This window comes from Dendrobates tinctorius, unplaced genomic scaffold (genome assembly GCF_039654945.1).
Source record: "Dendrobates tinctorius isolate UK_male_01 unplaced genomic scaffold, ASM3965494v1 ptg000143l, whole genome shotgun sequence".
Taxonomy (NCBI): domain Eukaryota; kingdom Metazoa; phylum Chordata; class Amphibia; order Anura; family Dendrobatidae; genus Dendrobates; species Dendrobates tinctorius.
In genome coordinates, this window is record NW_027361810.1 from 2,993,772 (window position 1) to 3,065,860 (window position 72,089).

Genomic DNA, 72,089 nt, shown 5'->3' on the forward strand with positions numbered 1-72,089 from the left:
CCTGTATTATACCCCAGAGCTGCGCTCACTATTCTGCTGGTGCAGTCACTGTGTACATACATTGCATTACTGATCCTGAGTTACATCCTGTATTATACTCCAGAGCTGCGCTCACTATTCTGCTGGTGCAGTCACTGTGTACATACATTACATTACTGATCCTGAGTTACATCCTGTATTATACCCCAGAGCTGCGCTCACTATTCTGCTGGTGCAGTCACTGTGTACATACATTACATTACTGATCCTGAGTTACATCCTGTATTATACCCCAGAGCTGCGCTCACTATTCTGCTGGTGCAGTCACTGTGTACATACATTGCATTACTGATCCTGAGTTACATCCTGTATTATACTCCAGAGCTGCCTCAGTATTCTGCTGGTGCAGTCACTGTGTACATACATTACATTACTGATCCTGAGTTAAATCCTGTATTATACCCCAGAGCTGCGCTCACTATTCTGCTGGTGCAGTCACTGTGTACATACATTGCATTACTGATCCTGAGTTACATCCTGTATTATACTCCAGAGCTGCGCTCACTATTCTGCTGGTGCAGTCACTGTGTACATACATTACATTACTGATCCTGAGTTACATCCTGTATTATACTCCAGAGCTGCACTCACTATTCTGCTGGTGCAGTCACTGTGTACATACATTACATTACTGATCCTGAGTTACATCCTGTATTATACCCCAGAGCTGCACTCACTATTCTGCTGGTGCAGTCACTGTGTACATACATTACATTACTGATCCTGAGTTACATCCTGTATTATACCCCAGAGCTGCACTCACTATTCTGCCGGTGCAGTCACTGTGTACATACATTACATTACTGATACTGAGTTACATCCTGTATTATACCCCAGAGCTGCACTCACTATTCTGCTGGTGCAGTCACTGTGTACATACATTACATTACTGATCCTGAGTTACATCCTGTATTATACTCCAGAGCTGCACTCACTATTCTGCTGGTGCAGTCACTGTGTACATACATTACTGATCCTAAGTTACATCCTGTATTATACTCCAGAGCTGCACTCACTATTCTGCTGGTGCAGTCACTGTGTACATACATTACATTACAGATCCTGAGTTACCTCCTGTATTATACTCCAGAGCTCCACTCACTATTCTGCTGGTGCAGTCACTGTGTACATACATTACATTACTGATCCTGAGTTACATCCTGTATTATACTCCAGAGCTGCGCTCACTATTCTGCTGGTGCAGTCACTGTGTACATACATTACATTACTGATCCTGAGTTACATCCTGTATTATACTCCAGAGCTGCACTCACTATTCTGCTGGTGCAGTCACTGTGTACATACATTACATTACTGATCCTGAGTTACATCCTGTATTATACCCCAGAGCTGCACTCACTATTCTGCTGGTGCAGTCACTGTGTACATACATTACATTACTGATCCTGAGTTACATCCTGTATTATACCCCAGAGCTGCACTCACTATTCTGCCGGTGCAGTCACTGTGTACATACATTACATTACTGATCCTGAGTTACATCCTGTATTATACCCCAGAGCTGCACTCACTATTCTGCTGGTGCAGTCACTGTGTACATACATTACATTACTGATCCTGAGTTACATCCTGTATTATACTCCAGAGCTGCACTCACTATTCTGCTGGTGAAGTCACTGTGTACATACATTACATTACTGATCCTGAGTTACATCCTGTATTATACTCTAGAGCTGCGCTCACTATTCTGCTGGTGCAGTCACTGTGTACATACATTACATTACTGATCCTGAGTTACATCCTGTATTATACTCCAGAGCTGCACTCACTATTCTGCTGGTGCAGTCACTGTGTACATACATTACTGATCCTGAGTTACATCCTGTATTATACTCCAGAGCTGCACTCACTATTCTGCTGGTGCAGTCACTGTGTACATACATTACTGATCCTAAGTTACATCCTGTATTATACTCCAGAGCTGCACTCACTATTCTGCTGGTGCAGTCACTGTGTACATACATTACATTACAGATCCTGAGTTACCTCCTGTATTATACTCCAGAGCTGCACTCACTATTCTGCTGGTGCAGTCACTGTGTACAGTACATACATTACATTACTGATCTTGAGTTACATCCTGTATTATACTCTAGAGCTGCACTCACTATTCTGCTGGTGCAGTCACTGTGTACATACATTACATTACTGATACTGAGTTACATCCTGTATTATACTCCAGAGCTGCACTCACTATTCTGCTGGTGCAGTCACTGTGTACATACATTACTGATCCTAAGTTACATCCTGTATTATACTCCAGAGCTGCACTCACTATTCTGCTGGTGCAGTCACTGTGTACATACATTACTGATCCTAAGTTACATCCTGTATTATACTCCAGAGCTGCACTCACTATTCTGCTGGTGCAGTCACTGTGTACATACATTACATTACTGATCCTGAGTTACATCCTGTATTATACTCCAGAGCTGCACTCACTATTCTGCTGGTGCAGACACTGTGTACAGTACATACATTACATTACTGATCTTGAGTTACATCCTGTATTATACTCTAGAGCTGCACTCACTATTCTGCTGGTGCAGTCACTGTGTACATACATTACATTACTGATCCTGAGTTACATCCTCTATTATACTCCAGAGCTGCGCTCACTATTCTGCTGGTGCAGTCACTGTGTATATACATTACATTACTGATCCTGAGTTACATCCTGTATTATACTCCAGAGCTGCACTCACTATTCTGCTGGTGCAGTCACTGTGTACATACATTACATTACTGATCCTGAGTTTCATCCTGTATTATACTCCAGAACTGCACTCATTATTCTGCTGGTGCAGTCACTGTGTACATACATTACATTACTGATCCTGAGTTACATCCTGTATTATACTCCAGAGCTGCACTCACTATTCTGCTGGTGCAGACACTGTGTACAGTACATACATTACATTACTGATCTTGAGTTACATCCTGTATTATACTCTAGAGCTGCACTCACTATTCTGCTGGTGCAGTCACTGTGTACATACATTACATTACTGATCCTGAGTTACATCCTCTATTATACTCCAGAGCTGCGCTCACTATTCTGCTGGTGCAGTCACTGTGTATATACATTACATTACTGATCCTGAGTTACATCCTGTATTATACTCCAGAGCTGCACTCACTATTCTGCTGGTGCAGTCACTGTGTACATACATTACATTACTGATCCTGAGTTTCATCCTGTATTATACTCCAGAGCTGCACTCACTATTCTGCTGGTGCAGTCACTGTGTACATACATTACATTACTGATCCTGAGTTACATCCTGTATTATACTCCAGAGCTGCACTCACTATTCTGCTGGTGCAGTCACTGTGTACATACATTACATTACTGATCCTGAGTTTCATCCTGTATTATACTCCAGAGCTGCACTCACTATTCTGCTGGTGCAGTCACTGTGTACATACATTACATTACTGATCCTGAGTTTCATCCTGTATTATACTCCAGAGCTGCACTCACTATTCTGCTGGTGCAGTCACTGTGTACATACATTACATTACTGATCCTGAGTTACATCCTGTATTATACTCCAGAGCTGCACTCACTATTCTGCTGGTGCAGTCACTGTGTACATACTAGCTCCTGCAGTGTCAGATTTCCCAGCATTCTTTGCTCCTCGGTTATTGATCGTTTTAGTTGCTTATTGTTTTTAAATGAGATTTGGGCTGTTTTACTTTTTACCACCAGGTGTCGCTGCTGGTTACAGAGGGTGGGTCCTCGCAGTTGAGGCGTTTGACTCCGCCCTTATCCGTCTTCGCCCCTCCCCGTTGGGCGGAACTTGCGGTGACGTCATCCCGGTCGGGTTTTCTCCGTTCCGGCCCGTTGTTCCGCTGTCGGGTGAGTGATATCGCGGTAAGGAGCTTCTGTCAGTAATCAGTTATGTCACGACACAGGGCAGTGTGGAGACCGTTATAGGCACAGCTGGAGCAGCGCTGACACTGGGTATCACGACAGGACTGACAGTATCGTGCGGATCGCGGCGCCTCCCGATGTGAGATCAGTAATAATGGCGGAGTTGTTATCCAGCAATGACTTCATAGATCCAGGGGCTGCGGAGACCCCGAGTGATGTCAGCACAGCCTGTGTCATGTGTGGCCCCTCGGGGTCATCTCCGTGTGGGGCGGGGGCCAATCAGATAATTCAGATCGTTAGCTCCGCCCTCATCCACCAGCGCCGCCCACGAGGAACAGGGAAACGCCAAACATATATAAACAGCAGCGCAAGACGGCCCAGAGAGAGAGAGAGACGGGGCCCGGAGAAAGAGAGAGACGGGGCCCAGAGAGAGAGAGAGACGGGGCCCAGAGAGAGAGAGAGACGGGGCCCAGAGAGAGAGAGAGACGGGGCCCAGACAGAGAGAGAGACGGGGCCCAGAGAGAGAGAGAGCGACAGGGCCCAGACAGAGAGAGAGACGGGGCCCGGAGAAAGAGAGAGACGGGGCCCGGAGAGAGAGAGAGTGACAGGGCCCAGACAGAGAGAGAGAGACGGGGCCCAGAGAGAGAGAGAGACGGGGCCCAGACAGAGAGAGAGACGGGGCCCAGAGAGAGAGAGAGACGGGGCCCGGAGAAAGAGAGAGACGGGGCCCGGAGAAAGAGAGAGACGGGGCCCAGAGAGAGAGAGAGACGGGGCCCAGAGAAAGAGAGAGACGGGGCCCAGAGAGAGAGAGAGACGGGGCCCGGAGAAAGAGAGACGGGGCCCAGAGAGAGAGAGAGCGACAGGGCCCAGAGAGAGAGAGAGACGGGGCCCAGAGAGAGAGAGAGACGGGGCCCGGAGAAAGAGAGAGACGGGGCCCAGAGAGAGAGAGAGACGGGGCCCGGAGAAAGAGAGAGACGGGGCCCAGAGAGAGAGAGAGACGGGGCCCAGAGAGAGAGAGAGACGGGGCCCAGAGAAAGAGAGAGACGGGGCCCAGAGAGAGAGAGAGACGGGGCCCAGAGAAAGAGAGAGACGGGGCCCAGAGAGAGAGAGAGACGGGGCCCGGAGAAAGAGAGAGACGGGGCCCAGAGAGAGAGAGAGCGACAGGGCCCAGAGAGAGAGAGAGACGGGGCCCAGAGAGAGAGAGAGACGGGGCCCGGAGAAAGAGAGAGACGGGGCCCAGAGAGAGAGAGAGACGGGGCCCAGAGAAAGAGAGAGACGGGGCCCAGAGAGAGAGAGAGACGGGGCCCGGAGAAAGAGAGAGACGGGGCCCAGAGAGAGAGAGCGACAGGGCCCAGAGAGAGAGAGAGCGACAGGGCCCAGACAGAGAGAGAGACGGGGCCCGGAGAAAGAGAGAGACGGGGCCCAGAGAGAGAGAGAGCGACAGGGCCCAGACAGAGAGAGAGACAGGGCCCGGAGAAAGAGAGAGACGGGGCCCAGAGAGAGAGAGAGACGGGGCCCGGAGAAAGAGAGAGACGGGGCCCAGAGAGAGAGAGAGCGACAGGGCCCAGAGAGAGAGAGAGCGACAGGGCCCAGACAGAGAGAGAGACGGGGCCCGGAGAAAGAGAGAGACGGGGCCCAGAGAGAGAGAGAGCGACAGGGCCCAGACAGAGAGAGAGACGGGGCCCGGAGAAAGAGAGAGACGGGGCCCGGAGAGAGAGAGAGAGACGGGGCCCGGAGAGAGAGAGAGTGACAGGGCCCAGACAGAGAGAGAGAGACGGGGCCCAGAGAGAGAGAGACGGGGCCCAGAGAAAGAGAGCAAGACGGGGCCCAGAGAAAGAGAGCAAGACGGGGCCAGAGAGAGAGAGACGGGGCCCAGAGAAAGAGAGAGACGGGGCCCAGACAGAGAGAGCGAGAGACGGGGCCCAGAGAGAGAGAGAGGGGGGCCAGAGAGAGAGAGAGAGACGGGGCCCAGAGAGAGAGAGAGACGGGGCCCAGAGAGAGAGAGAGACGGGGCTCAGAGAGAGAGAGAGACGGGGCCCAGAGAGAGAGAGCGACAGGGCCCAGGCAGAGAGAGAGACGGGGCCCAGAGAAAGAGAGCAAGACGGGGCCAGAGAGAGAGAGAGAGACGGGGCCCAGAGAAAGAGAGAGAAGGGGCCCAGAGAGAGAGAGAGCGACGGGGCCCAGAGAAAGAGAGCAAGACGGGGCCAGAGAGAGAGAGAGACGGGGCCCAGAGAGAGAGACGGGGCCCAGAGAGAGAGAGCGAGCGACAGGGCCCAGAGAGAGAGAGCGAGAGACGGGGCCCAGACAGAGAGAGCAAGAGACGGGGCCCAGAGAGAGAGAGCAAAACGGGGCCAGAGAGAGAGAGCAAGACGGGGCCCGGAGAGAGAGAGCAAGAGACGGGGCCCGGAGAGAGAGAGCAAGACGGGGCCCAGAGAGAGAGAGACGAGACGGGGCTCAGAGAGAGAGCGAGACGGGGCCAGAGAGAGAGAGCAAGACGGAGCAAGAGAGAGAGCAAGATGGGGCCAAGAGAGAGAGAGACGGGGCCCGGAGAAAGAGAGAGACGGGGCCCGGAGAGAGAGAGCGACAGGGCCCAGACAGAGAGAGCGAGAGACGGGGCCCAGAGAGAGAGAGCAAGACGGGGCCCAGAGAGAGAGAGACGAGACGGGGCTCAGAGAGAGAGCGAGACGGGGCCCAGAGAAAGAGAGCAAGACGGAGCAAGAGAGAGAGCAAGATGGGGCCAAGAGAGAGAGAGATGGGGCCCGGAGAAAGAGAGAGACGGGGCCCAGAGAGAGAGAGCGACAGGGCCCAGACAGAGAGAGCGAGAGACGGGGCCCAGAGAGAGAGATCAAGACGGGGCCAGAGAGAGAGAGAGCAAGACGGGGCCCAGAGAGAGAGAGCAAGAGACGGGGCCCAGAGAGAGAGAGCAAGGCTGGCCCAGAGAGAGAGCAAGATGGGGCCCAGAGAGAGAGCGACGGGGCCCAGACAGAGAGAGAGAGAGCGAGAGATGGAGCCCAGAGAGAGCGAGAGACGGGGTCCAGAGAAAGAGAGCAAGACGGGGCCCAGAGAGAGAGCAAGACGGGGCCCAGAGAGAGAGAGACGGGGCCCAGAGAGAGAGACGGGGCCCAGAGAGAGAGAGCGAGAGACGGGGCCCAGAGAGAGAGAGCGAGAGACGGGGCCCGGAGAGAGAGAGCAAGAGACGGGGCCCAGAGAAAGAGCAAGACGGGGCCAGAGAGAGAGCAAGACAGGGCCCAGAGAGAGAGCAAGACGGGGCCCAGAGAGAGAGCAAGACGGGGCCCAGAGAGAGCGAGAGACGGGGCCCGGAGAGAGAGAGCATGAGACGGGGCCCCGTGAGAGAATGTACAAGACGGGGCCCCAGCGAGACAGAGCGCGAGCCGGGGCTCACTGAGAGAGCGCAAGACGGGGCCCCACGAGTGAGTGTGAGACGGGGTCCAGAGAGAGTGAGTGTGAGAAGGGGCCCCTCTATGTGTCTGTGGTAAAAGCTGCTTACTGATCTGGAGGTGGATGTGTCCCCTAGATGTCTCGGACCCCTGTGTGGCTGCACTGTAGCTCCAATGTGTCCTCCCCCCATATACAGAACAGAAGCCTGAGGAGCCGGATCTCCTGTGTATGAGGCTGTGCGGATCCCACATGTGATCCCAGACAGACGGGATGATGGGAGATCGAGGCCGGATCATCTCCGCCAGGACTGCCAGTCACCCAGATACTGATGATGGGGGCGAAGGGCGGTCACCAGACACTGATGATGGAGGAGACGGGCGGTCACCAGATACTGATGATGGAGGAGACGGGGGTCACCAGATACTGATGATGGAGGAGATGGGGGTCACCAGATACTGATGATGGAGGAGACGGGCGGTCACCAGATACTGATGATGGAGGAGACGGGCGGTCACCAGATACTGATGATGGAGGTGACGGGGGTCACCAGATACTGATGATGGAGGAGATGGGGGTCACCAGATACTGATGATGGAGGAGACGGGGGTCACCAGACACTGATGATGGAGGAGACGGGCGGTCACCAGATACTGATGATGGAGGAGACGGGCGGTCACCAGACACTGATGATGGAGGAGACGGGGGTCACCAGACACTGATGATGGAGGAGACGGGCGGTCACCAGATACTGATGATGGAGGAGACGGGCGGTCACCAGACACTGATGATGGAGGAGACGGAGGTCACCAGATACTGATGATGGAGGAGACGGGCGGTCACCAGATACTGATGATGGAGGAGACGAGCGGTCACCAGACACTGATGATGGAGGAGACGGAGGTCACCAGATACTGATGATGGAGGAGACGGGCGGTCACCAGATACTGATGATGGAGGAGACGGGGGTCACCAGATACTGATGATGGAGGAGACGAGCGGTCACCAGACACTGATGATGGAGGAGACGGAGGTCACCAGATACTGATGATGGAGGAGACGGGCGGTCACCAGATACTGATGATGGAGGAGACGAGCGGTCACCAGACACTGATGATGGAGGAGACGGGCGGTCACCAGATACTGATGATGGAGGTGACGGAGGTCACCAGATACTGATGATGGAGGAGACGGGGGTCACCAGATACTGATGATGGAGGAGACGGGGGTCACCAGATACTGATGATGGAGGAGACGGGGGTCACCAGATACTGATGATGGAGGAGATGGGCGGTCACCAGATACTGATGATGGAGGAGACGGGCGATCACCAGACACTGATGATGGAGGAGACGGGCGGTCACCTGATACTGATGATGGAGGAGACGGGCGGTCACCAGACACTGATGATGGAGGAGACGGGCGGTCACCAGACACTGATGATGGAGGAGACGGGCGGTCCCCAGACACTGATGATGGAGGAGACGGGCGGTCACCAGATACTGATGATGGAGGAGACGGGGGTCACCAGATACTGATGATGGAGGAGATGGGCGGTCACCAGACACTGATGATGGAGGAGACGGGCGGTCACCAGATACTGATGATGGAGGAGACGGGGGTCACCAGATACTGATGATGGAGGAGATGGGCGGTCACCAGACACTGATGATGGAGGAGACGGGCGGTCACCAGATACTGATGATGGAGGCGACGGGCGGTCACCAGATACTGATGATGGAGGTGACGGGCGATCACCAGACACTGATGATGGAGGAGACGGGCGGTCACCAGATACTGATGATGGAGGCGACGGGCGGTCACCAGATACTGATGATGGAGGGGACGGGCGGTCACCAGATACTGATGATGGAGGAGATGGGCGGTCACCAGACACTGATGATGGAGGAGACGGGCGGTCACCAGATACTGATGATGGAGGCGACGGGCGGTCACCAGATACTGATGAAGCAGGAGACGGGCAGTCACCAGATACTGATGGAGGCGAGGGGCGGTCACCAGATACTGATGATGGAGGTGACGGACGGTCACCAGATACTGATTATGGAGATGACGGATGGTCAGTAGATACTGATGATGGAGGTGACGGACGGTCACCAGATACTGATGATGGAGGTGACGGACGGTCACCAGATACTGATTATGGAGATGACGGATGGTCAGTAGATACTGATGATGGAGGTGACGGGCGGTCACCAGATACTCATGATGGAGGTGACGGACGGTCACCAGATACTGATGATGGAGGGGACGGGCGGTCACCAGACACTGATGATGGAGGAGACGAGCGGTCACCAGACACTGATGATGGAGGAGATGGGCGGTCACCAGACACTGATGATGGAGGAGACGGAGGTCACCAGATACTGATGATGGAGGAGACGGGCGGTCACCAGATACTGATGATGGAGGAGACGGGGGTCACCAGATACTGATGATGGAGGAGACGGGGGTCACCAGATACTGATGATGGAGGAGATGGGCGGTCACCAGATACTGATGATGGAGGAGACGGGCGATCACCAGACACTGATGATGGAGGAGACGGGCGGTCACCTGATACTGATGATGGAGGAGACGGGCGGTCACCAGACACTGATGATGGAGGAGACGGGCGGTCACCAGACACTGATGATGGAGGAGACGGGCGGTCCCCAGACACTGATGATGGAGGAGACGGGCGGTCACCAGACACTGATGATGGAGGAGACGGGCGGTCACCAGATACTGATGATGGAGGAGACGGGGGTCACCAGATACTGATGATGGAGGAGATGGGCGGTCACCAGACACTGATGATGGAGGAGACGGGCGGTCACCAGATACTGATGATGGAGGCGACGGGCGGTCACCAGATACTGATGATGGAGGTGACGGGCGATCACCAGACACTGATGATGGAGGAGACGGGCGGTCACCAGATACTGATGATGGAGGCGACGGGCGGTCACCAGATACTGATGATGGAGGGGACGGGCGGTCACCAGATACTGATGATGGAGGAGATGGGCGGTCACCAGACACTGATGATGGAGGAGACGGGCGGTCACCAGATACTGATGATGGAGGCGACGGGCGGTCACCAGATACTGATGAAGCAGGAGACGGGCAGTCACCAGATACTGATGGAGGCGAGGGGCGGTCACCAGATACTGATGATGGAGGTGACGGACGGTCACCAGATACTGATTATGGAGATGACGGATGGTCAGTAGATACTGATGATGGAGGTGACGGACGGTCACCAGATACTGATGATGGAGGGGACGGGCGGTCACCAGATACTCATGATGGAGGTGACGGACGGTCACCAGATACTGATGATGGAGGGGACGGGCGGTCACCAGATACTGATGATGGAGGCGACGGGCGGTCACCAGATACTGATGATGGAGGTGACGGACGGTCACCAGATACTGATGATGGAGGTGACGGACGGTCACCAAATACTGATTATGGAGATGACGGATGGTCAGTAGATACTGATGATGGAGGTGACGGACGGTCACCAGATACTGATGATGGAGGTGATGGGCGGTCACCAGATACTGATGATGGAGGCGACGGGCGGTCACCAGATACTGATGAAGCAGGAGACGGGCAGTCACCAGATACTGATGATGGAGGCGAGGGGCGGTCACCAGATACTGATGATGGAGGTGACGGACGGTCACCAGATACTGATTATGGAGATGACGGATGGTCAGTAGATACTGATGATGGAGGTGACGGACGGTCACCAGATACTGATGATGGAGGGGACGGGCGGTCACCAGATACTGATGATGGAGGCGACGGGCGGTCACCAGATACTGATGATGGAGGTGACGGACGGTCACCAAATACTGATTATGGAGATGACGGATGGTCAGTAGATACTGATGATGGAGGTGACGGACGGTCACCAGATACTGATGATGGAGGTGACGGATGGTCAGCAGATACTGATGATGGAGATGACGGACGGTCAGCAGATACTGATTATGGAGATGACGGACGGTCAGCAGATACTGATTATGGAGATGACGGACGGTCACCAGATACTGATGATGGAGGTGACGGACGGTCAGCAGATACTGATTATGGAGATGACAGACGGTCAGCAGATACTGATTATGGAGATGACGGACGGTCAGCAGATACTGATTATGGAGATGACGGACGGTCAGCAGATACTGATGATGGAGGTGACGGTCAGTCACCAGATACTGATGATGGAGGTGACGGACGGTCAGCAGATACTGATGATGGAGGTGACGGGCGGTCACCAGATACTGTTTGGATTTTCATTTCTCTTTTCTTCATTCTCTTAGTTTATTTTTATAATTTAGCAATCTACAATTGTTCAGACTTTTGCACAGGACTGCATGTGTACATATTATACATTATACAGGGTGCAGTATACGGATATACGAGGGGCGATCCAAAAGTAATGATAATCAATAATAAACACAATGAATATAGTGAAAATTTTTTTTTTATTTTTCTACATCGTCTCCTAAGAAGTCTATACATTTAGTCCATCTCTTTTCTAAACTTAGAATTCCCTTTGAAAAAAATTCTTGATCTTGACCCTCAAAAAACTCCCCAACAGCGGTTATCACGTCGCTATTGTCGTCAAATTTCTTGCCCCGGAGGTGTTCCTTGAGCCGAGGAAAGAGAAAGAAGTCACTGGGGGCTAGATCTGGCGAATAGGGGGGGTGTTCCACCAGTTCAAAGCCCGCTTCTTGAATGGTAGCCATGGCAACTGCAGCTTTGTGAGCCGGTGCGTTATCTTGGTGAAGCAGCACTCCAGCCCGCAGTTTGCCGCGCCTTTTCTCCTTGATAGCCTCCCGCAATCTTCTTATTTGTTCTGCGTAGTAGGAGCCCGTAATAGTGGCTCCCTTCTCCAAATAGTCCACCATAATAATTCCTTCAGCGTCCCAAAAACGGACGCCATAACCTTCCCTGCTGAGCTTGACACTTTGAATTTCTTCGGCGTCGGTTTGTCGGCTCGTTTCCATGTCATCGATTGTTGTTTAGTTTCGGGATCAAAGTGGTGGATCCAGGTCTCATCCATGGTCAAAAAAGGTGACAAAAAATTCTCCTTGTCTGCTTGGAACTTTTCGAGATTTGCTATTGAAATGTCAACTCGTTTCTTCTTTTGCTCGTCGGTTCACATTTTTGGCACCCAACGCGCGGAGACCTTTCTCATACGCAATTCCTTTGCAAGGATTCTTTGAATACTGCCATATGAGATCCCTGTGACCTCAGCTACATGCCTGATAGTCACTCTTCAATCTGCCAACACAACTTCTTCAACTTTTTTCACGTTTTCGTCATTGAGGGACGTGGATGGGCGTCCTTCGCGATGTTCATCTTCCGTCGATGTTCTTCCCAGCTTAAATTCCTTGGCCCAGCGTGCAACTGTGGAATATGGAGAAGAGTCCCCCAATGTTTCCACCAAGTCGCTGTGTATGTCTTTGGTAGACATTTTTTTCAAGCAGAGGTATTTGATGACAGCTCTGAGCTCGTTTTTTTCCATTTTGATGATCACTCCTTGGCAGTTCATATTCAAGTGAATGTAGCTCCCGGGAATCGTGGCCTAGTTAAGTGATTTTTTTTTCCTGGACTAGTGGGAACCTAAGAGAGAAGAAAACATTTTATTTTAATTTCTGTGTGCAATAGAAATAACCGATTATCATTACTTTTGGATCGCCCCTCGTAGGATGTTATTAGCGGCTGTCGGGTCGGTGCTGGCCTCCATTACATGAATGTGTCCCCAGAGATTAATAGCCCCTTTAATGCATTTTCCAGCTGCTGAGCCTCAGAGCAGCGCTCCCGGTGTGGCCCTTCTCCCGCAGTGTTTTTGCCCTGTGCTCCCTGCGCAGCTTCTGTGCCATGTTGGCCGTTCTTTATGACTTCAGTCGCCCCTGAGCCGATCCAGCTCATATTAGAGTGTAGTCTCCATCTTTGTCATTCCGGCTGCAGGGGGCAGTGTGAGACCATGCGGCGGACCCGGCGAGAATGATCACGGAGAGCGCTGACTGTGCCTGGGAGCCACTGTCCCGCAGGGAGAAGGTGCCATGTGACCGCTTCAAGCACGCCGCGGTGGCGTATAACGGCTTCGTGTACGTCCATGGCGGCAGACAGGACACCGTCCTGGGGGATTTCTGGCGCTACAGTATAGGTGAGTGACAGTTTACTGTTGCATTTACTACAATGCTGGCATTGTTGTGTGATGAGCCGCAGCCAGGGGTGACCCCAGGAGCTGCTATCGTTAGTACACCGCCCCTTTAAGCTCCTGGGTACATTCCTGCGGCGTCTTCTATTTGGTAAACACTTCGTTTTCCGCTTACACATCATCACTCTCCGCTTCTCATTTTCAGCTCTTGGACGATGGGAGCAGCTCCCGAGCTGTCGACAAGCCCCCGACAAGCTGGAAGGACACTCCATGGTGGTCCACGAGGTGACTGCGCCGACCTCCCTCCAATCACTGCCCCCTCCCCTTTATGTTGGGTCACTTTGGTGTGACGCTCCCCTTTATGTTGGCTCACTTTGGTGTGACGCACCCCTTTATGTTGGGTAACTTTGGTGTGACGCTCCCCTTTAAGTTGGGTCACTTTGGTGTGACGCTCCCCTTTATGTTGGCTCACTTTGGTGTGACGCTCCCCTTTATGTTGGGTCACTTTGGTGTGACGCTCCCCTTTATGTTGGCTCACTTTGGTGTGACGCTCCCCTTTATGTTGGGTCACTTTGGTGTGACGCTCCCCTTTATGTTGGGTCACTTTGGTGTGACGCTCCCCTTTATGTTGGCTCGCTTTGGTGTGACTCTGTGGCTGGGACCCCTTTAATTTCAGAAGAATAGAGCCTGTGTAGCCATATTGAGGGGAGCGTAGTGATGAATTCCACTTCTGTCTCCGCAGGGCCGACTCTATGTGTTCGGGGGAATGGTAGACTTTGGGGCAAATCGAGAAATGACCCCGCTCTGGATGTACGGCACAGGTGAGAAAGGGCAAGTGTGGGGTTAATAGAACCGTGGCAGATGAGGCCCACTGGTTCTTAAAGGGACAGCACCTGTTTAATGGACTTTGTGTAGCCATAAAGCAAAGCCCTGCAGACATTGTGTCCCTTCCCCCAGCAGGTCTATATAAGCCCGATGATACATTGAAGGGATAACTCCAGGGAGATGATGAAAGTGTTCACACAAATCTCATCCACAGAAGTGTGATCAGAGTATCTGCTAATCAGAAATATTCACTGCATGCAGCTCCTGAGGGCTTCTAAGGGAAATGGAGGTGAACACAGGAGTCGGGACGGCACAGAACAGGCCACAACTGTGCATTATGCCTCTGCCTGCGACGGCACAGCTTGTCTGTGAGATGGGACACATCAGGACTCTGCCTGCACAGCGCTGTCTCCGCGCGCAGCACGACGCATTAGGCTTGTTCAGCGCTAGCAGCCGGCAGCTGTGCAGCTTGTCAGTGACATGTCAAGGAGTGTGAGACCAACACAGACAAGCTGTGAAGAAGCAGCAGACACAGATTACATGGAAGGTCAGGAGCAGAGAAAATGGAATTACATTACAAGCAGAACAACCGGACCTAAAGCTTGGTCAGGGGGCTGGCTTGGTCAGGGGGCTGGCTTGGTCAGGGGGCTGGCTTGGTCAGGGGGCTCGCTTGGTCACGGGGCTGGCTTGGTCACGGGGCTGGCTTGGTCAGGGGGCTGGCTCACATAATAAAAAGTAAGCCAGGCTCTTCTTTTTTCTGTGGTGGTAAACGGGGGGCTGGAATTGGGAGCTAGAACCAAGACACTGCCCCCTGATCTGCAGCATAGCGTCCCAAAAGGCAGGGGGCTCTCTCAGGGGGTAGTTTAGAATTATACATGGGATGACTTTGGAAAACACTACTACTATGGATGTGAGTTATGGCAATGTGAACATTTTTATTTTTTTATTCTCTGGAGTTTCCTTTTAATAGTGCAATATGTGAATAATAATATTTAAAATAAAGGGAAGGGTGCATTAATCTGCCACATTCTGCTCTGAGCATCACCCTTCTCCTTTGTTCATTCCTCTGATCCGCTCAGCGGGGGCGTTAACTAATTTACATTAAGAACTGTTTAATAACAAATAATAAAATGGTGACAAGATAATAAAGGAGACGGGGAGCGGAGAAGAGTCCTGTGTTATGTGATTTTAATTTCTCTCATCAGAGACGCGACGATGGTGTGAAGTGAAGGCCGGGGAAGGACAGGTAATGTTATAGTTATGTCGCTGCTCCTCCCGGGCGGAGCTACATAAATGTAAAACTTTTCTATGTATTACAGGAGAATAGACCCACAAATAGGAAGGGGCACAGTGCGGTCGTGTACCAGTCGGCCATGTTTGTTTACGGAGGCTACTTCGATATTGAGGGGGCAGTGGAGGAATTCTGGGTGATTGACTTTGGTAATGTCCACAATCTGCATGTCTGTGTGTCTATAAAAAGAAACTGCAACATTTATGAATGTCTGCCCCCGATATAACATCACAGTGATGGTCACTGTCTCTTCTTTGGCAGATTCACAGAAGTGGTCACAGCTGAGCCCTCACACACGTGGTCTGGGCCCGGGGCCCCGGCATGGACACTCCTGTGTGACGCATAATGCTGCTATGTTCTTGTTTGGTGGACTAAAGAATATGTCCGAACAAAACGATTTCTGGAGATTTGATTTCCGGAGACATATCTGGTCAGTCATCAAAACCAGGTGAGAGCCGTATTATAGTAGTTATATTCTTGTACATAGGGGGCAGTATTATAGTAGTTATATTCTTGTACATAGGGGGCAGTATTATAGTAGTTATATTCTTGTACATAGGAGCAGTATTATAGTAGTTATATTCTTGTATATAGGGAGCAGTATTATAGTAGTTATATTCTTGTACATAGGGGGCAGTATTATAGTAGTTATATTCTTGTATATAGGGGCAGTATTATAGTAGTTATATTCTTGTACATAGGGGCAGTATTATAGTAGTTATATTCTTGTACATAGGAGCAGTATTATAGTAGTTATATTCTTGTACATAGAGGCAGTATTATAGTAGTTATATTCTTGTACATAGCGGCAGTATTATAGTAGTTATATTCTTGTACATAGGAGCAGTATTATAGTAGTTATATTCTTGTACATAGGGGCAGTATTATAGTAGTTATATTCTTGTATATAGGAGCAGTATTATAGTAGTTATATTCTTGCACATAGGAGCAGTATTATAGTAGTTATATTCTTGTATATAGAGGGCAGTATTATAGTAGTTATATTCTTGTACATAGGAGCAGTATTATAGTAGTTATATTCTTGTATATAGGGGCAGTATTATAGTAGTTATATTCTTGTATATAGGGGCAGTATTATAGTAGTTATATTCTTGTACATAGGGGCAGTATTATAGTAGTTATATTCTTGTACATAGGAGCAGTATTATAGTAGTTATATTCTTGTATATAGGGGCAGTATTATAGTAGTTATATTCTTGTACATAGGAGCAGTATTATAGTAGTTATATTCTTGTACATAGGGGCAGTATTATAGTAGTTATATTCTTGTACATAGGGGCAGTATTATAGTAGTTATATTCTTGTACATAGGGGCAGTATAATAGTAGTTATATTCTTGTATATAGGGGCAGTATTATAGTAGTTATATTCTTGTACATAGGGGCAGTATTATAGTAGTTATATTCTTGTACATAGGAGCAGTATTATAGTAGTTATATTCTTGTACATAGGGGCAGTATTATAGTAGTTATATTCTTGCACATAGGAGCAGTATTATAGTAGTTATATTCTTGCATATAGGGGCAGTATTATAGTAGTTATATTCTTGTACATAGGAGCAGTATTATAGTAGTTATATTCTTGTACATAGGGGCAGTATTATAGTAGTTATATTCTTGTACATAGGAGCAGTATTATAGTAGTTATATTCTTGTATATAGGAGCAGTATTATAGTAGTTATATTCTTGTACATAGGGGGCAGTATTATAGTAGTTATATTCTTGTACATAGAGGGCAGTATTATAGTAGTTATATTCTTGTACATAGGGGCAGTATTATAGTAGTTATATTCTTGTACATAGGAGCAGTATTATAGTAGTTATATTCTTGTATATAGGGGCAGTATTATAGTAGTTATATTCTTGTACATAGGGGCAGTATTATAGTAGTTATATTCTTGTACATAGGGGCAGTATTATAGTAGTTATATTCTTGTACATAGGGGCAGTATAATAGTAGTTATATTCTTGTATATAGGGGCAGTATTATAGTAGTTATATTCTTGTACATAGGAGCAGTATTATAGTAGTTATATTCTTGTACATAGGGAGCAGTATTATAGTAGTTATATTCTTGTACATAGGGGGCAGTATTATAGTAGTTATATTCTTGTACATAGGGGGCAGTATTATAGTAGTTATATTCTTGTACATAGGGGGCAGTATTATAGTAGTTATATTCTTGTACATAGGAGCAGTATTATAGTAGTTATATTCTTGTACATAGAGGGCAGTATTATAGTAGTTATATTCTTGTACATGGGAGCAGTATTATAGTAGTTATATTCTTGTATATAGGAGCAGTATTATAGTAGTTATATTCTTGTACATAGGGGGCAGTATTATAGTAGTTATATTCTTGTACATAGAGGGCAGTATTATAGTAGTTATATTCTTGTACATAGGGGCAGTATTATAGTAGTTATATTCTTGTACATAGGGGTCAGTATTACAGTAGTTATATTCTTGTACATAGAGGGCAGTATTATAGTAGTTATATTCTTGTACATAGAGGGCAGTATTATAGTAGTTATATTCTTGTACATAGGGGGCAGTATTATAGTAGTTATATTCATGTACATAGAGGGCAGTATTATAGTAGTTATATTCTTGTACATAGAGGGCAGTATTATAGTAGTTATATTCTTGTACATAGGGGGCAGTATTATAGTAGTTATATTCTTGTACATAGAGGGCAGTATTATAGTAGTTATATTCTTGTACATAGAGGGCAGTATTATAGTAGTTATATTCTTGTACATAGGAGCAGTATTATAGTAGTTATATTCTTGTACATAGGGGGCAGTATTATAGTAGTTATATTCTTGTACGTAGGAGCAGTATTATAGTAGTTATATTCTTGTACATAGAGGGCAGTATTATAGTAGTTATATTCTTGTACATAGGAGCAGTATTATAGTAGTTATATTCTTGTATATAGGAGCAGTATTATAGTAGTTATATTCTTGTATATAGGAGCAGTATTATAGTAGTTATATTCTTGTACATAGGGGGCAGTATTATAGTAGTTATATTCTTGTACATAGAGGGCAGTATTATAGTAGTTATATTCTTGTACATAGGGGCAGTATTATAGTAGTTATATTCTTGTACATAGGGGTCAGTATTACAGTAGTTATATTCTTGTACATAGAGGGCAGTATTATAGTAGTTATATTCTTGTACATAGAGGGCAGTATTATAGTAGTTATATTCTTGTACATAGGGGGCAGTATTATAGTAGTTATATTCTTGTACATAGAGGGCAGTATTATAGTAGTTATATTCTTGTACATAGAGGGCAGTATTATAGTAGTTATATTCTTGTACATAGGGGGCAGTATTATAGTAGTTATATTCTTGTACATAGAGGGCAGTATTATAGTAGTTATATTCTTGTACATAGAGGGCAGTATTATAGTAGTTATATTCTTGTACATAGGAGCAGTATTATAGTAGTTATATTCTTGTACATAGGGGGCAGTATTATAGTAGTTATATTCTTGTACGTAGGAGCAGTATTATAGTAGTTATATTCTTGTACATAGAGGGCAGTATTATAGTAGTTATATTCTTGTACATAGGAGCAGTATTATAGTAGTTATATTCTTGTATATAGGAGCAGTATTATAGTAGTTATATTCTTGTATATAGGAGCAGTATTATAGTAGTTATATTCTTGTACATAGGGGGCAGTATTATAGTAGTTATATTCTTGTACATAGAGGGCAGTATTATAGTAGTTATATTCTTGTACATAGGGGCAGTATTATAGTAGTTATATTCTTGTACATAGGGGCAGTGTTATAGTAGTTATATTCTTGTACATAGGAGCAGTATTATAGTAGTTATATTCTTGTACATAGAGGGCAGTATTATAGTAGTTATATTCTTGTACATAGGGAGCAGTATTATAGTAGTTACATTCTTGTACATAGGGGTCAGTATTACAGTATATTCTTGTACATAGGAGCAGTATTATAGTAGTTATATTCTTGTACATAGAGGGCAGTATTATAGTAGTTATATTCTTGTACATAGGGAGCAGTATTATAGTAGTTATATTCTTGTACATAGGGGCAGTATTATAGTAGTTATATTCTTGTACATAGGAGGCAGTATTATAGTAGTTATATTCTTGTACATAGGGGTCAGTATTATAGTAGTTATATTCTTGTACATAGGGGCAGTATTATAGTAGTTATATTCTTGTACATAGGAGGCAGTATTATAGTAGTTATATTCTTGTACATAGGAGGCAGTATTATAGTAGTTATATTCTTGTACATAGAGGGCAGTATTATAGTAGTTATATTCTTGTACATAGGGGTCAGTATTACAGTAGTTATATTCTTGTACATAGAGGGCAGTATTATAGTAGTTATATTCTTGTACATAGGGAGCAGTATTATAGTAGTTACATTCTTGTACATAGGGGTCAGTATTACAGTATATTCTTGTACATAGGAGCAGTATTATAGTAGTTATATTCTTGTACATAGAGGGCAGTATTATAGTAGTTATATTCTTGTACATAGGGGCAGTATTATAGTAGTTATATTCTTGTACATAGGGGCAGTATTATAGTAGTTATATTCTTGTACATAGGGGTCAGTATTACAGTAGTTATATTCTTGTACATAGGGGCAGTATTATAGTAGTTATATTCTTGTACATAGGGGTCAGTATTATAGTAGTTATATTCTTGTACATAGGGGCAGTATTATAGTAGTTATATTCTTGTACATAGGGGCAGTATTATAGTAGTTATATTCTTGTATACAGGAGCAGTATTATAGTAGTTTTATTTCTTCCATCTTTTGTTTCCTTTCTTTTCTTGATATGTGAAGCTCTGGGCCTCCCAAGTCCGTCGGCCATGCTTGTGTGCTCCTTCGCGGCTGTCTGTGGATTGTCGGGGGAGGTTTACCATCTCGCACTCCTGCACATAATTTGTGGAAATACGATTTTGCTTCTCGCTCTTGGAAGAAAATCTCCCGGGTGAAGCAGAGAGTGGATTGTGCGCGGATGTATCACTCCGTGGCTGCGGTGGACGGTGTTGCCACCTCTGGCCGCAGCGCCTCTTTGTTGTGCCGTGAATATGTGGCAGCGACCGGCAGTGATTCTTCCGTGAAGAAGATTTATTCTTTTCCTACTTTGGGCTCCAGTAAAGTGTCCACAATCTCCAGCTCCAACCTGATAGAGATGAAGACCTTTACGGAGCGGCCGGCGTCCCCCGTCCTCTGCTCCTGCTCCTTCTCCTCTGGTGCGGATGAGCCGCGTCTGATGAGCGGATACGAGAACGAGTCTTTTATGCTCCTGGAGGAGGAATATCCACCACCTGCACTTTCCTGCGGGGATCTGGCCGAGGATGTTTTCCTGATGATCGGGGGGCGGCCGTTCTCCAGACATTGTGAGATCTCCGTCGAGAGGATTATGGTGGAGTAGCGGTAAGTTGCTGAGTAATCTGCGGGATTATTTGTTACATTGGGCAGCTGCTATGTCAGAGCCTTGTGGTCCCCCGTCCGGAGATGGACTGTGACATTGGGCGGGAAACAATCGATTGGCTGCATTCACCACTGCTATGGTGCTTTTAAAGGGACAATGTACAGTTTGTTGTTCTCAGCCGTTTCTGGCTGGCAGAGTGTAGTGTTTGTGTGATGAGTGAGGGAAATTATCTGCTGCCCTCATTTTAAGCCTTGCGTTACTGTCCCTTTAAATCTTAACGTGGCCGCTGCGATCACAGAAGCGTCATGTTCTATACTGGGCCGGTTCTCCAGCGTGCGGGAGCTGCTACCGATCCTTGGAGGGGTCGACTACTGGGACTGAATGCTTACGGCGCAGGGTATTAATTACCGCTGTGATGACCTATGGCCTGCACTATAAGATGGATATGGGCAGAACCAGCCAGAACTGACGGTTAGGCCGGGGCCACACTTGCGAGAAACTCGCACGAGTCTCAATACCCGGCACTGGAGCCGGCCGCTCAGTTGCATAGAAATACCTGCAACCGCACACTCCGGTCCTGAATGCCAGGTATTGAGAATCGTGTGGGTTTCTTGCAAGTGTGGCCCCGGCCTTAAGGGGGTCATCTGCCCCTAGAGGTGTGGACAGAGAGGTGTTGTATAACTTGGTCTTTAAGGAATAAGTGGGGTAATCAGAAGTGCACTAGAAGCGACGCTCGCGGATCCAATCCTGCCGCCAAGCTGCACATTAAAAAATACCTTTAAACGAGCAACCCAGCCGCGCAGTCCTGGGAGAAATCGCAAGAAACCCCCACAACGCAGCCCGCGTGGGTACTATGGATCCTGTGCCTGCGAGGGCAGCAAATGATGGCGGATCGTTGCCTTCCATACATAATGTGCCAATTCTAATGGTGCCGAGTCAGCCGGGGCTCAGCCGGCCGCCGACCGTGGGCTCAAGGGAGATGGAGACGTGCACCGGAGGCGCTGAATGTTTCATTTGTGCCATAAACTTTTGTTTACAATAAAAATCTGCAGATTCTTTATGACAAAGAGCGAATAAAACAAAGTTTAGAAAAAGTTTGACTTGTCTGTAACTTCTTCTGCCATCCTCCTATACATGAGGAGCTAGAGACGGAGCCTCACGAATTTCTGAGTCACTTGGTCATTAAAAGAACAAGTCATTTTGTAGCCTAAATCTTATTGCTTCCCCTGTGGGTGATGCCTGCAGTGTAAAGAATGGAGGTTGTGAGCTGAGGGATGTGTGGAGTCTGTCACCTTAGAATCCTCCAGCGCTGGATACATTGTATTTACATAGAAGAATCGTCGCTATGGAGACCAGGGTCATTCTGCCACTGCATGTAAAGGCCTGGACAATCGGTCACATGCTTCTGGAAGTGGAGGCGTTCAGGATCTGCGGAAAGCTGGGTGCCGACTGCTCCTGCACTAATCAGGGAGTTTTACTTTGTATCAGCTCTGACGTGAGGTCGTTTCTGCAGAATTCTGTGTGTGAACTATGGCGCAATATCGTTATCATCCCGACTGGGCGGATGACGTCAGAACCGAAGAGTGAAAACCATGAAGACAAACCTGGTTTCTTTTTCTTTAATTTGATGTAAAATAGAATCAATTCCCCGATAATCGGTTCAGTACAAACCGGAGGCGCGATCTGGTGTCTACAAAGAATCACCATAAAAAAAATAAGTTACATTCTGATCTACAGCAAAAGCATCAATATCAAAAAGAGTAAAAATCCCATTAGTGCGAAAATTACAGAATATACAGTAGTGACTAAGAGGAAGCGTGAAGGCGGAGCTTAGCATAACCCCACCCACAAGTGAAGGCTACAAGTAATGTTTCTATTACTGCTTCTACTCCAGTTACAGCCAGAGCTGCATTCAAAACTTTGTTCTTTCCGGTCTGATGCTCCACTTACAGCCAAAGCTGGTGCAATTCTAACTGAAGTCTAGATAACAGCAGAGGAAGGGGCTGGCTGGACTGTAACTGCAGCTCCGGCTGGGAATACAGCAGAAGACGTAATGGAAACAGCTTTGGCTGCGACTAGAGTATAAGAGGACAAGGTGGAAACAGAACCATAAACCTTATCACCATCATTGTAAAGGATTATAGACCGCTATAAAAGGTTAGTGATAATGTGCAGAGTGAGATAAAGTGCTACAGCCTACAGGACGAACATGCTGGGAGCTGTAGTGCCCAGTGGTTATAGGATTCGTATGACAATAAAATACCTCTTGTAACAGAACACTTCCTGGACCGGAGGAGTAACGGAGGGCCGAGTCTGCCACTGTGACGACCCTCCTGCCAGCGAGTGGCACACTGCGACCTGCACAGGATCAGCCATAAACCAAGGCAAGAGCTTACATCCAGTCATCAGGTTCACGCTCCTCCCATGCCTCTCTAGCCCCTGCATCACATCTTGTACTCCAGTCACAGCCAGAGCTGCGGTCATTCAAACCACCCAGAGATCACAGCGCTTTGCAGCAGCCTGGTGGCGAGTGCAGCGCTGGATGTGACTGGAGCAAAAGAGAATATCCAGTCACGATACAGACTTGAGTAATATACACAAAATAGTCCACAAAAAGATAAAATTTGGACAGAGAACCCTGAATTAGCAAATGCAACACAAACTTGGAGTATAATCCCCCCAAAATTCTAATTTTAGTAAAGTACAAAACATCAGAATAATGAAAGAGGCTACTATCGCACACACACGCCTCCTGATGAAGGGAGACACGAAACGTGCGCTGGGGCGGCTGGACATCCACTGGCTTCTTGTAAGATAACTCTGCATAATTTTGCCTTATACTGACATCTTTATATCACATCTCATGAGTCCCTGGTTTACTTACTTTGACCACTTGGTCTTTCTCTTATAATAAACCCATTTGCACTTTAGTTTGTAGACAACTAATGTAGCTTTATGCACATAAAACTTTTTTAGCACTCCTGCTTTTTATTAATATGTTTACATACATAATCTCGTCACCTGGCATATTGATTGAGTTCATTTTACATAATACATGGGTCTTTTTTGTATTCAGGCATGATCACTCTATTTTAGCTTATGCCCTTTATTGAGCTTGCACGTTATGGCTGTATCTATGATATTAGTATTAATGTGATTATGGAATTTACTTACGGTAATTTTTACTCATATTTATTCATGGGCTTTGTGCATTATTTCCAGATACTCTGCCAGTGTCGAGTCCTTCTGTGCGCGATAGTAGCCTCTGTTTCATTATCTATTCTGATGTTTTGAACTTTAATAAAAATAGAATTTTGGGGGGATTATACTCCAGGACTTCAGTAATAACAAAATCATCAATCCTAAAACTTCCAGAACCTCCTGCCATTATCCAGGTAGTTAGTGCACACGTCCTCGCAGCCCTGCATGTGCCAGGGGGAGAGAGACTGGTGCATGTGCCCTTTAGTGAGTCACAGTGATACATTGTAACACCTGGCCTGATACGTTTCCACACAAGAATCACAATCTGTAGTCCAACACCTACTGACTGCTACACTGAGGCCCTGGGGAGATTATCGATTTAAAAGACAAACTCCAACATGCTGATGGTTTCCTTTTCAGCGCAGCTTTTTCGTTGTTTGTGGCCGCCAGTATTAAAGCTTTCAGGGCAGCAATGAATGAAAACCAATATCTTCATTATCAATGTACCAAACATTGAACCGCAGCTGCAGCTCTGCACCACGCTGACTACATCCAATACTAGATGCACCACGTCCAGGGAGGAATGAAAGTTGAGGTTCATTTTTTTTTGTTAACACTCTAGTCACATCCAGAGCTGCATTTAGTTTGGGCATCTCCGGCTAGGAATCAGTCATCCACAATACACTGCAGGCTCTGCGCCATTACATCACCCAGAATGCACCTCTGTACAGATAAGATCCTGCTGGCCGAGAATGCAGCTCTGGAGGTGAATGGAGTAGGAGCTGTGAAGGAGCTACATGAAGTTTCTCTCTATTCTACGGTAGAAATGATCCTGCAACTAAACAAAGAGCAAAAGTAACAAGAAGCGTTAAACTTTCCAAGGGAGAACGGTCGTCTGTGCCAAACAGCAGCGGGCAGAGAAGCTGCCTCCGTCCAGGGTTAGTTTTACAGCCTCTCGCTTTACAGCAGGATTCCAGCAGTGACACTTGGAGAAATGCTGAACTGTTACGTTTCCACAAGTACAATAAAAGAATAAAAGTTAATGAAAAATACATCAATAAAAAAATCCCATGACCGTGTAGCGAGCGTCACGAGGCAGCAGGAGGGCGAGGGCTCCGGTGCGAATCTTCACGTACATTCCCTGGAGAATCCTCATCCAAGAGAGACGGTCTCATGACGCCGCCGTCATCGCGGGATGCAGAATCTTTAGCGATGATCCGTAAAAGCGCGGAGAGATCCGAGCGTAAGGCGAAGCCGACCGCGAAGTGTCGCAGGGAGTCGTCCACATCGGCACCTGACAGCGGCGGGGGAAGGGAGATTCCAGTGTATCGATAGCTGATAGTGAGGGATCGTCTTATCAGCTGTCAGGGGATCTGCTCCGGCTCATCGGCAGCTTCTTGTACTGATAACACCGTCCCTTTAACGTCCAGTCTCTCCCGATGGCGCCTCAGAGCTCCGTGGTCAGCAGACATCGCGGTCTGGTCACTTCCTCGGGAACGATGGTGCTGAAATAAAGCGGAAATGTCAGAAGTCGCCGATCACAGCGTACCAAATACTAGACGGTACTAGGGAACAGCGCCACTCCTGCCACAGGTCGTGTAGGGAACTGCAGCTCATCCACATCGACAGCAGGGAAGCAGAGCTGCAATACCAGATACAACCAGGGCCAGCGCCGTTTCTGGGACCTGTAACTATACCATCAAAAGTGTAGGACTTCACCTGGCGGTGGTGGCGGCAGGGGTGACACTCGGGGTCTCGGCAGCAGCGGTCGGCGAGACGATCACTTTATTCAGGACTTTTGCTGACAACGAGGTCTCTGCTCCGAAGTGACCATTAGATACGACTCCACTCTGAGAACAGCAAGAATCAGTGAGAAAATATCAGTTCTGCGGTGCGGCACCTTCTACTCCAGTCACAACCAGAGCTGCCGCTGCAGACTCGGTGTCTGTTGTGGTGCATTGTGGGAGTAGTAGTATTCTCATTAGACTCCGCACAGCTTCTCCATCAGCTCTAACAGACAACTGGAAAAAAGGGGCCACATGAAGTGACACCAGTCCTTGCACTTACCGGTATCAACCACCGGGGGGCGATAGATGAGTATGACGAGACCTGCAGAGAACAGACACGTCAGCACGAGGCGCACTGAGGGGCAGAACAGTGGCAGCTTTACTACAGGTGATGTTACCGGCGGCGCAGCAAGCGTCTCCGTGAGGTCAATCAGGTTCTCTGTCAGCGACGCCAGCAGCAGGTCCAGGTCATCGGTCGCCGTCTGCGAGGGGGGAAGAGAAAACTGGTATAACGGGTGCCCCTTCCAACCTCCCCTCCCCCCACACACGAACAACCTGCACCCCCCCAAATAACACATCAGGTAAAGGGCTCAGGCAGCGTCATAAAGCCCAATCTCCATATAATGGAAAGTTCTGCAAATGTCAAACATTCTTTGTTACTATTCACCGACAGCAAGCAGAGGTCTCAACAACAAACTTGTATATATTGAATGGCTGAAAGTCGCCCGACCTCGTCCTGCTCCACAGCTGCGGGTCTGTGATCCTCTATCAGCCCGGCGTTCTGGCTGTGCTCATTCACAGGATATAATGTAACGAACCCTCAACCGTGAGAAACATTAGGGAAGGTTTTCACCCTCCATTAACGGCTATTCTGCTGCAGATCGTTTTTCTCATTCACCAACAGCAAGCAGAGAATGTGCGGAATTAATGGAGTAAAGCATGGCGGAAGGAGAATGGTAGAGACGGAGCCCGAAGATCAACGGTAAGGAAGGAGCGACGCTCTGCAGGGACATCAGAATGGCGGAGTTCAGCTCCTGAGGTCATATTATACCGCTTACTGATCCGGTTATTACAGTAGTGGCTCCATATTCCCGATGGCTGTCTGAGACTCTGGTTAGGGGGGATATCACCGGCAGCCCATGATCATAGAATCGAAGAGTTGGAAGGGACCTCCTGGGCCATCTGGTCCAACCCCCTGCTCAAAGCAGGATTCCCTAAATCATCCCAGTCAGATGTCTGTCAAGCCTCTGTTTGAAGACTTCCATTGAAGGAGAACTCACCACTTCTCGTGGCAGCCTGTTCCACTCATTGATCACTCTGTCAAAAAGTTCTTTCTAATATTTAATCTGTGTCTCCTCCCATTCAGTTTCATCCCATTGCTTCTAGTCTTTCCTTGTGCAAATGAGAATAAAGTTGATCCTTCTACAATGTGACAGCCCTTTAGATATTTGTAGATGGCTATTAAGTCTCCTCTCAGTCTTCTCTTTTGCAGGCTAAACATTCCCAGATCCTGCAACCTTTCCTCATAAGACAGGGTTTGCAGACCGGTCACCATTCTGGTCGCTGTTTTCTGAACTTGCTCCAGTTTGTTGATGTCTTTTTTAAAATGTGGTGCCCAAAACTGGACACAATATTCCAGATGAGGTCTGACCAAAGATGAGTAGAGAGAAATAATGACTTCACGTGATCTAGACTGTATGCTTCTGTTAATACATCCTAGAATTGCATTTGCCTTTTTTGCTGCTGCATCACACTGTTGACTCATATTCAGTCTGTGATTTCTTAGTATACCCAAGTCTTTTTCACATGTGCTGTCACTTAGGCCTATTCCTCCCATTCTGTATATGCTTTTTTCATTTTTATTGCCCAGATGTAGTACTTTGCATTTTTCCCTGCTAAAAACCATTCTGTTAGTTGCTGCCCACTTCTCCAGTTTATTTATATCTCTTTGAATCCTCTCTCTCTCTCTTCTCTAGTATTAGCTATCCCTCCTAGCTTTGTGTCATCAGCAAATTTAATCAGTTTACCCTCAATTCCTTCATCTAAATGATTGATAAAGATGTTATCAGACCCCCATGTCCCATCCCCCAAACACTGGACCTCACAACTTCCCCAAATTACAGCTTTGGTTTTCCCCTACAATCCCGTCCTGATGCAAAGCCTGGTGGGGTGAAGGGTGCGTTACCTTGAGGTGTGCGGCCTCTTCTGGGGGTGGCAGGATGGGCGACAGCAGCGAGGTCTCAAGTTTTGAATCTTTTAGTTCCTGGGATCCAAAATTTCTACAGAAAAATCATAAAATATAAAGAACATTGGCGATAAAGGGTTTATATGGAGATGTAAGGCAGGAAAGGCACAGGGAGTGTGCAAGGAGTAGACGGCAGGGACAACACCGCTGCAGAGCCGTGTGTCTCGGGGGTATAAGCGCAGGGTCGGAGCCAGAGCCGTGTGTCTCGGGGGTATAAGCGCAGGGTCGGAGCCAGAGCCGTGTGTCTCGGGGGTATAAGCGCAGGGTCGGAGCCAGAGCCGTGTGTCTCGGGGGTATAAGCGCAGGGTCGGAGCCAGAGCCGTGTGTCTCGGGGGTATAAGCGCAGGGTCGGAGCCAGAGCCGTGTGTCTCGGGGGTATAAGCGCAGGGTCGGAGCCAGAGCCGTGTGTCTCGGGGGTATAAGCGCAGGGTCGGAGCCAGAGCCGTGTGTCTCGGGGGTATAAGCGCAGGGTCGGAGCCAGAGCCGTGTGTCTCGGGGGTATAAGCGCAGGGTCGGAGCCAGAGCCGTGTGTCTCGGGGGTATAAGCGCAGGGTCGGAGCCAGAGCCGTGTGTCTCGGGGGTATAAGCGCAGGGTCGGAGCCAGAGCCGTGTGTCTCGGGGGTATAAGCGCAGGGTCGGAGCCAGAGCCGTGTGTCTCGGGGGTATAAGCGCAGGGTCGGAGCCAGAGCCGTGTGTCTCGGGGGTATAAGCGCAGGGTCGGAGCCAGAGCCGTGTGTCTCGGGGGTATAAGCGCAGGGTCGGAGCCAGAGCCGTGTGTCTCGGGGGTATAAGCGCAGGGTCGGAGCCAGAGCCGTGTGTCTCGGGGGTATAAGCGCAGGGTCGGAGCCAGAGCCGTGTGTCTCGGGGGTATAAGCGCAGGGTCGGAGCCAGAGCCGTGTGTCTCGGGGGTATAAGCGCAGGGTCGGAGCCAGAGCCGTGTGTCTCGGGGGTATAAGCGCAGGGTCGGAGCCAGAGCCGTGTGTCTCGGGGGTATAAGCGCAGGGTCGGAGCCAGAGCCGTGTGTCTCGGGGGTATAAGCGCAGGGTCGGAGCCAGAGCCGTGTGTCTCGGGGGTATAAGCGCAGGGTCGGAGCCAGAGCCGTGTGTCTCGGGGGTATAAGCGCAGGGTCGGAGCCAGAGCCGTGTGTCTCGGGGGTATAAGCGCAGGGTCGGAGCCAGAGCCGTGTGTCTCGGGGGTATAAGCGCAGGGTCGGAGCCAGAGCCGTGTGTCTCGGGGGTATAAGCGCAGGGTCGGAGCCAGAGCCGTGTGTCTCGGGGGTATAAGCGCAGGGTCGGAGCCAGAGCCGTGTGTCTCGGGGGTATAAGCGCAGGGTCGGAGCCAGAGCCGTGTGTCTCGGGGGTATAAGCGCAGGGTCGGAGCCAGAGCCGTGTGTCTCGGGGGTATAAGCGCAGGGTCGGAGCCAGAGCCGTGTGTCTCGGGGGTATAAGCGCAGGGTCGGAGCCAGAGCCGTGTGTCTCGGGGGTATAAGCGCAGGGTCGGAGCCAGAGCCGTGTGTCTCGGGGGTATAAGCGCAGGGTCGGAGCCAGAGCCGTGTGTCTCGGGGGTATAAGCGCAGGGTCGGAGCCAGAGCCGTGTGTCTCGGGGGTATAAGCGCAGGGTCGGAGCCAGAGCCGTGTGTCTCGGGGGTATAAGCGCAGGGTCGGAGCCAGAGCCGTGTGTCTCGGGGGTATAAGCGCAGGGTCGGAGCCAGAGCCGTGTGTCTCGGGGGTATAAGCGCAGGGTCGGAGCCAGAGCCGTGTGTCTCGGGGGTATAAGCGCAGGGTCGGAGCCAGAGCCGTGTGTCTCGGGGGTATAAGCGCAGGGTCGGAGCCAGAGCCGTGTGTCTCGGGGGTATAAGCGCAGGGTCGGAGCCAGAGCCGTGTGTCTCGGGGGTATAAGCGCAGGGTCGGAGCCAGAGCCGTGTGTCTCGGGGGTATAAGCGCAGGGTCGGAGCCAGAGCCGTGTGTCTCGGGGGTATAAGCGCAGGGTCGGAGCCAGAGCCGTGTGTCTCGGGGGTATAAGCGCAGGGTCGGAGCCAGAGCCGTGTGTCTCGGGGGTATAAGCGCAGGGTCGGAGCCAGAGCCGTGTGTCTCGGGGGTATAAGCGCAGGGTCGGAGCCAGAGCCGTGTGTCTCGGGGGTATAAGCGCAGGGTCGGAGCCAGAGCCGTGTGTCTCGGGGGTATAAGCGCAGGGTCGGAGCCAGAGCCGTGTGTCTCGGGGGTATAAGCGCAGGGTCGGAGCCAGAGCCGTGTGTCTCGGGGGTATAAGCGCAGGGTCGGAGCCAGAGCCGTGTGTCTCGGGGGTATAAGCGCAGGGTCGGAGCCAGAGCCGTGTGTCTCGGGGGTATAAGCGCAGGGTCGGAGCCAGAGCCGTGTGTCTCGGGGGTATAAGCGCAGGGTCGGAGCCAGAGCCGTGTGTCTCGGGGGTATAAGCGCAGGGTCGGAGCCAGAGCCGTGTGTCTCGGGGGTATAAGCGCAGGGTCGGAGCCAGAGCCGTGTGTCTCGGGGGTATAAGCGCAGGGTCGGAGCCAGAGCCGTGTGTCTCGGGGGTATAAGCGCAGGGTCGGAGCCAGAGCCGTGTGTCTCGGGGGTATAAGCGCAGGGTCGGAGCCAGAGCCGTGTGTCTCGGGGGTATAAGCGCAGGGTCGGAGCCAGAGCCGTGTGTCTCGGGGGTATAAGCGCAGGGTCGGAGCCAGAGCCGTGTGTCTCGGGGGTATAAGCGCAGGGTCGGAGCCAGAGCCGTGTGTCTCGGGGGTATAAGCGCAGGGTCGGAGCCAGAGCCGTGTGTCTCGGGGGTATAAGCGCAGGGTCGGAGCCAGAGCCGTGTGTCTCGGGGGTATAAGCGCAGGGTCGGAGCCAGAGCCGTGTGTCTCGGGGGTATAAGCGCAGGGTCGGAGCCAGAGCCGTGTGTCTCGGGGGTATAAGCGCAGGGTCGGAGCCAGAGCCGTGTGTCTCGGGGGTATAAGCGCAGGGTCGGAGCCAGAGCCGTGTGTCTCGGGGGTATAAGCGCAGGGTCGGAGCCAGAGCCGTGTGTCTCGGGGGTATAAGCGCAGGGTCGGAGCCAGAGCCGTGTGTCTCGGGGGTATAAGCGCAGGGTCGGAGCCAGAGCCGTGTGTCTCGGGGGTATAAGCGCAGGGTCGGAGCCAGAGCCGTGTGTCTCGGGGGTATAAGCGCAGGGTCGGAGCCAGAGCCGTGTGTCTCGGGGGTATAAGCGCAGGGTCGGAGCCAGAGCCGTGTGTCGGGGGTATAAGCGCAGGGTCGGAGCCAGAGCCGTGTGTCGGGGGTATAAGCGCAGGGTCGGAGCCAGAGCCGTGTGTCGGGGGTATAAGCGCAGGGTCGGAGCCAGAGCCGTGTGTCGGGGGAATAAGCGCAGGGTCGGAGCCAGAGCCGTGTGTCGGGGGAATAAGCGCAGGGTCGGAGCCAGAGCCGTGTGTCGGGGGTATAAGCGCAGGGTCGGAGCCAGAGCCGTGTGTCGGGGGTATAAGCGCAGGGTCGGAGCCAGAGCCGTGTGTCGGGGGTATAAGCGCAGGGTCGGAGCCAGAGCCGTGTGTCGGGGGTATAAGCGCAGGGTCGGAGCCAGAGCCGTGTGTCGGGGGTATAAGCGCAGGGTTGGCGCCGATGCTGGGAAGGGATGGAGCAGTGTGTTGTGAGATAAAGGCAGGGTTGGCGCCGGAGCCATGTGTCGGGGGATCGACGCCTCATGCAGGACACCACTCACGTTATGAATGCGGTCGGCAGTGGAGTTTGCGGCTCTCCGTCTGGACTTTCCTGCACCATCGAGCGGTTATGGACCTTCACACTTCTGCACAGGAAACAGCGGCCATTATCCTGGGAACACGGGTTCTCGACAAATGAGATCTGGGGCGATGGAGACACTTACCGGGGAGACGCATCCTCAGCGGCCGGGTGACTGATCCCCAAATCATCTCCTATAATCTGTGAAGACAGAAAGCTCCGGGTCACATGACAGAACGCTCCTCCCGCCACCCTGACAGTGCGGTGCTGCCGGCGATCGCCCCAGAAGACGTCACCTTCTGTCCAGCCTCCACCTGCGCCTTCAGGATGTTGCTCTTGATGTCGGCGGGCGGCCATAGTGCAGCCGGCGCTGGAGCATCTACCTTGTTATTCAGACATTTCTCGAGAAGCTTCACTGGATCCTCCTGAGAGACAATGATGGGGGTTATACCAGAAGAAAACAGCTGCAGGCCGGGGAGCAAGGAGCAAAGTCAGCGGAATACAGGGGCCGATAACCTAGGACAAGAGGGGGTACGAGGAGCAGCAGGCGGCACCAGGCGGAGGGGAATGGAGGGCCGAGCGCTCGCCGGTACCTGCTTGTTCACGTTGATATTTACTCGCACCGGAGGGACGGCAAAGTTACCGGCGTCCACGTTATTCAGCTTCACGGTCGCATCTTCAAAAGCTGAAAACAAAAACTAAAATCAGAAGATCACAGTGGGCAGGAAGGTCGCATGATAAAGAAAGTGCCCCCAATCTCGGCTTCTCCCCCACTCCGATACCAGAGACTTCAGACTCTAGAAAAGCCGGACGACAACCGCAGCACGAGCTGGAATAGCAGCCGCTGGTTGTCAGCCAGCTTTCCCGGGGCGTTCCCTTACCTAGGGCGGCATCCGGCTGGGCTCCAGGTAGTTCCTCTAGGCAGGGGTTGGTGAAGGCCAGGAGTCCGGCATCCAGACTGGCTCCGGGGCCCGAGGTGACCGGCAGTGACAGGATCTCGTCCAGTTTGTTTTCCAGCAATTCCTGACTCTCCGTGACACTAACAAAGCTGTGGAGGCAGCAGGAGAAACCTGAGACCCGGCTCCCGGAGCAGCGCTCCGAGCCGCCCTGTGCTGCGCTGCCACTGCCAGATCCACAACAGCTCATCCTGAGCGCGCGGTGGTGGAGGAGACCGCAGAGGGGAGGACACTGCGGCGGTGGAGGACACCGCAGAGGGGGAAGAGGACACTGCAGAGGGGGAGGAGGACACCGCAGAGGGGGAGGAGGACACTGCGGCGGTGGAGGAGACCGCAGAGGGGGAGGAGGACGAGACCGCGGCGGTGGAGGACACTGCGGCAGTGGAGGCACACCAAATAAACCGGCAGACATCTGCTCCGCCAGAGTTTATGATGCACGGATGGCAGTGAAGACCGACACAGCGGCCAATCTTCAGGGAGAAAATGGCGCCCAGGTCTCGCCCTCCTCGCAGGGAGATGAATATGGGGCGACACCAAGTATCGGAGATGTCACCACTGAGCCACGGAATAATGGAGGGTTAACCATTTATTACCTGAAGCTGAGGATCAGCAGCACACAGGAGCCCCCTAGTGGCCACACAAGCAGGAGACGGCAGAGCCAGCAGGCGCCATTCACAATCTGTGGCCATAGAGGAAACATTCAGGTTTGGACAAAATGGTTTTATTTGGGTTTTTGCTGTTACATAGAAGTGATGGCGTCTGCAACCGAAGCCGAGGACGACCTTGGTGCTGAAGGGGTTTAATGCCTTATTTGTGCCCATGCCCCCCTGGTGACACTTCCTGTCCTGTGGCTCATGGTCCTTCTCAGTGTGTGATTCTGATTGGCTGCTGTATAAGTGAATCCTACCTGGCACAGGTGCAGGGACAGGAAGTGTTATCATGGGGACACTGACAAGAAATGAGCTTTTCCACATCCATAAATGTCTGGATCACAAATCTTCTGCTTTTTCTGGCAGATTTCACACTGTAACAAAGAGTTTTGCTTTAACAGCGGGAGAGGGGCCCGTGGGGGGACGAGGGGCCCGACGTCGCGCCCATAATACTGGAGCCTCCCCCCAAACCTGCTGGGATAATGGCAGCATTCTGTCCGCTCTATTGACCTCAGGATCGGTGATCGGGAGCGGTCCGGGGGCCCCTCATTACAGTCACAGTCCGGGATCTACAGGTGACGTCAGCTGACGGCGTCCCCCAGGCGGTACGTGATCCGCCTTATAACTCCGTCATGGCCGCCCGGGGGTTCAGGCCGCGGAGCTCGATCGGTTTCCCAGCGTTTTTCTCATTGTGCTGATGCACGAAGTGGGTGTAGCTCCTGTCCGCCATCAGCGAGGACGACGTCTGCGGCTTCCGGTGACTTCCAGCGTCCGGCGCGGCGCCCGGCGCTCCCATGGGCCTACGGTGATTTTATTTAAAGACTACAGATTAATATGGTGATAAAACGACCATGAAAATGGCGAGAAAGAAGCCTGCAACCGATAGAACAGCGAGGAAGAGAAGGACGAGGAGAGGAGGGAAAGTCAGCGAGCGCTGCCGCGTCCAGAGGAATCAGCGTCATCAGATCAAGAGCGGATCATTGATTGGAAGATCCATCAATGTGATCACTGATCAAAGATCATCAGTAGGATCAGAACATCGATTGAATTATTAGATTAGCGGCACAAGATCACAGACTTAGATCAGACGATGAACTAACAGATTATTGGATCATTAGAATAAGATCACCGACAACCCCAATCTGTAACCAGGATCACTAATTACGGGATCGCACAGCTTCATCTTCCATCATGGATCATGGGGATCAGATCATGGATTACTGATCACAGATGATCAATTCTCACTCCTGGGATACAATCAATATTTACACTGGATCAGTCATCAGATCAGGACCAACTACAGTCAGGACTGATTTGGAGGCAATCATTGGTTATTCAGACCGGATCACCAGCTCATGACTGAGACCGGATCACCAGCATCAGATCACCTATTTATAACAGATTAGAATAAACATCTATCATTGGCAATCAGGTCGTCAGTGGATTACATCGTTTATCCTGGATCATAGTCTTCCTTCAGACTGATCACTATTTACACTCGATCACTGACTGTTGATCGCTTTGATCCAACCAATGGGAGCTGATCGTGCACACGGGACACTGATTATATGGACAACTGGATCCTAAAGTCTTTATCGGGACCAATCATCGATTTGGCCCCGATCAGTAACATTCGCCTTTGAGAGTCTGATTGGATTATTGATCTCTCGTCTCCAGATCTGATCATTAACGATGGATGTTATTGGATCATTTTCTGAGTTCTTGATCTCTGAGGATTAGTGCAGTCACAGGTGAGGATCACTACGGATCAGATCATAACTTCTGGTTATTGAGGATCACAGAAACCCTCATTACGGAGAAGATCGGACTCCGCAGAGATCAGGTCTGATATTGACAGTGAAAGAGTCTAAGAATCACGTTCCCAGAAATCAGGAAGAGCGAAGCAGAGGACACAACGTCACGGGATACAGATACTGGCGATCACAGCCGTATCCATATCGCAGGACCCCCAGCAGAGCCCCCCACCACCAGGCACCGCACACACCACAAGCTGATCAGCAAGGACTGATTTGTGATACAAGAAAAGCAGCGCAGCACAGAGAGCGAGCAGCACAGGGCGAAATCTACAGACACTGCAGCAAATCCAGCCCCCTCCCCCACCCCGAGCGGAAGGACCAGGACAGGAGACAGTTAAAAAAAATACAACTACTGAGGAAGAGGACCCCCACTAAGCATAACCACCGCCATCATCCTCGGCGCAGAGAGCCGTGTATAAAACATCTGTGCAGCTCGTTCACATCCGGTCATCGCCTTCTGTAGACGCTCTGCTTGCTGTCAGTGAATGGAGCGGAGCGTCCAAGACACCGGACCGTTACAATGTGTCAACGCAGGAGAAGTGACGCAATCTGGAGTCCAGGCTGCGGCTCAGACACTGGATACAGCGTATCACTGGCGAGGACCAGCGTTCAGCCCCCAAAGGAAAAGAACGTTTCTATTCACTGACTGCAAGCAGAGATACTGAAAATGGCGAGAAGTGATGACACTTCACATACATCAGACCAGAGCCTCAGGGTCACTAGGACTGTCCCCCGGTATCTAATCTATGGCCCTGTACGTCTCAGTAGCTTGGATACTGTTCTAGAGCGTATCCACCGGGGCGACACGACCCCCAAACTCCTCACTGGATGGATCCTCACGTGACATCCGGGTATGGTGGCCACTGGTATTCTGCACAAGAGCGACTAATAGATGTGGAGATAAAGGCGGCTGCCGCCCCATGGACGGGAACCCGACCACCAGTGTGAGGAGCGCACCTTCTCTTCTCCGGGGAGTCGGAGCCCGGACTCTGGTGGAGGGCCTCACTGTCAAAGAGCGACGGCAGAACGGGAACCGGGGGACGAACCGGCGGCTTGACGGGCCAAACCTGCAATACAGGCAACGAGTCAGAGGACTGCAGGGCTGAGCTACCGTATCAAATCCTGTGCAATGCCGCCTGCTGAGCTACTGTATCTAATCCTGTGTGATACTGTCTGTTGAGCCGTGTATCTAGTCCTATCCTGTGTGATACTGTCTGCTGAGCTGTCTATCTAATCCTATCCTGTGTGATACTGACTGCTGAGCCGTGTATCTAATCCTATCCTGTGTGATACTGACTGCTGAACCGTGTATCTAATCCTCTCCTGTGATACTGACTGCTGAGCCGTGTATCTAATCCTCTCCTGTGTGATACTGACTGCTGAGCCGTGTATCTAATCCTATCCTGTGTGATACTGACTGCTGAGCCGTGTATCTAATCCTATCCTGTGTGATACCCTCTGCTGAGCCGTGTATCTAGTCCTATCCTGTGTGAATACAGTCTGCTGTGTATCTAATCCTGTGTGATACTGTCGGCCAATCAGCAGCGGGGGACGGTTACACCGCTCTTACTTGCTGAGCTCCGTTGCTTTGTGTCGCAGGATCCATCCGGTCGGAGCTGCAGGCAGTAAGAGAAGAGATGAAGGTTGAGGCCGCGACGCTGCTCCTGCGGCGACGCACGTCCACGCTCTGCACTCACCTGATCTGCTTGGATCGCGGAGCTTGTGCTGTGAATGGAAAGACATGCCAGTCAGCAGACCGGAGTTACCACTGCAGTAAAGCGACCCTGACGGCGGCGTCATCGCTCATCCGCTCGGGGCGCTGCCTACCTCGATTCAGCAGGGTTCTCCGCGAGTAGCGTTTGCTGGGTCTGCGCTCAAAGGACGACGAACGCCGCGGTTTGCTGGATTTTGTTGTCTGGTATTCGGTTTTGCCGCTGAAAAGAGACAGAATGTTAGAAACTGACGATCGAGGGATTAAAGGGGAACCGCACCTCCCAAATTAAATATTCATAGACCCAAGCAGTCAGAATGATGTTACATAGGACTGCACAGTTATCATGGGGCTGCAATCAGCTCTGCTACATTGGTTAAAGCCACAAGTAGAGGCGATTCGCTTGAGAGTTGCAGGTTCTGCTCTAGTCACATCCAGAGCTGCACCCAGATTACTTCCACCCATGCATTGTATAGCTTCAGCACTGCAGCTCTGGATGTGACCGGAGCAGAACTGTCACCCTCCTCACCTGTATCTGAAGCGGGAGCCGAGCCGTATAAATCCGGAGCGGCTGGAGCTTTTCTGCGTGGGCCCCCGGAGCCGGAAGAAGGCGTGATGCTCCACCGCACACTTCCACAGGTGCTTGCACGCCTTCGGATGCTCCATCTTAAAGACAAACGTGTGCTCCTGCTCCTTGCCCTATAAATCAGACGGGTCTGTTAGTCTCAGGGGCCCGCAGAGTCCAACTGCAGGGGCGGCTATCCCATCCACCACCTCCTGATACACAGTGCAGACCAAAAGTTTGGACACACCTTCTCATTCAGAGTTTTCATTATTTTCATGACTATGAAAATTGTAGATTCACTCTGAAGGCATCAAAACTATGAATTACCACATGTGGAATTATATAATTAAAGTGTGAAACAACTGAAAATATGTCTTATATTCTAGGTTCTTCAGAGTAGCCACCTTTTGCTTTGATTACTGCTTTGCACACTCTTGGCATTCTCTTGATGAGCTTCAAGAGGTATTCACCGGAAATGGTCTTCCAACAGTCTTGATGGAGTTTCCAGAGATGCTTAGCACTTGTTGGCCCTTTTGCCTTCACTCTGTGGTCCAGCTCACCCCAAACCATCTCGATTGGGTTCAGGTCTGGTGACTGTGGAGGCCAGGTCATCTGGCGTAGCACCCCATCACTCTCCTTCTTGGTCAGATAGCCCTTACACAGCCTGGAGGTGTTTGAGGTCATTGTCCTGTTGAAAAATAAATGATGGTCCAACTAAACGCAAACCGGATGGAATAGCATGCCGCTGCAAGATGCTGTGGTAGCCATGCTGGTTCAGTATGCCTTCAATTTTGAATAAATCCCCAACAGTGTCACCAGCAAAGCCCCCGCACACCATCACACCTCCTCCTCCATGCTTCACGGTGGGAACAACGCATGTAGAGTCCATCCGTTCACCTTTTCTGCGTCGCACAAAGACACGGTGGTTGGAACCAAAGATCTCAAATTTGGACTCATCAGACCAAAGCACAGATTTCCACTGGTCTAATGTCCATTCCTTGTGTTCTTTAGCCCAAACAAGTCTCTTCTGCTTGTTGCCTGTCCTTAGCAGTGGTTTCCTAGCAGCTATTTTACCATGAAGGCCTGCTGCACAAAGTCTCCTCTTCACAGTTGTTGTAGAGATGTGTCTGCTGCTAGAACTCTGTGTGGCATTGACCTGGTCTCTAATCTGAGCTGCTGTTAACCTGCGATTTCTGAGGCTGGTGACTCGGATGAACTTATCCTCCGCAGCAGAGGTGACTCTTGGTTTCCTTTCCTGGGGCGGTCCTCATGTGAGCCAGTTTCTTTATAGCGCTTTATGGTTTTTGCCAATGCACTTGGGGACACTTTCAAAGTAATGATGGCCACTCGTTTTTCTTTACTTAGAATTTGTATTATGGCAAGAAAAAAGCAGCTAACAGTCTATTCAGTAGGACTATCAGCTGTGTATCCACCAGACTTCTGCACAACACAACTGATGGTCCCAACCCCATTTATAAGGCAAGAAATCCCACTTATTAAACCTGACAGGGCACACCTGTGAAGTGAAAACCATTTCTGGTGACTACCTCTTGAAGCTACTCAAGAGAATGCCAAGAGTGTGCAAAGCAGAAATCAAAGCAAAAGGTGGCTACTTTGAAGAATCTAGAATATAAGACATATTTTCAGTTGTTTCACACTTTTTTGTTAATTATATAATTCCACATGTGGTAATTCATTGTTTTGATGCCTTCAGAATGAATCTACAATTTTCATAGTCATGAAAATAAAGAAAACTCTTTGAATGAGAAGGTGTGTCCAAACTTTTGGTCTGTACTGTATAGCGCCCCCCGCAGGACAGACCCCACACTCCTCACCTGTTCATCTATCCACCACCTCCTGATATATAGCGCCCCCCACACTCCTCACCTGCTCATCTCCCATCCACCACCTCCTGATATATAGCGCCCCCCGCAGGACAGACCCCACACTCCTCACCTGCTCATCTATCCACCACCTCCTGATATATAGCGCCCTCCGCAGGACGGACCCTGCACATCTCCTATCCACCACCTCCTGATATATAGCGCCCCCCGCAGGACAAACTTCACACACCTCACCTGCACATCTCCTATCCACCACCTCCTGATATATAGCGCCCTCCGCAGGACGGACCCCACAATCCTCACCTGTTCATCGTCCTCAACCACCACCAACGTCAGTTTTGCCTTCTTGAAGTCCAAGCGAGTTATTTTGGGCCTGCGAGAAAAGGGATGACAGAGAGCAGAGTTATTACAATGCTGGATTATCGGAGGAGGTTACAAGCGTCACTCCAGGATGACGGCCGCCGGCGCAGGTCACTATGAACTGCCATTACCAGGAGCTGTCCAATCAATAATGAGGTGCACAATGAATGGAGCCATTCTACTATGTGAAGAAAGGCCGAGGACCCGCGTCACCCAAGAGCGTCACAGCTGAAGGTTTGTTACAATTGTATCCAGGCGACATTTCCCACCATTCCAAGGTCACAATGTGTCAGCAGGTAGAAGGTAACCAGAGGGAGAGATGAGCGGAGTGCGGACTGCACACAATGTAGAAAACCTCCTGCTGTGAACAGTATGGGGTCTGTGCACTTTGTCAGGTGCATGAAGGAAACAGCTTTCTAGTCACTGACAGCAGCAGAAATCATGAAACAGGGAAGGAACTGAACCAAAGTCCGTCAGGAAGTTGGAGAACATCACGATCAGTCTTCAGTAGTAAATGTCCAATAATCCGGAATGTCTGCTCGTCCAGAGCACCGACTCCGGAGTACAGGAATTGTGTAACGTTTTGTGGGTTCAGATTTAATCTATAAGAGCAGGAAAGACACCAGCGGCGCCCTGAGGAATGAGTAATGCCCTATCCGTACCCGGCAGCCCCCAGTGTTACTCCGCCGCAGACAGGAGGCTACGGATACACCACAATCTGCATTCGGAAATACCGACATTTTTCAGATGCTGCAATCACTGCCAGTTCTGGAGAATGGCGCCCCCTTGTGGTGAAGACCGGCATTACAGGAGCAGTAATGAGGTGACGGACTAGAACCACCAGCACATCCTGGGATGCAGCGTCACAAACACATACAGTAAACACACAGAAGACGCCGCCGCTGATCTCAGGTCTGGAGCCAGTCCGAGCTGCTACGCCACGGCAGCCGATATGAGCTCCCATCATGCACTGGTGAGATGGGGAATGTGACCCCACAGCGCACACTACAACACCCAATATGCACAGCAGCAAAAAGTACCACATTTGTGTCGTTCACAAACTCCAAAAATGTGTCCACAAAAACGATATCTGTACTGAAGAGCTGAAACCGGGGCCCACTCCCCCGGGGACCATCCCACGTCGCCGGGGCCCACTCCCCCGGGGACCATCCCACATCGCCGGGGCCCACTCCCCCGGGGACCATCCCACATCGCCGGGGCCCACTCTCCCGGGGACCTCCCCACATCGCCGGGGACCACTCCCCCGGGGACCTCCCCACGTCGCCGGGGACCACTCCCCCGGGGACCTCCCCACGTCGCCGGGGACCACTCCCCCGGGGACCTCCCCACGTCGCCGGGGACCACTCCCCCGGGGACCTCCCCACGTCGCCGGGGACCACTCCCCCGGGGACCTCCCCACGTCGCCGGGGCCCACTCTCCCGGGGACCTCCCCACGTCGCCGGGGCCCACTCCCTCGTCGCCGGGGCCCACTCTCCCGGGGACTATCCCACGTCGCCGGGGCCCACTCTCCCGGGGACTATCCCACGTCGCCGGGGCCCACTCTCCCGGGGACTATCCCACGTCGCCGGGGCCCACTCTCCCGGGGACTATCCCACGTCGCCGGGGCCCACTCTCCCGGGGACTATCCCACGTCGCCGGGGCCCACTCTCCCGGGGACTATCCCACGTCGCCGGGGCCCACTCTCCCGGGGACTATCCCACGTCGCCGGGGCCCACTCTCCCGGGAACTATCCCACGTCGCCGGGGCCCACTCTCCCGGGAACTATCCCACGTCGCCGGGGCCCACTCTCCCGGGAACTATCCCACGTCGCCGGGGCCCACTCTCCCGGGAACTATCCCGACGCCGCTTATCTCAGGACTCACCAGAAGAACAATCCGATCTTTGTGTTCCCTTCAAACACCAGGACGCCCGTCGGGGTCAGTCCGAGCTGATAGTCGTTTCCATCTCGAGCCTGAAGGTGACACAAAAGGGAGGGGGGGGGGGGGGCGGATGGTCAGAACCGGACACTTAAAAGACCCTCAAGTCCAGGGGAGCAGAGATGGCCGCTTCACATCACAGTTCCATATTTTGCAGCACCCCTGTAACGGCGGCCATTAGCACTGATCAGTCATGCTGGGAGCATTAGTTACACAGCAGGCAGCAGACGGCTGGTGGACACCTGACACTATGAGAGCAGCCGAGGCTCCTGGTAGACAGCGGCGCTCACCTTCACGATGTGCATGTCCACGCCGTACATCTCCAGCCACTTTGCTTTGTTCAGATAGTTGGTTTCAGCCTCGGCAGGCATCTGACCCCTGGGGGAAGAGAAGGAGAGCGGCCATCACACTCCTCACCCAGCATGCAGCGCAGTGACGTACAGCCTGGAGGACCAGCGGAGGACTCGGCCAATAACGATGGATTCTAGGCAGCAGATGCAGCTTTAGATGTGACCGGAGTAAAAACCCTGATCTCCGCCCCAAGATAAAGGCTCCGGCCCCCGAATACCTGAACTCCTTCCACTTCTCAAACACGGCGAGCTCCATCTCCTCCGTCTGTGTCGGTACAAAGCGAAATTCTGACACCAGGTCCGGCGTGTGCTCCAGCGGGTCGAAGTCACCTAGTTCCCCTGGAGGGGGAAGAAAAAAAACCCATCGAGAACATGGATCCAATAAGACATCGGCCCCCGGGCCCTCCCCCAATATCACGGCACCAGCCCCCAGGGCGGTCGGGTTACACGGGGTTAATCACCCGGCACTGAGAGGAAAGGTTAATGCAGGATTCCTCTGGGAATATCATGTCTCCTGGCAGCCAGCGCTGCTAAACCCGGATTACCATCCAGACTCATCTCCGCACAATCTCCTTATGAGCGCAGCAGCCAGACAGGGGCTTAGTGCCCAAACCGCGGCCGGCACGCCACCCACAGAGGGGGCACAGGACACACACAACTTGTCATCGCGACCCCCCCCCCCCCCCCCCCCCCCCCCGACACGTACCTTGGAGCGTGTATGCCGCCAACTGCACCGCGGTGTCAAACGGGCACTCCAGCCTGAAAGACAATGCATCAGCAGACTGATTAGTGACCGGTGCAGGTTAATTCCTGGCTGTACCCGTCCTCAAACAAGTATAAGAGCCCATGAAGGGTTAATACACCGAGCACTGGACAGAATAGGATGTGTAGGATGACTGACCGCAGAGCGTCAGCGACACCGCACTGGTGCCACCACGGCCAGGCTGACAGCCCACCACTGTGCCGGGCATAATAGGTGCCCGACCGATGGGTAGGGAAGATGCCAGGCATCCATACTGCTGCTCAGTACCACCGAGGACCAGGCCTCGCAACGCTGCCAGGACATTAACACCATTCCTCTGTATAGCAGCACTACAGCCATCACGCAACTACGGCTCCCAGCACGCCCCGGCAACGCGCGGCGCTACAGCTCCCAGCACGCCCCGGCAACGCGCGGCGCTACAGCTCCCAGCACGCCCCGGCAACGCGCGGCGCTACAGCTCCCAGCACGCCCCGGCAACGCGCAGCGCTACAGCTCCCAGCACGCCCCGGCAACGCGCAGCGCTACAGCTCCCAGCACGCCCCGGCAACGCGCAGCGCTACAGCTCCCAGCACGCCCCGGCAACGCACGGCGCTACAGCTCCCAGCATGCCCCGGCAACGCAACGTATTTTGGGGATGACAGACCCCCTTTAACACTCTAATCTAGACAAACCTCTGAAGCCTGTTTCACACATCAGTTTTTCAGGTCAGTTGAAATCCGCCAAAATGGCGGAAAACGGATCCGTGGCCGACGAAACACCAACGGGAACCACCGGACCGTTGGTGCGCTGGGATCTGCCGATATGGTAATGTCAAAGGAACCGCGCCTGGAATAAAGTGGATCTCGCGCGAGAGAGCCTTCTGCCGGTATTTAGGGTTAAATCTCCTGGAAAAGCCAAAATGTGGATCCGACGGTGAAAAAAACGTTGCAGTGCCTGTCAAGTGATGTCAGCGGACACCAAAATTTTGGCGGATCTGCAAAATATCGGATCCAACGGAAGACCATCCATCAAGATCCGCCGATAATGCAAGTCTATGGTCTAAAAAAACGGATCCGCCAAGAAAAATGGCGGATCCGTTTTTTTTTTTGCAAATCGGCGGATCTTGACTGATGCTGACGTGTGAAGCAGGCCTGAGCTGTAAACAGGCAGCAGACTGATACAATGTAACAGAAGTTTGTTTACACTGGATACAACTGCAGAAAACAAAGTCTCATAGAAAGTTCAAGAACTCTCCATATTGCCATGACTCCGTGGACACCGGCCCTTAAAGCCTGAGTCAGGCTGATATTTCCCCCAATATATTCGGGAGACGTACATTGTGCAATGTGTCAGGTGAGTGGGGGGGGGGGGTACTTACTTTCCACTGAGAATATCTTGTTTAAGCTGCAGAACAAACAAATATCTGTGAAAACAAATGAAGTCATCAGTGCGATACGCATGCTGCTCTGCCGTAGCTAAGCCCTCATCTGTGATACTGCTGTATCTAATCCCAACAGGTGTGATCCTCACCTGGTGAGCTCCTCCCGCAGATTGTTGGGCTCCGACGAGTAGAACTTGACCCTCACGTGCAGACAGTACGGGGGTCCGACTGCAGGAGAAACAGTGTCAGGTTTATCTAATGTGTCCGGATGGGAGCGCTGACCCGGACTCCCCCCGCGTCCGCGGCATCTCAGCGCCACAATTATATAATCAGATCAGACAGAATAATCCAGTGCCTGGAAGAGTCACTGCTGCGGGGGGGGGGGGGGGGGGGGGGGGGGGGTGCTTAAAGGGGAACTCTACCCCAAGCAAAAAACGGCCACCGGCCAAGGTAATGAGCGGGTCCTTGAGAAGACCGATAATACATGGGCCAAAGGGACCTTTCTGGCCCCAGGGTCTGGATGCGACTGCGCCCACCAGTTACGCCCCCGTCTACCGGGTTCTTAAAGGAACCAATTCCGCCACCTAGACTTTCCCACTACGGCCACGTAACTGCGTAGTTTGATGCAGAAGACTCTAGCAGGGGAGCGTCCTAGAGACGCCGTGTGCACAAGCCTTTATGGGTCACTTGTCCGATTTGTGGGAACTTTTCCAGGATTGTTCTGCAGTCCATCGATTAATAATAAAATCCGGCCTCCTCTGCGTCATCCCAATATTGTGATTCTTTGTATCAGTTTGTATTTACATAAACGACTACACAGCAAACACTACACATCCCACAATGCAATGCAGCACACAGGGCAGGGTCGGACCACCAGCCTACACCCATCTGTACCATGGAAGTGATGATTGCAGCTCTGGATGTGACTGGAGGAGACGCTTTGATTTTCAGAGCTGCACATTCCAATTAGAGAATAATGATGACGGTAACAACGTCTGTGGCTGCATGAAGCGGCCGGTGCCCAGGGTGGCGTCTACTGGTAGCAGGTGGGGTCATGCGCTCAGTTGGGGCCGCCGCCGCTTAATCGTGACCTCAGCCGCTCTCTAATTTCAGGCATCAGAGATTTCGGAATGTAGAACGACCTGCACCCAATTAAGTCATTCTATTCGGATGTGACCAGCGATTGTGGTCATCGAGCATGGCATTCCACCGACCGCCCTCCTCCCCCGCACCAAGGTGGCAGAGCGGACAATACACCCTTGTGTCAGGCAGGTGATGGGCTGAGGAGCGCACAGATCTCCTCCACTGCAGCACAGCAGATACGGCTAGGTGTCAGCATCACTGTCCCAGCTGTACTCTTAAAGGGGACATGACACCTGTAGAGCTGAGCACATGCACTGTAGGGGTCACGTAACAGAACTGGGGCCGATGGCTGCCATCTCACAGCCTCCTACAACAGATCAGACAGTCTGCCCCCAACATGTGACAGCGGGGGCGCACTACTTACTCTTCACCTGCTTTTTAATGCTCTTTGTGTTGTCCAGCCAGTGCTAAGGAGAGAGGGAAGAGAAGGGTTAACACCACGAGTAGCATATTAAATAATCCCTGCATTCCTATGTAACAAAGTGATATCACTGCGGACAAATAATGTAGTAGATGTCACCTGCAGTCCTATGTAGCCTCACAGATAACTGATAATTCTACGTACAGATAGTGTGTTGTTACATGGGACTGCAGGTGACGTCTTACTCTATACATCTTGTACTTATAATTTGATACATTGTATATTTGTGACTTTACGGCATCGGTCACTAAACTCTGCTGTACTAGAAGCCGCCCCCTTCCCCATTATTTTGCTCCATTAGTGGCAGTGAGACCCCTGGGAGGCTCCCCTACAGGAGGACCCCTGCTTCCCTCGGTGCCTGTCTCCGAGCTGCTCCAGCCCAGGAATGTGGAGGAGATGAAAGAAAACAGAATCCAAGAAGAAGAAAACCAGCCGGAGCTCCTCACTCCCTGCCCGAGCCCCCAGCCAGGCACTCCGCACCAGGGGAGGGCATGTGAGAGCAGGGGCCACAAGCCCCACACGTCTGCGCTCGATGATGGCCCGGGCCCCACACCACCATCACCAGCCCCCAATTCACTGCCCCGCCATCACCACCAGCCCCCAATTTACCGGCACTTGTGCGGAATCCATGAACTGCAGCCCAAAGTAATCCTTCTCAATCAGGTCCAGGTGATACATCATCTGCTCAAACAGCTCCTGACCTTTGGCTTTTTTCTAAAAAAACATAAAAACAGGAATTAACCCTCCGAGAACCAAGATTTATTGTAAACACCCACATAAAAGACCCAGCAAACCCCTGACCCCCAATCACCGCATTAACACTGCAAAAGGAGAAATCTCAGATGTAAAGTTACATGCTCTGTAGCCGTTGTCCCCTGCTATCAGCCGCTCAGTCTTCCTCATGATCGGGGAGCTTTATACCACAGATCATGTAAGACTAAGTACTTGTAAGAGGGGCTACCCCTTCCTGAAGACCCCCCCAAGATGTAGACAACCTGCAAGGCGAGACCCCGCTCTTATAACTGGAGTCTAGGACCCCACCTCTTGCTGGGGGGTCCACATGAGATTGTCAGCCCCCTCCCCGAGATCGCGGGCGCCTCTTCCACAGCCTGCTCTGCAGTTATGGCGCTTGCAGAGCTGCACCAGTCACTTTGTGCATTGCTCTGCGCCTCTGCGGGTTCTTGTGCCCACTGAGCCATAACAGTGCAGGGTCCAGGGTGAGGAGAGGTCCCGGCGCAGACATGGGTAGGCCCCCCGGGCTTTCAGCTTCCTCCTTTTCTTAAAGCAGCAAAACTGGGCAAATTGTGAGGTCCGAAGAATGAAATGCTGCAGTGGTTGTAGGGCGCAGTGCACATCTGGCCGGAGGGGACGCAGAAAGCCATGTGCACACCGTGCCCCCCTCAGTGTAAGCGTGGCAGCTGCTCCCCACCCGATCGGCACACGGGGGTCCCTGTGGTCTGTGAGTAATGGCCGGTCCATGGTGATCAGCCTACAAACCCGAGACCTCCACCCAATGGGAGAGAGAGAGAGAGAGAGACAGAGAGAATATATAAAAAAAAAATTGCAACCATTTTTATTAGAAGTTGAAAAAGGCTCATTAATTACATAAATAAGTGTTCACTCCCCTCTTAAGGGGATCGGCCTCTACTGAACAACAAACATATAGAGACCCCCATACTGCGGCACTGAATATGGAGGGAAAAGGAAAAAATAACAAGTGCTCGCTTCCGTCCTGCACGGGCGTCCTCATCACTCCGGTGACAATGATGTGACTAGTCGGCCACCGTTGTCAGGTGGCATTATGTCACAGGGCCGGCTGGGACCATGGGGCTGAGGGCGGATGAGCAGCTCTGTGTACAGGAGATTTCTGGCCTCCTGAGTCCGGCATGGCCTCTCCGCTGCTTTGGACTCCGTTTCCTGTCTGCAGCAGTGACCACGACTACTGCACACATCACCGCAGCAACCAATCACGGAGCTCAGTGGCTGCAATACAGCTGGCTACTGAGCTCAGTGATTGGCTGCAGCGCTGAGGTGCGCCATATTCATGATGCCTCTGCTGCAGAAAGACAGATTGGAGCAGCGACTGAGGCAGCGCTGGACTCTGGACAGACAGCGTCGGTCACCATACACACATCCCGTATTATCAGTACCGCGCTCCTCCTGATGTGGAAGCGACGCTGGAGGAACCCTTTAATAAAGCCCCTTGTTCTCTCTATGCCATGGCTCAGCACCATTACATCGCTGCTAATGTCCTGGTGGACCCTGAGGGGCAACAGCGGGTACTGGACACAGCACCAGGGAGGACAAGAATAAGGCCGGGTCATACAGCGTGACCCCACCACCCCACATACACGATCAGTAACGGGGAGAGCAGAGTGACCATGAACACGGCAGCCATGCCAGCTCACAGGTTGCACCCAGCTCTGCCAGATTCCTGAATGACATGTTCTGCAGCAACAGGTTCACCATTCAGGGGTCTGGTAGAGCCAGTGATGGCCCGGGCCCCACACGTCTGCGCTCCACGATGGCCCGGGCCCCACACGTCTGCGCTCCACGATGGCCCGGGCCCCACACGTCTGCGCTCCACGATGGCCCGGGCCCCACACGTCTGCGCTCCACGATGGCCCGGGCCCCACACGTCTGCGCTCCGTTCCAGCTCTGGATTTTAAGCAGGAATTTTCTTGCTTTCTTCACAAACACTTAAGAAAGCGATGATCTCTGAAGGGCCCAGATAAATGCTGGAGAACTGGTTTATCACTGGTCAGGGCTGTGAATGAGCAGGAATGTGGTGGCCATGACCAGGGAGGGGGCCGAGCCAGGACGATCCTCAGCACAGGACGGGCACCGTCTGAGCAATGGCTGAAAAGCCTCTTTGTGTCTCTTAATGAGCCGAGCTGCGGCCATTGTTCGCTGCACCTCATCCCGCTCCTGCTGCGCAACAAGTGACCAACAGAAAGACCGACACAGCAGCTCAACGGTGCAAGAGGCGCAGACATCGGGGAGTCCCGGGACCCAAAATGTCTTGAGACCCCATAGAACCAGGACTGACCAGAGACCCTCATAATCCAAGTCCTGAGACTGGGGACGTCACATCAGGGGCTCAGCAGTCGGTATCACACAGGATAGGATTAGATACACGGCTCAGCAGTCAGTATCACACAGGATAGGATTAGATACACGGCTCAGCAGTCAGTATCACGCAGGAGGATTAGATACACGGCTCAGCAGTCAGCATCACACAGGATAGGATTAGATACACGGCTCAACAGACAATATCACAGAATAGGATTAGATACACGGCTCAGCAGTCAGTATCACGCAGGAGAGGATTAGATACACGGCTCAGCAGTCAGTATCACAGGATGGGATTAGATACACAACTCAGCAGTCAGTATCACACAGGATAGGATTAGATACACAGCTCAGCAGACAGTATCACACAGGATAGGATTAGATACACAGCTCAGCAGTCAGTATCACACAGGATAGGATTAGATACACGGCTCAGCAGTCAGTATCACACAGGATAGGGTTAGATACACGGCTCAGCAGTCAGTATCACGCAGGAGGATTAGATACACGGCTCAGCAGTCAGCATCACAGGATAGGATTAGATACACAGCTCAGCAGTCAGTATCACGCAGGAGGATTAGATACACGGCTCAGCAGTCAGCATCACACAGGATAGGATTAGATACACGGCTCAGCAGTATCACACAGGATAGGAATAGATACACGGCTCACCAGACAGTATCACACGTGGTATGCTTAGATACACTAGATCGGATGATTATGACGTATCTAATCCCATTAGGTGCGACACTCTCTGCTCAGTAGATAATCTGCAGGATGATCAATGGCAGACGAGGAATCATTTTTTGTCTTGGGCTGATAATGGCAGATAACAGCGAGGACAATCAGCGACTCCTTCCATCCACACAGGACACATGACACCCCCTTATGTCCCACGGGAGGCTGTGATACTGCAGGGTGTGGACGTGTTCTTTGGATGCAGCCTGCAGTGTAAAGAATTGGGGGTTTAATTAACGGTGTACAGTTCGAGGAGTTTTAACTTTTCTGGGCATTATCAGTTTTATATTGTTCCCACATTTTGCCCCTTTAATTGCGGTCACATTTCAGGACCTGGCTTCTTTGGCCTCCAGCTGGTGAATATTTAACCTTTCTGCTATTTGAGGGTTTATTTAGTTTTCCTGAACTTTCGCTAATGTCAGAAGCTGTGGAAGCTCCAAACATCCCCGACAGGCGCAAGTCCGAGCCACATCGATCAGACACTTCCCGTCACACAATGGAAATCTGCGCTTTATGGCAACATGAGATCACCCCGAGCGAAGGTTACAGCAGACACAGGGCCGCTCCGGACAGGAGAAATCTACCGGGCCCTTCCTCCAAAGCATCCCGGGATCTGATCAGTCTTATTGAGCACTGGCGGAAGGAGGACCCCTTTATCTCGCTTAGCCCCCTCTCAGACACCAAAATTCAATCATGAAGTTAAAACTTCTGCAACTTTCTCATACACTTTGCATTTCAATTCCTCACAATTTCTCTGCTTGTTTTCCCAGAACAAACCCTTCTCACATCCAGGCCCTGTTATATCCAGCCTACACAATCCTCTGGTCTCCAGTCCGGACTGAAGCATTTACCTGCACCGATACATTGTAACTAACTTTGAGGTCATTAGAGGTTTGCGCTGTTGGTGGATTTAGTGTATTGCGCACACTGATACATTGTAACAAACCTTCTCACAAGAGAAGCACAGAAGCGTGAAGGAGGCTGAAGTGCTCAGCTAAACAAATAGGTTTCCATTTGATCACAGCAAGCAGAGATCTTGAAAATACTAAGAGATGACATTACCAAGCGAAATGTAGCAGAAAAGCGCACAATGATCAAAACTTTCTGCCATCAAATCCTTCAAAACTCAATTTGCCTTGTGACCAGAGGAGTAACTGAGCAGTCCCCAAGCGCCCATGAAACAATCTGTAGAGGATGTTACAGTCAATGTTTGAATGGAGAAAGCAACGAGGGAAACTCAGGAGTCTGCAGAGATGTACAGTTATGAGACGCAGCGTTACTGCAGATTGGTGAACCCGGGCAATGAGCATTCTGTACAGTATTTTCCCCCCAGATGGGGCGTCAGCCATGTGACCAACAGTACGAGATTTTCCAGATTTGTGGTCGGTCAGGTGTGGACTAGATTCTCATCCACTTCTCGTAAAGCTCTGACCTCCGGCAATCACAGGTAACTTTACATGAAGCCCAGAAAACCCCTAAAGTGCGGCAACGCTCCATCTCTGATCATCGATCTTCTGATCAGTCGTCTGGTCCATTAGTAATTAGTTTGGGTTCAATGATATCATCATTAAAGCCCTGATGTCTCTTAGGTCATCAGCACCGTCTACACAATGTGTGTAAGATACAAACTATCGATATTTATAAACACTGACATAAGATTACATACATCTGTCTCTGCATCAATAGGTCACTGTGCACACACGTTGTATTCACCGGCTGCAGCACGGAATGACGGATCTGACGACACTGTATCCCGATAATTGTACAGCAATGACGAGACAAACGTGGGGCAGCGCATCCGTCCACAGATAAACAATCCTTCCAGCTTTACTATAAACCCATAGAACGTAAAGTCCGTATGCGACTCGTGGCACAGAAACCGCTGACTGAGCGCTTAGTCATAGAGCGATACAACAAGTCAGCGTCCAGAGCGACATTTCCTGGAGAGTTTTCCCTCAGAGCCGCTGTGCAGCGTCTCCGGCGCCTCCATCCTCCCTGTTATTATAAGAGACGACTCCATTATAGAAAAACAGACAGAACCGGTCAGACGGCAGAACCAGCGGGTCAGGGAGAAACCGGAGGAAAACCAAGAGCTGCATCACAGGGAGCACCAGCCTCATCATAAGGATGATTAAAGGGGCCACGGCACCATAAATCCTGAGATTATATCAGCACTGGAGCGTTATAAGAGGGGCTGATATCAGTCACATATGGTGTAATGTCTGGGGGTTATATCAGTACTGGAGTGTTATAAGAGGGGCTGATATCAGTCACATATGGTGTAATGTCTGGGGGTTATATCAGTACTGGAGTGTTATAAGAGGGGCTGATATCAGTCACATATGGTGTAATGTCTGGGGGTTATATCAGTACTGGAGCGTTATAAGAGGCTGATATCAGTCACATATGGTGTAATGTCTGGGGGTTATATCAGCACTGGAGCGTTATAAGAGGGGCTGATATCAGTCACATATGATGTAATGTCTGGAGGTTATATCAGTACTGGAGCGTTATAAGAGGGGCTGATATCAGTCACATATGGTGTAATGTCTGGGGGTTATATCAGTACTGGAGCATTATAAGAGGGGCTGATATCAGTCACATATGATGTAATGTCTGGAGGTTATATCAGTACTGGAGTGTTATAAGAGGGGCTGATATCAGTCACATATGGTGTAATGTCTGGGGGATATATCAGTACTGGAGCATTATAAGAGGGGCTGATATCAGTCACATATGGTGTAATGTCTGGGGGTTATATCAGCACTGGAGCGTTATAAGAGGGGCTGATATCAGTCACATATGGTGTAATGTCTGGAGGTTATATCAGTACTGGAGCATTATAAGAGGGGCTGATATCAGTCACATATGGTGTAATGTCTGGGGGTTATATCAGCACTGGAGCGTTATAAGAGGGGCTGATATCAGTCACATATGGTGTAATGTCTGGAGGTTATATCAGTACTGGAGCGTTATAAGAGGGGCTGATATCAGTCACATATGATGTAATGTCTGGGGTTATATCAGTACTGGAGCGTTATAAGAGGGGCTGATATCAGTCACATATGGTGTAATGTCTGGAGGTTATATCAGTACTGGAGCGTTATAAGAGGGGCTGATATCAGTCACATATGGTGTAATGTCTGGAGGTTATATCAGTACTGGAGCATTATAAGAGGGGCTGATATCAGTCACATATGGTGTAATGTCTGGAGGTTATATCAGTACTGGAGCATTATAAGAGGGGCTGATATCAGTCACATATGGTGTAATGTCTGGAGGTTATAAGAGGGGCTGATATCAGTCACATATAACCCCCAGACATTACACCATATCAGTACTGGAGCGTTATAAGGATAAGGCACATATATAAAGTCCTGATCACTGGCGATATGTGTAGTGATAGTTGGGACACGGAAATTCACAGATTAACTTGCGGCAGGAATTGTAAGAAAGGAAATAGTATCTATTCGGTATAGAAGCCTCTCTGGAGTTACTTCCCCTTTAAGGCCACAGTTTATCATCACAAACCTTTGTTTAGACAGTAGAACTGCAGGGAGAAACAACAGAAAGTGAACGATGCCTCAGATTTATGTCGCTTGGGGAATGTAGACGCCCCGGGGCCTCGGGAGCGGCCGCCATCATCAGCAGAGAAACAGCTGACTGGAGCAACACAAAACCCACCACGGATGGACGGTCCAAGTACAGGAGCCGTCACCCGGCTAAAGTCTCATTTTGTGCCGGTACCTTATTCCCGCTGCTCCCCCTGATTAGGTCTTTTGCCCCCTCTTATATCCGCCACACGGTCCCTGAGATCGGGTCCTTTTTATTCAGTGTTTTCATGGCCTTTACCCAGAGGATGTGGCGCAGCGGGAATAAGAGCACGACCATCCCCGGCTTCTAAACGCCGCACTCACCGGCAGATCCACGCTGACGTCGCTCCCGTCCAGTAGGGAGACTCTGCATGTGATGATGGACCGCGCATCCCCAGCGGCCGGTATGTGGGTCACCGCTCTTTGGGCTTCCCGCAGTCGTTCCTTCTCCGCATGCCGGCGCATGGACCGCCGCCCGAGCGTCCGCCGGAAAAAACTAAACATCTTCTGGCTGCAGAAAACACAATGTAAAAAAGGTGTTAGTTTATAAATGAGAAAGTTACAAACAGAATAATAAAAGTCTTCAGAGACAGCAGGGAGGCGATGGGCCCAGCGGACGGAGTGGGATCTGACGGCGATCAGCCCCGGACGTCGCCAGCTCCCGTCTACAGGCGAGAGATCTGCAGAAACCAGTGACTCATCCACAGATACAAACAGGTTTCACCTAAGGAATCTTCACTGGTGACAGACCTGTGTCTCAACAGGAACCTGGCGTCACCCCCAAAACTGCGGGGAAAGGGCACCGACCCGCAGGGGGCGACACATGGGGCATCACTAATCCCAAGAAGAGAAGGGAGAAATATATGGAATATCTGCTGCCCCCGACAGCGAATAGACAGCTCAATATCAAACTGACATCTGAGGCAACAATGGAATGGAAACAATGAATGTGGCAAAGTTACTCTCCGACCCATCCAGACCTTCAGGACCGTTATAATCAGTCACAACGGCCTCAGCTTCTTAGAGTCAGACTGAATCCCACCGCCATGCTTTACACTGCAGCTCTGCTTATACAATGTACTAGGTCAGTCGGACAGTGTTCACACCACCCAAAGACCGAAACACAAAGAAAAAACACAGTATGACAAACGTATCAACTAAATACCCCGTTTTTGTTATCCTGTCTTATCAGAACTTGCTGTCTACTGTTATATATTTTTTACAGCAGAGTATTTTTGCACGTTTGTCATACTGTGTTTTTTTTCTTTGTGTTTAAGTAACCAAGTCATCAGCAAGAAAGAAAAAAAAAAAAAAACAAACAAATATTGAGGCCAACAGATGAAAGGGAGGGGAATGGAAATTTCGCAGTATTGAGGGGGAGGTCTCAGGCCAAGACCTGGGGTGTGATGAGACAACCCTTTTCAGTTGACCTCAATTCCTCTATTAGTATTTTCACAGAGATGGAACATTTAGATTGAAAGCTGTGTGCTGAGGGCAGGCGCTCCGCAAGGCAAAGGCAGGCGCTCCGCAAGGCAAAGGCAGGCGCTCCGCCACCTTATAAGGTTGACAGCGCTGCGGACCAGTGTCACATTTTAGGTCTGCAGAACAGAATCCGGATAACGCCTCTGACACCAAAATAGGAAGGAGCCGAGATACAGCAAACATTAATAAACAACTAACTCCATAATATGGGGGATTGATTGACAGAGCAAGTGGGATACACTTGTGGGGGTCAGGAATGGGACCCTCTGGTCACCAGGCCTCATACCTCCATGGATGGTCATCTCCCTACGCTTGTCGTTACCTCCTCTGTGGGTGCCACAGGTGGGGTAGCCGACCCTGGAAGCTCTGAAGTAACAGCTGCCATTATCCTGGTGAGTCAGTGGAAGGGTGAGACTGTGTAATGGGCACCATCTTGGGTAATTGTGCTGGGACCGGCATCGGACCCAGAAGCTTTACGATACATCTTTAGACTCCCATGAGCGAGCGCCGCCTATTGCTCTCTTATCAGATACTTCAGGCCAGAGACGGGCTCACCGTGGGACTGTAAGTGCCATCTATTACCCCCCGGTATCGGCCAATTCGGCATGAGGCAGAGTGTGGACAGTTGCCAGATTCTTGCAGACGCTCATTGCTCATGTCGCCATGTCATGGACACAGGTGAGGGTTTGTTATAGGACGCAGCTTTGGGTAAATCTTTACTTATGACGTCCACAAGACCCCAGAGGAGACACTGTCACCTGCAGCAGAGCCACCTGAGCAGACACCCTGCTCTCACCATCACTCCCAGCAGATAAAGATCCACTACTACACCCGCCATTGCTGGAAACGATTCTCTGTGGCTACAATCCAGGGCAGGGCTGAGCCCAGAGGGAGCCTGCAGCAGAACTACAACTCTCAGCAGTCTGCCCTCCTAACCTGTCCTAGCCAATCAGGCAGCAGATCGAAACTCCAGTGTAGGAAGAGTATGGAGGGGCCACAGTGTGTAGTCTGGGGCCCACAATGGCAGGATACTATCCTATATACAGGGAGGAGTCCTGCATGGGCAGGAAAATGGCAGCACCCCAGGACCCAGTGCCCTAGACCCCGATGAGCCGGCCCCAGGGGTGTACGGATCTCTAGCATCAGCCGAAACAATGTGACATCACACAACAATGTCCGCTCGGCCCTTCTAATATTTAGGTGGTTTGCGACTCCTCTCCATGTGATGATGCAGCACCCAGAAAACATGCAGTAATGTAGCGCACAGCTGACAATCCAAAGAGCTGGGATGGTAATAAGTGGGGGACATGAGTGCGAATTTACACCCCCCCCCCCCCCCAATATCACAATTCTACTGTGGAGCATCCGGGAGAAACACCGCGCTTTATGGAATTTCAGACTGTTCTCGGTTCGGGTCATGTTCCCAGGTGAAGATCTACCGTGTGTGTTATATCACAGACATCCACCAGAGCGGCGCCCTGCTCCGATATCGGCTGCGTTTCCTCTAGGCTCATGAATCCAGGTGAAGATCTACCACGTGTTATATCAGACATCCACCAGAGCGGCGCCCTGCGCCGATATCGGCTGCGTTTCCTCTGGGCTCGGGTCATGTTCCCAGGTGAAGATATACTGCGTGTTATATCACATACATCCACTAGAGCGGCGCCCTGCTCAGATATCGGCTGCGTTTTTCACCTGGGCTCGGGTCATGTTCCCAGGTGAAGATATACCGCGTGTTATATCACATACATCCACCAGGGCGGCGCCCTGCTCCGATATCGGCTGCGTTTCCTCTGGGCTCGGGTCATGTTCCCAGGTGAAGATATACTGCGTGTTATATCACATACATCCACCAGGGCGGCGCCCTGCTCCGATATCGGCTGCGTTTCCTCTGGGATCGGGTCATGTTCCCAGGTGAAGATATACCGCGTGTTATATCACAGACATCCACCAGAGCGGCGCCCTGCTCCGATATCGGCTGCGTTTCCTCTGGGATCGGGTCATGTTCCCAGGTGAAGATATACTGCTTGTTATATCACAGACATCCACCAGGGCGGCGCCCTGCTCCGATATCGGCTGCGTTTCCTCTGGGATCGGGTCATGTTCCCAGGTGAAGATATACTGCTTGTTATATCACAGACATCCACCAGAGCGGCGCCCTGCTCCGATATCGGCTGCGTTTCCTCTGGGCTCGGGTCATGTTCCCAGGTGAAGATCTACCGTGTGTGTTATATCACAGACATCCACCAGAGCGGCGCCCTGCTCCGATATCGGCTGCGTTTCCTCTGGGATCGGGTCATGTTCCCAGGTGAAGATATACTGCTTGTTATATCACAGACATCCACCAGGGCGGCGCCCTGCTCCGATATCGGCTGCGTTTCCTCTGGGATCGGGTCATGTTCCCAGGTGAAGATATACTGCTTGTTATATCACAGACATCCACCAGAGCGGCGCCCTGCTCCGATATCGGCTGCGTTTCCTCTGGGCTCGGGTCATGTTCCCAGGTGAAGATCTACCGTGTGTGTTATATCACAGACATCCACCAGAGCGGCGCCCTGCTCCGATATCGGCTGCGTTTCCTCTGGGATCGGGTCATGTTCCCAGGTGAAGATATACTGCTTGTTATATCACAGACATCCACCAGGGCGGCGCCCTGCTCCGATATCGGCTGCGTTTCCTCTGGGATCGGGTCATGTTCCCAGGTGAAGATATACTGCTTGTTATATCACAGACATCCACCAGAGCGGCGCCCTGCTCCGATATCGGCTGCGTTTCCTCTGGGCTCGGGTCATGTTCCCAGGTGAAGATCTACCGTGTGTGTTATATCACAGACATCCACCAGAGCGGCGCCCTGCTCCGATATCGGCTGCGTTTCCTCTAGGCTCATAAATCCAGGTGAAGATCTACCACGTGTTATATCAGACATCCACCAGAGCGGCGCCCTGCGCCGATATCGGCTGCGTTTCCTCTGGGCTCGGGTCATGTTCCCAGGTGAAGATATACTGCGTGTTATATCACATACATCCACTAGAGCGGCGCCCTGCTCAGATATCGGCTGCGTTTTTCACCTGGGCTCGGGTCATGTTCCCAGGTGAAGATATACCGCGTGTTATATCACATACATCCACCAGGGCGGCGCCCTGCTCCGATATCGGCTGCGTTTCCTCTGGGCTCGGGTCATGTTCCCAGGTGAAGATATACTGCGTGTTATATCACATACATCCACCAGGGCGGCGCCCTGCTCCGATATCGGCTGCGTTTCCTCTGGGATCGGGTCATGTTCCCAGGTGAAGATATACCGCGTGTTATATCACAGACATCCACCAGAGCGGCGCCCTGCTCCGATATCGGCTGCGTTTCCTCTGGGCTCGGGTCATGTTCCCAGGTGAAGATATACCGCTTGTTATATCACAGACATCCACCAGGGCGGCGCCCTGCTCCGATATCGGCTGCGTTTCCTCTGGGATCGGGTCATGTTCCCAGGTGAAGATATACTGCTTGTTATATCACAGACATCCACCAGGCCGGCGCCCTGCTCCGATATCGGCTACGTTTCCTCTGGGATCGGGTCATGTTCCCAGGTGAAGATATACCGCGTGTTATATCACAGACATCCACCAGAGCGGCGCCCTGCTCCGATATCGGCTGCGTTTCCTCTGGGCTCGGGTCATGTTCCCAGGTGAAGATATACCGCGTATTATATCACAGACATCCACCAGGGCGGCGCCCTGCTCCGATATCGGCTGCGTTTCCTCTGGGATCGGGTCATGTTCCCAGGTGAAGATATACCGCGTGTTATATCACAGACATCCACCAGAGCGGCGCCCTGCTCCGATATCGGCTGCGTTTCCTCTGGGCTCGGGTCATGTTCCCAGGTGAAGATATACTGCTTGTTATATCACAGACATCCACCAGGGCGGCGCCCTGCTCCGATATCGGCTGCGTTTCCTCTGGGATCGGGTCATGTTCCCAGGTGAAGATATACTGCTTGTTATATCACAGACATCCACCAGGGCGGCGCCCTGCTCCGATATCGGCTGCGTTTCCTCTGGGATCGGGTCATGTTCCCAGGTGAAGATATACTGCTTGTTATATCACAGACATCCACCAGAGCGGCGCCCTGCTCCGATATCGGCTGCGTTTCCTCTGGGATCGGGTCATGTTCCCAGGTGAAGATATACCGCGTGTTATATCACAGACATCCACCAGGGCGGCGCCCTGCTCCGATATCGGCTGCGTTTCCTCTGGGCTCGGGTCATGTTCCCAGGTGAAGATATTCCGCGTGTTATATCACAGACATCCACCAGGGCGGCGCCCTGCTCCGATATCGGCTGCGTTTCCTCTGGGCTCGGGTCATGTTCCCAGGTGAAGATATACCGCGTGTTATATCACAGACATCCACCAGGGCGGCGCCCTGCTCCGATATCGGCTGCGTTTCCTCTGGGCTCGGGTCATGTTCCCAGGTGAAGATATTCCGCGTGTTATATCACAGACATCCACCAGGGCGGCGCCCTGCTCCGATATCGGCTGCGTTTCCTCTGGGATCGGGTCATGTTCCCAGGTGAAGATATACCGCGTGTTATATCACAGACATCCACCAGGGCGGCGCCCTGCTCCGATATCGGCTGCGTTTCCTCTGGGCTCGGGTCATGTTCCCAGGTGAAGATATTCCGCGTGTTATATCACAGACATCCACCAGGGCGGCGCCCTGCTCCGATATCGGCTGCGTTTCCTCTGGGCTCGGGTCATGTTCCCAGGTGAAGATATTCCGCGTGTTATATCACAGACATCCACCAGAGCGGCGCCCTGCTCCGATATCGGCTGCGTTTCCTCTGGGCTCGGGTCATGTTCCCAGGTGAAGATATACCGCGTGTTATATCACAGACATCCACCAGGGCGGCGCCCTGCTCCGATATCGGCTGCGTTTCCTCTGGGATCGGGTCATGTTCCCAGGTGAAGATATTCCGCGTGTTATATCACAGACATCCACCAGGGCGGCGCCCTGCTCCGTTCCCTTTGGCTGACGCCGGATTTCTGAGCTTTTCTGCATTATTTCAGTGTCCATCTAAAAAAAACAAACCGCGCAGCTCCGGGGCGACGTGTGAACACGACCCTGTAATAACTCAGATTAGTGGCCAATAAGCGACCGGAGGGCAAAATCCGAGCAATCATCATCCAGCAGATCACGATCAGACGTCCTGCTGCACCTTCATGGCCGATCTGCAGACCGATCGGATCTGTCGGTTGTAACAACACCCGGAGGCTCCAGACACCGGCGCACAGCTGCAGACTCGCTACAGTGTGTCGGCCTGATAGACTGCGCTCACCTCGGTGTCGGTCCCGGCTCCGGACGCTGCTCCTCGGCTCTCACTCCTCACATCTCCCAGGAAATGGCGTCTGGAGCTGCAGGCAGGAGCGGAACTCTTAAAGGGGCGACGCCCAGCGGCGGTGGGGTCCACAGTGAAGGAGGGGGCAGCAGGAGGACGAGGCAGCACCGAGCCTGGGGGAGTCATAGTCTGTGCGGAGGGAAACTGTACAGAGGCCGGACAGAGGCCTCGTCACATCCCGAGGAGTCCGGTGTATAATGTACAGTATATGTAATGTACAGAGGACGGACAGAGGCCTCGTCACATCCCGAGGAGTCCGGTGTATAATGTGTATGTAATGTACAGAGGACGGACAGAGACCTCGTCACATCCCGAGGAGTCCGGTGTATAATGTGTATGTAATGTACAGAGGACGGACAGAGGCCTCGTCACATCCCGAGGAGTCCGGTGTATAATGTGTATGTAATGTACGGAGGACGGACAGAGACCTCGTCACATCCCGAGGAGTCCGGTGTGTAATGTGTATGTAATGTACGGAGGACGGACAGAGACCTCGTCACATCCCGAGGAGTCCGGTGTATAATGTATATGTAATGTACGGAGGACGGACAGAGGCCTCGTCACATCCCGAGGAGTCCGGTGTATAATGTGTATGTAATGTACGGGGGACGGACAGAGACCTCGTCACATCCCGAGGAGTCCGGTGTATAATGTGTATGTAATGTACAGAGGACGGACAGAGGCCTCGTCACATCCCGAGGAGTCCGGTGTATAATGTGTATGTAATGTACGGGGGACGGACAGAGACCTCGTCACATCCCGAGGAGTCCGGTGTATAATGTGTATGTAATGTACAGAGGACGGACAGAGGCCTCGTCACATCCCGAGGAGTCCGGTGTATAATGTATATGTAATGTACGGAGGACGGACAGAGGCCTCGTCACATCCCGAGGAGTCCGGTGTATAATGTATATGTAATGTACAGAGGACGGACAGAGGCCTCGTCACATCCCGAGGAGTCCGGTGTATAATGTGTATGTAATGTACAGAGGACGGACAGAGGCCTCGTCACATCCCGAGGAGTCCGGTGTATAATGTATATGTAATGTACGGAGGACGGACAGAGGCCTCGTCACATCCCGAGGAGTCCGGTGTATAATGTATATGTAATGTACGGAGGACGGACAGAGACCTCGTCACATCCCGAGGAGTCCGGTGTATAATGTGTATGTAATGTACGGAGGACGGACAGAGACCTCGTCACATCCCGAGGAGTCCGGTGTATAATGTGTATGTAATGTACAGAGGACGGACAGAGGCCTCGTCACATCCCGAGGAGTCCGGTGTATAATGTGTATGTAATGTACAGAGGACGGACAGAGACCTCGTCACACCCCGAGGAGTCCGGTGTAGAATGTATATGTAATGTACAGAGGACGGACAGAGACCTCGTCACATCCCGAGGAGTCCGGTGTATAATGTATATGTAATGTACAGAGGACGGACAGAGGCCTCGTCACATCCCGAGGAGTCCGGTGTATAATGTGTATGTAATGTACGGAGGACGGACAGAGGCCTCGTCACATCCCGAGGAGTCCGGTGTATAATGTGTATGTAATGTACAGAGGACGGACAGAGGCCTCGTCACATCCCGAGGAGTCCGGTGTATAATGTATATGTAATGTACAGAGGACGGACAGAGGCCTCGTCACATCCCGAGGAGTCCGGTGTATAATGTGTATGTAATGTACGGAGGACGGACAGAGGCCTCGTCACATCCCGAGGAGTCCGGTGTATAATGTGTATGTAATGTACAGAGGACGGACAGAGGCCTCGTCACATCCCGAGGAGTCCGGTGTATAATGTATATGTAATGTACAGAGGACGGACAGAGGCCTCGTCACATCCCGAGGAGTCCGGTGTATAATGTGTATGTAATGTACGGAGGACGGACAGAGGCCTCGTCACATCCCGAGGAGTCCGGTGTATAATGTGTATGTAATGTACGGAGGACGGACAGAGGCCTCGTCACATCCCGAGGAGTCCGGTGTATAATGTGTATGTAATGTACAGAGGACGGACAGAGGCCTCGTCACATCCCGAGGAGTCCGGTGTATAATGTGTATGTAATGTACGGAGGACGGACAGAGACCTCGTCACATCCCGAGGAGTCCGGTGTATAATGTGTATGTAATGTACGGAGGACGGACAGAGACCTCGTCACATCCCGAGGAGTCCGGTGTATAATGTGTATGTAATGTACAGAGGACGGACAGAGACCTCGTCACACCCCGAGGAGTCCGGTGTAGAATGTATATGTAATGTACAGAGGACGGACAGAGACCTCGTCACATCCCGAGGAGTCCGGTGTATAATGTATATGTAATGTACAGAGGACGGACAGAGGCCTCGTCACATCCCGAGGAGTCCGGTGTATAATGTGTATGTAATGTACGGAGGACGGACAGAGGCCTCGTCACATCCCGAGGAGTCCGGTGTATAATGTATATGTAATGTACAGAGGACGGACAGAGGCCTCGTCACATCCCGAGGAGTCCGGTGTATAATGTACAGTATATGTAATGTACAGAGGACGGACAGAGGCCTCGTCACATCCCGAGGAGTCCGGTGTATAATGTGTATGTAATGTACAGAGGACGGACAGAGGCCTCGTCACATCCCGAGGAGTCCGGTGTATAATGTATATGTAATGTACAGAGGACGGACAGAGGCCTCGTCACATCCCGAGGAGTCCGGTGTATAATGTACAGTATATGTAATGTACAGAGGACGGACAGAGGCCTCGTCACATCCCGAGGAGTCCGGTGTATAATGTGTATGTAATGTACAGAGGACGGACAGAGACCTCGTCACATCCCGAGGAGTCCGGTGTATAATGTGTATGTAATGTACAGAGGACGGACAGAGGCCTCGTCACATCCCGAGGAGTCCGGTGTATAATGTGTATGTAATGTACGGAGGACGGACAGAGACCTCGTCACATCCCGAGGAGTCCGGTGTGTAATGTGTATGTAATGTACGGAGGACGGACAGAGACCTCGTCACATCCCGAGGAGTCCGGTGTATAATGTATATGTAATGTACGGAGGACGGACAGAGGCCTCGTCACATCCCGAGGAGTCCGGTGTATAATGTGTATGTAATGTACGGGGGACGGACAGAGACCTCGTCACATCCCGAGGAGTCCGGTGTATAATGTGTATGTAATGTACAGAGGACGGACAGAGGCCTCGTCACATCCCGAGGAGTCCGGTGTATAATGTGTATGTAATGTACGGGGGACGGACAGAGACCTCGTCACATCCCGAGGAGTCCGGTGTATAATGTGTATGTAATGTACAGAGGACGGACAGAGGCCTCGTCACATCCCGAGGAGTCCGGTGTATAATGTATATGTAATGTACGGAGGACGGACAGAGGCCTCGTCACATCCCGAGGAGTCCGGTGTATAATGTATATGTAATGTACAGAGGACGGACAGAGGCCTCGTCACATCCCGAGGAGTCCGGTGTATAATGTGTATGTAATGTACAGAGGACGGACAGAGGCCTCGTCACATCCCGAGGAGTCCGGTGTATAATGTATATGTAATGTACGGAGGACGGACAGAGGCCTCGTCACATCCCGAGGAGTCCGGTGTATAATGTATATGTAATGTACGGAGGACGGACAGAGACCTCGTCACATCCCGAGGAGTCCGGTGTATAATGTGTATGTAATGTACGGAGGACGGACAGAGACCTCGTCACACCCCGAGGAGTCCGGTGTATAATGTATATGTAATGTACAGAGGACGGACAGAGGCCTCGTCACATCCCGAGGAGTCCGGTGTATAATGTATATGTAATGTACAGAGGACGGACAGAGGCCTCGTCACATCCCGAGGAGTCCGGTGTATAATGTATATGTAATGTACAGAGGACGGACAGAGGCCTCGTCACATCCCGAGGAGTCCGGTGTATAATGTGTATGTAATGTACGGAGGACGGACAGAGACCTCGTCACACCCCGAGGAGTCCGGTGTATAATGTATATGTAATGTACGGAGGACGGACAGAGGCCTCGTCACATCCCGAGGAGTCCGGTGTATAATGTATATGTAATGTACGGAGGACGGACAGAGACCTCGTCACATCCCGAGGAGTCCGGTGTATAATGTGTATGTAATGTACGGAGGACGGACAGAGACCTCGTCACACCCCGAGGAGTCCGGTGTATAATGTATATGTAATGTACAGAGGACGGACAGAGGCCTCGTCACATCCCGAGGAGTCCGGTGTATAATGTATATGTAATGTACAGAGGACGGACAGAGGCCTCGTCACATCCCGAGGAGGCCGGTGTATAATGTATATGTAATGTACAGAGGACGGACAGAGGCCTCGTCACATCCCGAGGAGTCCGGTGTATAATGTATATGTAATGTACAGAGGACGGACAGAGGCCTCGTCACATCCCGAGGAGTCCGGTGTATAATGTGTATGTAATGTACGGAGGACGGACAGAGACCTCGTCACATCCCGAGGAGTCCGGTGTATAATGTGTATGTAATGTACGGAGGACGGACAGAGACCTCGTCACACCCCGAGGAGTCCGGTGTATAATGTATATGTAATGTACAGAGGACGGACAGAGGCCTCGTCACATCCCGAGGAGTCCGGTGTATAATGTATATGTAATGTACGGAGGACGGACAGAGACCTCGTCACATCCCGAGGAGTCCGGTGTATAATGTGTATGTAATGTACGGAGGACGGACAGAGACCTCGTCACACCCCGAGGAGTCCGGTGTATAATGTATATGTAATGTACAGAGGACGGACAGAGGCCTCGTCACATCCCGAGGAGTCCGGTGTATAATGTGTATGTAATGTACAGAGGACGGACAGAGACCTCGTCACATCCCGAGGAGTCCGGTGTATAATGTATATGTAATGTACAGAGGACGGACAGAGGCCTCGTCACATCCCGAGGAGTCCGGTGTATAATGTATATGTAATGTACAGAGGACGGACAGAGACCTCGTCACATCCCGAGGAGTCCGGTGTATAATGTATATGTAATGTACAGAGGACGGACAGAGACCTCGTCACATCCCGAGGAGTCCGGTGTATAATGTATATGTAATGTACAGAGGACGGACAGAGGCCTCGTCACATCCCGAGGAGTCCGGTGTATAATGTATATGTAATGTACAGAGGACGGACAGAGGCCTCGTCACATCCCGAGGAGTCCGGTGTATAATGTGTATGTAATGTACGGAGGACGGACAGAGGCCTCGTCACATCCCGAGGAGTCCGGTGTGTAATGTGTATGTAATGTTCGGAGGACGGACAGAGGCCTCGTCACATCCCGAGGAGTCCGGTGTATAATGTGTATGTAATGTACGGAGGACGGACAGAGACCTCGTCACATCCCGAGGAGTCCGGTGTATAATGTGTATGTAATGTACGGAGGACGGACAGAGACCTCGTCACACCCCGAGGAGTCCGGTGTATAATGTATATGTAATGTACGGAGGACGGACAGAGACCTCGTCACACCCCGAGGAGTCCGGTGTATAATGTGTATGTAATGTACGGAGGACGGACAGAGACCTCGTCACACCCCGAGGAGTCCGGTGTATAATGTATATGTAATGTACGGAGGACGGACAGAGACCTCGTCACATCCCGAGGAGTCCGGTGTATAATGTGTATGTAATGTACGGAGGACGGACAGAGACCTCGTCACACCCCGAGGAGTCCGGTGTGTAATGTGTATGTAATGTACGGAGGACGGACAGAGGCCTCGTCACATCCCGAGGAGTCCGGTGTGTAATGTGTATGTAATGTACGGAGGACGGACAGAGACCTCGTCACATCCCGAGGAGTCCGGTGTATAATGTGTATGTAATGTACGGAGGACGGACAGAGACCTCGTCACACCCCGAGGAGTCCGGTGTATAATGTATATGTAATGTACGGAGGACGGACAGAGACCTCGTCACACCCCGAGGAGTCCGGTGTATAATGTGTATGTAATGTACGGAGGACGGACAGAGACCTCGTCACATCCCGAGGAGTCCGGTGTATAATGTGTATGTAATGTACGGAGGACGGACAGAGACCTCGTCACACCCCGAGGAGTCCGGTGTATAATGTATATGTAATGTACGGAGGACGGACAGAGACCTCGTCACACCCCGAGGAGTCCGGTGTATAATGTGTATGTAATGTACGGAGGACGGACAGAGACCTCGTCACATCCCGAGGAGTCCGGTGTATAATGTGTATGTAATGTACAGAGGACGGACAGAGGCCTCGTCACATCCCGAGGAGTCCGGTGTATAATGTGTATGTAATGTACGGAGGACGGACAGAGACCTCGTCACATCCCGAGGAGTCCGGTGTATAATGTGTATGTAATGTACAGAGGACGGACAGAGGCCTCGTCACATCCCGAGGAGTCCGGTGTATAATGTGTATGTAATGTACAGAGGACGGACAGAGACCTCGTCACACCCCGAGGAGTCCGGTGTAGAATGTATATGTAATGTACAGAGGACGGACAGAGACCTCGTCACATCCCGAGGAGTCCGGTGTATAATGTATATGTAATGTACAGAGGACGGACAGAGGCCTCGTCACATCCCGAGGAGTCCGGTGTATAATGTGTATGTAATGTACGGAGGACGGACAGAGGCCTCGTCACATCCCGAGGAGTCCGGTGTATAATGTGTATGTAATGTACAGAGGACGGACAGAGGCCTCGTCACATCCCGAGGAGTCCGGTGTATAATGTATATGTAATGTACAGAGGACGGACAGAGGCCTCGTCACATCCCGAGGAGTCCGGTGTATAATGTGTATGTAATGTACGGAGGACGGACAGAGGCCTCGTCACATCCCGAGGAGTCCGGTGTATAATGTGTATGTAATGTACAGAGGACGGACAGAGGCCTCGTCACATCCCGAGGAGTCCGGTGTATAATGTATATGTAATGTACAGAGGACGGACAGAGGCCTCGTCACATCCCGAGGAGTCCGGTGTATAATGTGTATGTAATGTACGGAGGACGGACAGAGGCCTCGTCACATCCCGAGGAGTCCGGTGTATAATGTGTATGTAATGTACGGAGGACGGACAGAGGCCTCGTCACATCCCGAGGAGTCCGGTGTATAATGTGTATGTAATGTACAGAGGACGGACAGAGGCCTCGTCACATCCCGAGGAGTCCGGTGTATAATGTGTATGTAATGTACGGAGGACGGACAGAGACCTCGTCACATCCCGAGGAGTCCGGTGTATAATGTGTATGTAATGTACGGAGGACGGACAGAGACCTCGTCACATCCCGAGGAGTCCGGTGTATAATGTGTATGTAATGTACAGAGGACGGACAGAGACCTCGTCACACCCCGAGGAGTCCGGTGTAGAATGTATATGTAATGTACAGAGGACGGACAGAGACCTCGTCACATCCCGAGGAGTCCGGTGTATAATGTATATGTAATGTACAGAGGACGGACAGAGGCCTCGTCACATCCCGAGGAGTCCGGTGTATAATGTGTATGTAATGTACGGAGGACGGACAGAGGCCTCGTCACATCCCGAGGAGTCCGGTGTATAATGTGTATGTAATGTACAGAGGACGGACAGAGGCCTCGTCACATCCCGAGGAGTCCGGTGTATAATGTATATGTAATGTACAGAGGACGGACAGAGGCCTCGTCACATCCCGAGGAGTCCGGTGTATAATGTGTATGTAATGTACGGAGGACGGACAGAGGCCTCGTCACATCCCGAGGAGTCCGGTGTATAATGTATATGTAATGTACGGGGGACGGACAGAGGCCTCGTCACATCCCGAGGAGTCCGGTGTATAATGTGTATGTAATGTACGGAGGACGGACAGAGGCCTCGTCACATCCCGAGGAGTCCGGTGTATAATGTGTATGTAATGTACGGAGGACGGACAGAGGCCTCGTCACATCCCGAGGAGTCCGGTGTATAATGTGTATGTAATGTACAGAGGACGGACAGAGGCCTCGTCACATCCCGAGGAGTCCGGTGTATAATGTATATGTAATGTACAGAGGACGGACAGAGGCCTCGTCACATCCCGAGGAGTCCGGTGTATAATGTGTATGTAATGTACGGAGGACGGACAGAGGCCTCGTCACATCCCGAGGAGTCCGGTGTATAATGTGTATGTAATGTACGGAGGACGGACAGAGGCCTCGTCACATCCCGAGGAGTCCGGTGTATAATGTATATGTAATGTACAGAGGACGGACAGAGACCTCGTCACATCCCGAGGAGTCCGGTGTATAATGTGTATGTAATGTACGGAGGACGGACAGAGGCCTCGTCACATCCCGAGGAGTCCGGTGTATAATGTGTATGTAATGTACAGAGGACGGACAGAGGCCTCGTCACATCCCGAGGAGGCCGGTGTATAATGTATATGTAATGTACAGAGGACGGACAGAGGCCTCGTCACATCCCGAGGAGTCCGGTGTATAATGTATATGTAATGTACGGAGGACGGACAGAGACCTCGTCACATCCCGAGGAGTCCGGTGTATAATGTGTATGTAATGTACAGAGGACGGACAGAGACCTCGTCACATCCTGAGGAGTCCGGTGTATAATGTATATGTAATGTACGGAGGACGGACAGAGACCTCGTCACATCCCGAGGAGTCCGGTGTATAATGTGTATGTAATGTACAGAGGACGGACAGAGACCTCGTCACATCCCGAGGAGTCCGGTGTATAATGTATATGTAATGTACGGAGGACGGACAGAGACCTCGTCACATCCCGAGGAGTCCGGTGTATAATGTGTATGTAATGTACAGAGGACGGACAGAGACCTCGTCACATCCCGAGGAGTCCGGTGTATAATGTGTATGTAATGTACGGGGGACGGACAGAGACCTCGTCACATCCCGAGGAGTCCGGTGTATAATGTATATGTAATGTACAGAGGACGGACAGAGACCTCGTCACATCCCGAGGAGTCCGGTGTATAATGTGTATGTAATGTACAGAGGACGGACAGAGACCTCGTCACATCCCGAGGAGTCCGGTGTATAATGTGTATGTAATGTACGGAGGACGGACAGAGGCCTCGTCACATCCCGAGGAGTCCGGTGTATAATGTGTATGTAATGTACGGAGGACGGACAGAGGCCTCGTCACATCCCGAGGAGTCCGGTGTATAATGTGTATGTAATGTACGGAGGACGGACAGAGGCCTCGTCACATCCCGAGGAGTCCGGTGTATAATGTATATGTAATGTACGGGGGACGGACAGAGGCCTCGTCACATCCCGAGGAGTCCGGTGTATAATGTATATGTAATGTACAGAGGACGGACAGAGACCTCGTCACATCCCGAGGAGTCCGGTGTATAATGTATATGTAATGTACGGGGGACGGACAGAGGCCTCGTCACATCCCGAGGAGTCCGGTGTATAATGTATATGTAATGTACAGAGGACGGACAGAGACCTCGTCACATCCCGAGGAGTCCGGTGTATAATGTGTATGTAATGTACGGGGGACGGACAGAGGCCTCGTCACATCCCGAGGAGTCCGGTGTATAATGTGTATGTAATGTACGGAGGACGGACAGAGGCCTCGTCACATCCCGAGGAGTCCGGTGTATAATGTATATGTAATGTACGGAGGACGGACAGAGGCCTCGTCACATCCCGAGGAGGCCGGTGTATAATGTATATGTAATGTACGGAGGACGGACAGAGGCCTCGTCACATCCCGAGGAGTCCGGTGTATAATGTGTATGTAATGTACGGAGGACGGACAGAGGCCTCGTCACATCCCGAGGAGTCCGGTGTATAATGTATATGTAATGTACAGAGGACGGACAGAGACCTCGTCACATCCCGAGGAGTCCGGTGTATAATGTGTATGTAATGTACAGAGGACGGACAGAGACCTCGTCACATCCCGAGGAGTCCGGTGTATAATGTGTATGTAATGTACGGAGGACGGACAGAGACCTCGTCACATCCCGAGGAGTCCGGTGTATAATGTATATGTAATGTACAGAGGACGGACAGAGGCCTCGTCACATCCCGAGGAGTCCGGTGTATAATGTATATGTAATGTACAGAGGACGGACAGAGGCCTCGTCACATCCCGAGGAGTCCGGTGTATAATGTATATGTAATGTACAGAGGACGGACAGAGGCCTCGTCACATCCCGAGGAGTCCGGTGTATAATGTATATGTAATGTACAGAGGACGGACAGAGACCTCGTCACATCCCGAGGAGTCCGGTGTATAATGTGTATGTAATGTACGGAGGACGGACAGAGGCCTCGTCACATCCCGAGGAGTCCGGTGTATAATGTATATGTAATGTACAGAGGACGGACAGAGACCTCGTCACATCCCGAGGAGTCCGGTGTATAATGTGTATGTAATGTACAGAGGACGGACAGAGACCTCGTCACATCCCGAGGAGTCCGGTGTATAATGTGTATGTAATGTACGGGGGACGGACAGAGGCCTCGTCACATCCCGAGGAGTCCGGTGTATAATGTGTATGTAATGTACAGAGGACGGACAGAGACCTCGTCACATCCCGAGGAGTCCGGTGTATAATGTGTATGTAATGTACGGAGGACGGACAGAGGCCTCGTCACATCCCGAGGAGTCCGGTGTATAATGTGTATGTAATGTACGGAGGACGGACAGAGGCCTCGTCACATCCCGAGGAGGCCGGTGTATAATGTATATGTAATGTACAGAGGACGGACAGAGGCCTCGTCACATCCCGAGGAGTCCGGTGTATAATGTATATGTAATGTACGGAGGACGGACAGAGACCTCGTCACATCCCGAGGAGTCCTGTGTATAATGTATATGTAATGTACGGAGGACGGACAGAGACCTCGTCACATCCCGAGGAGTCCGGTGTATAATGTATATGTAATGTACAGAGGACGGACAGAGGCCTCGTCACATCCCGAGGAGTCCGGTGTATAATGTATATGTAATGTACGGAGGACGGACAGAGACCTCGTCACATCCCGAGGAGTCCTGTGTATAATGTATATGTAATGTACAGAGGACGGACAGAGACCTCGTCACATCCCGAGGAGTCCGGTGTATAATGTATATGTAATGTACAGAGGACGGACAGAGGCCTCGTCACATCCCGAGGAGTCCGGTGTATAATGTATATGTAATGTACAGAGGACGGACAGAGGCCTCGTCACATCCCGAGGAGTCCGGTGTATAATGTATATGTAATGTACGGAGGACGGACAGAGACCTCGTCACATCCCGAGGAGTCCTGTGTATAATGTATATGTAATGTACAGAGGACGGACAGAGACCTCGTCACATCCCGAGGAGTCCGGTGTATAATGTATATGTAATGTACGGAGGACGGACAGAGGCCTCGTCACATCCCGAGGAGTCCGGTGGATAATGTATATGTAATGTACGGGGGACGGACAGAGGCCTCGTCACATCCCGAGGAGTCCGGTGTATAATGTGTATGTAATGTACGGGGGACGGACAGAGACCTCGTCACATCCCGAGGAGTCCGGTGTATAATGTATATGTAATGTACTGAGGACGGACAGAGACCTCGTCACACCCCGAGGAGTCCGGTGTATAATGTATATGTAATGTACAGAGGACGGATAGAGGCCTCGTCACATCCCGAGGAGTCCGGTGTATAATGTGTACGTAATGTACAGAGGACGGACAGAGACCTCGTCACATCCCGAGGAGTCCGGTGTATAATGTATATGTAATGTACTGAGGACGGACAGAGACCTCGTCACACCCCGAGGAGTCCGGTGTATAATGTATATGTAATGTACAGAGGACGGACAGAGACCTCGTCACATCTTGAGGAGTCCGGTGTATAATGTATATGTAATG

The 72,089-nt window shown here is 51.2% G+C and overlaps 2 protein-coding genes across 3 annotated transcripts; one reads left to right on the plus strand and one right to left on the minus strand.

The window, feature by feature from the left end:
* The first annotated feature begins 3,796 nt into the window (after window positions 1–3,796).
* LOC141049156 (leucine-zipper-like transcriptional regulator 1 homolog) lies at window positions 3,797–22,194 on the plus strand. Of its 2 annotated transcripts, none has more exons than XM_073545319.1 (8): window positions 3,797–3,922; window positions 13,325–13,523; window positions 13,723–13,802; window positions 14,260–14,338; window positions 15,548–15,588; window positions 15,662–15,782; window positions 15,895–16,081; window positions 20,505–22,194. In XM_073545319.1, exons 2-8 carry the CDS (start codon window positions 13,361–13,363, stop codon window positions 21,097–21,099), a joined length of 1,266 nt encoding a protein of 421 aa, XP_073401420.1. In that variant the 5' UTR covers window positions 3,797–3,922; window positions 13,325–13,360; the 3' UTR covers window positions 21,100–22,194. The 2 variants fall into 2 exon arrangements, with proteins under 2 accessions (XP_073401420.1, XP_073401421.1); XM_073545320.1 differs by having other exon boundaries at window positions 3,834–3,937.
* A 510-nt stretch (window positions 22,195–22,704) lies between these two features.
* EPB41L5 (erythrocyte membrane protein band 4.1 like 5) lies at window positions 22,705–60,313 on the minus strand. Its single transcript, XM_073545318.1, has 26 exons — window positions 60,156–60,313; window positions 53,671–53,857; window positions 46,553–46,657; window positions 45,887–45,929; window positions 44,529–44,607; window positions 44,377–44,421; window positions 42,963–43,015; window positions 42,475–42,595; window positions 42,197–42,284; window positions 41,853–41,941; window positions 39,913–39,982; window positions 37,730–37,899; window positions 37,317–37,423; window positions 37,187–37,214; window positions 37,060–37,105; window positions 36,447–36,556; window positions 32,948–33,114; window positions 32,660–32,751; window positions 32,363–32,491; window positions 32,212–32,267; window positions 32,050–32,133; window positions 28,273–28,366; window positions 26,486–26,569; window positions 26,368–26,409; window positions 26,020–26,150; window positions 22,705–25,805 (listed from the first exon to the last, which is right to left on the minus strand). Exons 2-26 carry the CDS (start codon window positions 53,848–53,850, stop codon window positions 25,748–25,750), a joined length of 2,271 nt encoding a protein of 756 aa, XP_073401419.1. The 5' UTR covers window positions 53,851–53,857; window positions 60,156–60,313; the 3' UTR covers window positions 22,705–25,747.
* Between the last annotated feature and the right edge of the window lie 11,776 nt (window positions 60,314–72,089).

Bases quoted from the DNA above. Each gene is read 5' to 3' on its own strand.
- EPB41L5 (XM_073545318.1), bottom strand. From the start codon at position 53,850: ATGTTTAGTTTTTTCCGGCGGACGCTCGGGCGGCGGTCCATGCGCCGG. The intron at 26,410-26,485 runs GTAACATCACCT...TGTTCTCTGCAG, and splicing joins AGACGCTTGCTGCGCCGCCG to GTCTCGTCATACTCATCTAT. The intron at 25,806-26,019 runs GTGAAGTCCTAC...GCTTTATTTCAG, and splicing joins CCTGCCGCCACCACCGCCAG to CACCATCGTTCCCGAGGAAG.
- LOC141049156 (XM_073545319.1), top strand. From the start codon at position 13,361: ATGATCACGGAGAGCGCTGACTGTGCCTGGGAGCCACTGTCCCGCAGG. The intron at 13,524-13,722 runs GTGAGTGACAGT...TCTCATTTTCAG, and splicing joins TTTCTGGCGCTACAGTATAG to CTCTTGGACGATGGGAGCAG. The intron at 15,783-15,894 runs GTAATGTCCACA...CTTCTTTGGCAG, and splicing joins ATTCTGGGTGATTGACTTTG to ATTCACAGAAGTGGTCACAG.